Source organism: Mobula birostris, unplaced genomic scaffold (assembly GCF_030028105.1).
Source record: "Mobula birostris isolate sMobBir1 unplaced genomic scaffold, sMobBir1.hap1 scaffold_714, whole genome shotgun sequence".
NCBI lineage: Eukaryota > Metazoa > Chordata > Chondrichthyes > Myliobatiformes > Myliobatidae > Mobula > Mobula birostris.
The window spans coordinates 9671-80949 of record NW_027278432.1 but is presented as its reverse complement, the minus strand read 5'-3'; the positions used below and the strand labels follow the sequence as shown (position 1 = coordinate 80949).

Here is a 71279-nt window from a genome sequence, read left to right as displayed (position 1 = left end):
CATGAGAAGGGTGAGCGTATGAGAGGAAGGGGAGCTGTCCTCCTGATCAGGGTGGGACTACAGTCACAGGCCCTTCAGCCCAACTTGTCTATGCTGACCAAGGGTAATGCTGGGGGATCATCCGGTGAAGGAACCCAGAGGGATGACATGGATGGGTTTGTGCTATGGAGCCCACAACAATCAGAATCAGAACCAAGTTTATTATCACTGACAGACAAGGCATTGACCAGATCGCACTTGGCGTATTGCAAGCAGTTTTGGGCCTCTTATCTAACTTTGGAGAGGGTCCAGAGTAGGCTCACAAAATTTATTCCCGGCACGAAAGGATTAACGTATGAGAAACATTTGACAGCTCTAGGTCTGTACTCACTGGACTTTAGAAGATGAGGGGGGATCTCATTGAAACCTATCAAACATTGAAAGGCTTAGACAGAGTGAATGTGGGAAGGATGATTCCTATAGCGGGGGAGTTGAGAACCAGAGGACACAGCCTCTGAATAGATCATTTAGGACAGAGATGAGGAGTAATTTCTTTAGCCAGAGGGTGGTGAATCTGTGGAATTCATTGCTACTGACAGCTGTGGAGGCAAGGTTATTGGGTATATTGAAAGTGAGGGTTGATAATGTCTTAATTAGTAAGAGTGTCAAAGGTTACAAGAAGAAAGCAAGAAAATGGGGTTGAGAGGGATAATAAATCAGCTATGATGGAATGGCAGAGCAGATACGAGGGGCAGAATGGCCTAATTTGTTCCTGTATCTAATGGTCTTAATGTGTTGTGAAAGGTTGTTTCGCAGCAGCTGTACGAAGCAACATACAAATATTACACCAGGTTCTGATAAGAAACAAAACAATTAGTAGTGTAAGTAGTGAGGAATCTAATGGCAGAGGGGAAGAAGCTGATCCTGAAATATTGAGTGTGTGTTTTCATCCTCTCTGATGAGAAGATCCTGGGTGGTGAGGGTCCTTAATGATGGATGCCACCCTCTCTGATGAGAAGATCCTGGGTGGTGATGGGTGCCACCCTCTCTGATGAGAAGATCCTGGGTGGTGAGGGGTGCCACCCTCTCTGATAAGAAGATCCTGGGTGGTGAGGGTGCCACCCTCTCTGATGAGAAGATCCTGGGTGGTGAGGGATGCCACCCTCTCTGATGAGAAGATCCTGGGTGGTGAGGGATGCCACCCTCTCTGATGAGAAGATCCTGGGTGGTGATGGGTGCCACCCTCTCTGATGAGAAGATCCTGGGTGGTGAGGGTGCCACCCTCTCTGACGAGAAGATCCTGGGTGGTGAGGGGTGCCACCCTCTCTGATGAGAAGATCCTGGGTGGTGAGGGGTGCCACCCTCTCTGATGAGAAGATCCTGGGTGGTGAGGGGTGCCACCCTCTCTGATGAGAAGATCCTGGGTGGTGAGGGGTGCCACCCTCTCTGATGAGAAGATCCTGGGTGGTGAGGGTGCCACCCTCTCTGATGAGAAGATCCTGGGTGGTGAGGGGTGCCACCCTCTCTGATGAGAAGATCCTGGGTGGTGAGGGGTGCCACCCTCTCTGATGAGAAGATCCTGGGTGGTGAGGGGTGCCACCCTCTCTGATGAGAAGATCCTGGGTGGTGAGGGTGCCACCCTCTCTGATGAGAAGATCCTGGGTGGTGAGGGGTGCCACCCTCTCTGATGAGAAGATCCTGGGTGGTGAGGGTGCCACCCTCTCTGATGAGAAGATCCTGGGTGGTGATGGGTGCCACCCTCTCTGATGAGAAGATCCTGGGTGGTGAGGGGTGCCACCCTCTCTGATGAGAAGATCCTGGGTGGTGAGGGTGCCACCCTCTCTGATGAGAAGATCCTGGGTGGTGAGGGATGCCACCCTCTCTGATGAGAAGGTCCTGGGTGGCGATTGGTGCCACCTTCTCTGATGAGAAGATCCTGGGTGGTGAGGGGTGCCACCCTCTCTGATGAGAAGATCCTGGGTGGTGAGGGGTGCCACCCTCTCTGATGAGAAGATCCTGGGTGGTGAGGGTGCCACCCTCTCTGATGAGAAGATCCTGGGTGGTTAGGGGTGCCACCCTCTCTGATGAGAAGATCCTGCGTGGTGATGGGTGCCACCCTCTCTGATGAGAAGATCCTGGGTGGTGAGGGGTGCCACCCTCTCTGATGAGAAGATCCTGGGTGGTGATGGGTGCCACCCTCTCTGATGAGAAGGTCCTGGGTGGTGAGGGGTGCCACCCTCTCTGATGAGAAGATCCTGGGTGGTGATGGGTGCCACCCTCTCTGATGAGAAGGTCCTGGGTGGTGATGGGTGCCACCCTCTCTGATGAGAAGATCCTGGGTGGTGAGGAGTGCCACCCTCTCTGATGAGAAGATCCTGGGTGGTGAGGGGTGCCACCCTCTCTGATGAGAAGATCCTGGGTGGTGATGGGTGCCACCCTCTCTGACGAGAAGATCCTGGGTGGTGAGGGTGCCACCCTCTCTGATGAGAAGATCCTGGGTGGTGAGGGGTGCCACCCTCTCTGATGAGAAGATCCTGGGTGGTGATGGGTGCCACCCTCTCTGAGGAGAAGATCCTGGGTGGTGATGGGTGCCACCCTCTCTGACGAGAAGATCCTGGGTGGTGAGGGTGCCACCCTCTCTGATGAGAAGATCCTGGGTGGTGAGGGGTGCCACCCTCTCTGATGAGAAGATCCTGGGTGGTGATGGGTGCCACCCTCTCTGATGAGAAGATCCTGGGTGGTGAGGGTGCCACCCTCTCTGATGAGAAGATCCTGGGTGGTGAGGGGTGCCACCCTCTCTGATGAGAAGATCCTGGGTGGTGAGGGTGCCACCCTCTCTGATGAGAAGATCCTGGGTGGTGAGGGGTGCCACCCTCTCTGATGAGAAGATCCTGGGTGGCGATGGGTGCCACCCTCTCTGATGAGAAGATCCTGGGTGGCGATGGGTGCCACCCTCTCTGATGAGAAGGTCCTGGGTGGTGATGGGTGCCATCCTCTCTGATGAGAAGATCCTGGGTGGTGAGGGGTGCCACCCTCTCTGATGAGAAGATCCTGGGTGGTGAGGGTGCCACCCTCTCTGATGAGAAGATCCTGGGTGGCGATGGGTGCCACCCTCTCTGATGAGAAGGTCCTGGGTGGCGATGGGTGCCACCCTCTCTGATGAGAAGATCCTGGGTGGTGAGGGGTGCCACCCCCTCTGATGAGAAGATCCTGGGTGGCGATGGGTGCCACCCTCTCTGATGAGAAGGTCCTGGGTGGCGATGGGTGCCACCCTCTCTGATGAGAAGATCCTGGGTGGTGAGGGGTGCCACCCCCTCTGATGAGAAGATCCTGGGTGGTGAGGGGTGCCACCCTCTCTGATGAGAAGATCCTGGGTGGTGAGGGGTGCCACCCTCTCTGATGAGAAGGTCCTGGGTGGTGATGGGTGCCATCCTCTCTGATGAGAAGATCTTGGGTGGTGAGGGGTGCCACCCTCTCTGATGAGAAGATCTTGGGTGGTGAGGGGTGCCACCCTCTCTGATGAGAAGGTCCTGGGTGGTGATGGGTGCCATCCTCTCTGATGAGAAGATCCTGGGTGGTGAGGGGTGCCACCCTCTCTGATGAGAAGGTCCTGGGTGGTGATGGGTGCCATCCTCTCTGATGAGAAGATCCTGGGTGGTGAGGGGTGCCACCCTCTCTGATGAGAAGATCCTGGGTGGTGAGGGGTGCCACCCTCTCTGATGAGAAGATCCTGGGTGGTGAGGGTGCCACCCTCTCTGATGAGAAGATCCTGGGTGGTGAGGGGTGCCACCCTCTCTGATGAGAAGATCCTGGGTGGTGAGGGGTGCCACCCTCTCTGATGAGAAGATCCTGGGTGGTGAGGGGTGCCACCCTCTCTGATGAGAAGATCCTGGGTGGTGAAGGTGCCACCCTCTCTGATGAGAAGATCCTGGGTGGTGAGGGGTGCCATCCTCTCTGATGAGAAGATCCTGGGTGGTGAGGGGTGCCACCCTCTCTGATGAGAAGGTCCTGGGTGGTGATGGGTGCCATCCTCTCTGATGAGAAGATCCTGGGTGGTGAGGGGTGCCACCCTCTCTGATGAGAAGATCCTGGGTGGTGAGGGGTGCCACCCTCTCTGATGAGAAGATCCTGGGTGGTGAGGGGTGCCACCCTCTTGAGGCAGCATCGGTTGAAATGACATTGATGGTGGGGAGGGTTGTGCTTCATATGGAGATAACAGAGGCGATGAGCAGCATGAGCATGTTGGGAGATTACAATATTTAAAATTACTTGGAAAGGTATGTGGATAGGAGAAGTTTAGAGGGATAATGGCCAATGTAAGATCCGCCCAGGTAGACAACTTGGTCAGAATGGAGGTGATGGACCAAAGGACCTGTTTTTCTGCTGTATGATGCCATCATTTACTGCTGGAGCCTACGATTCTAAAACTAGATAGCATGTGTTTAAGGTGAGAGGGGTCTTGGCATCCAAGTTGACAGTTCACTAAAAGTGGCCGTCAATTAATAGGGTTATGCGATAGTTGTCTTTATTAGGCAAGGCATTGTGTTCAAAGCAAGAAGTTATGTTGCAGCTCTGTAAAACTCTGATTAGGCTGCATCTGGAATATTTCATACAGTTCCGGTCACCCCATTACGGGAAGGATGCGGCGCTTTGGAAAGGGGGCAGAAGAGGTTCACCAGGATGCTGCCTGAATTAGAGTGTCAGAGCTATAAGGAGAAGTTGGATAAACTTGGATTGTTTCCTCTGATGTAAATTTATAAATTCATGAGAGACACAGATAACCGTATAACCATATAACAATTACAGCACGGAAACAGGCCATTTCGGCCCTTCTAGTCCGTGCCGAACGCTTACTCTCACCTAGTCCCACCGAAATGCACTCAGCCCATAACCCTCCATTCCTTTCCTGTCCATATATTGATCCAATTTAACTTTAAATGACAACATCGAACCTGCCTCAACCACTTCTGCTGGAAGCTCATTCCACACAGCTACCACTCTCTGAGTAAAGAAGTTCCCCCTCATGTTACCCCTAAACTTTTGCCCTTTAAATCTCAACTCATGTCCTCTTGTTTCAATCTCCCCCGCTCTCAATGGAAAAATCCTATCCACGTCAACTCTATCTATCCCCCTCACCTTCTACACTCCAAAGAATAAAGACACAACTTGTTCAACCTTTCTCTGTAACTTAGGTGATGAAACCCAGGTAACATTCTCATAAATCTTCTCTGTACTCTCTCTATTTTGTTGACATCTTTCCTATAATTCGGTGACCAGAACTGTAAAGTAGACTCTCTTTTATTTCAGCTGGGGTAGTCGTAGACGGGGGTGGGGGGGAAGTTAAAAGGAATCAGATTTGGTTTATTATTGTCACATGTATTGATCCAGTGAAAAGTTTGTCTTGCATACTGTTCATACAGATCAGATCATTGAGGTAGACAAGATAAACATAGAAACATAGAAAACCTACAGCACAATACAGGCCCTTCAGCCCACAAAGCTGTGCCGAACATGTACTTACTTTAGAAATTACTTAGGGTTACCCATAGCCCTCTATTTTTCTAAGCTCCATGTACCTCTCCAGGAGTCTCTTAAAAGACCCTATTGTATCCGCCTCCACCATCGTCGCTGGCAGCCCATTCCACATACTCACCACTCTCTGCATAAAAAACTTCCCCCTGACACCTCCTCTGTACCTGCTTCCAAGCACTTTAAACCTGTGCCCTGTGTTAGTCATTTCAGCACTGGGAAAACGCCTCTGACTATCCACACGATCGATGCCTCGTCATCATCTTATACACCTCTGTCAGGTCGCCTCTCATCCTCCGTCGCTCAAAGGAGAAAAGGTCGAGTTCACTCAACCTATTCTCATAAGAATGCTCCCCAATCCAGGCAACATCCTTGTAAATCTCCTCTGCACCCTTTCAATAGTTCCCACATCCGTCCTGTAGTGAGGCGACCAGAACTGAGCACAGTACTCCAAGCGGGGTCTGACCAGGGCCCTATATAGCTGCAACATTACCTCTCAGCTCTTAAACTCAATCCCACGATTGATGAAGGCCAATGCACCGTTTGCTTTCTTAACCACAGAGTCAACCTGTGCAGCAGTTTTGCGTCCTATGGACTCGGACCCCAAGATCCCTCCGATCCTCCACACTGCCGAGAGTATTACTGTTAATATGATATTCTGCCATCATATTTGACCTACCAAAATGAACCACTCACACTTATCTGGGTTGAACTCCATCTGCCACTTTTCAGCCCAGTTTTCCATCCTATCAATGTCCCACTGTAACCTCTGACAGCCCTCCACACTATCCACAACACCCCCAACCTTTGTGTCATCAGCAAATTTACTAACCCATTCCTCCACTTTCTCATCCAGGTCATTTATAAAAATCACAAAGAGTAGGGGTCCCAGAACAGATCCCTGAGGCACAACACTGGTCCGGACCTCCATGCAGAATATGACCCGTCTGCAACCACTCTTTGTCTTCTGTGGGCAAGCCAGTTCTGGATTCACAAAGCAATGTCCCCTTGGATCCGATGCCTCCTTACTTTTTCAATAAGCCTTGCATGGGGTACTTTATCAAATGCCTTGCTGAAATCCATATACACTACATCTACTGCTCTTCCTTCATCAATGTGCTTAGTTACATCCTCAAAAAATTCAGTCAGGCTCATAAGGCACGACCTGCCCTTGACAAAGCTAAACTGACTATCCCTAATCATATTATGCCTCTTCAAATGTTCATAAATCCTGCCTCTCAGGATCTTCTCCATCAACTTACCAACCAAGTAAGACTCATTGATCTATAATTTCCTGGGCTATCTCTACTCCCTTTCTTGAAAGAGGGAACAACATCTGCAACCCTCCAATCCTCTGGAACCTCTCCCGGCCCCATTGATGAAGCAAAGATCATTGCCAGAGGCTCAGCAATAACAGAATGCAGAATAAAGCGTAACATCGACAGTGAAAGTGCCGTATCAATAAGTGACAAAGTGCAAGATCATAACAAGGTCGTTGTGAGGGCAAGAGTCCATCTTATTGTCCTGGATGTCCGGTCAGTACTCTGGTACCAGCCCGACAGAAGCTGTCCTCGAACCTGGTGCGACGTGTTTTCTGGACCTTGTACCTTTTGCCTGATAGGAGAGGGGCGAAGAGAGTCTGTCAGAGTCATCTCTGTATAAGTCTTGCATACTGTTCATACAGATCAGATCATTATAGAGAATTGAGATAGAACATGCTAAAACAATAACAGAATGCAGAGTAAAGCGTAACAGCCACAGAGAAAATGCAGTGCAGGTAAATGACAGGGTGAAAATTCACAATGAGGTATATTAGGAGGTCAAGAGTCCATTTTACTATATCGGGGCTACAAGCTGTCATTGAGATGGTGGTACAGTATGTGCTTTCTGGCTTTTGTGTCTTCTGCCCAATGGGAGGAGGAAAAGGGTGTCAGGGGAGGGTGGGGTTTTTGATTATGCTGGCTACTACTGAGGCAGTGCAAAGTGTAGTCAGAGTTCAGGAGGAGAGGTTGGTTTCTCTGATGTGCCAAGCTGTGTCCACAACTCTGCCGTCTCTTGCAGTAACAGGAAGACCAGTTTTGTTTTTACACAGAGAGTGCCAGTGCCTGGAATGTGCTGACAGGGGTAGTGGTGGAGACAGATATAATGAGAGGTGTTTAGATAGATACATCAATATACAGAGAATGGAAGGATATGGACATTGTGTAGACAGAGGGGATTAGTGTGTCAGACACACATGTGAATGTGTGGGGAATGGAGGGATACGGACATTGTGTAGACAGAGGGGATTAGTGTGTCAGACACACACATGAATGTGTGGGGAATGGAGGGATATGGACATTGTGTAGACAGAGGGATTACATTTATTGAAATTACTGGTTTAATTAGTTTGACACAACATGGAAGGCTGAAGGGACCATTCGTATGTCGTAAATGCAATGACTCTGGTCTTTAAGGACTCAAATTTAATTGCCAAAGTCTGCAGCCGTTCCTCATTATAATTCCTCTTGTCTTGGACTCTGAACAGCCCCGTTCTCTCCAGCCCCGCCACACCTTGCTTCCCGCCTGCCAGCCTTCTGCTGATTTCCCCATTTGTTTCTCAGTCCTTCGCGGCCGATTTCTGAAATACACCCAGACCCTGGCCAATGACCTCTTCTGTTAAGTTCACAATGCTGTTTTGTTTTCCTGAAGCTCTCTCAATGAATCACTTTCCTGTTGAGTTTCCATACCTTGCAATACTTACTTTATACGACTTCAGTGTTATTTTTCTTAAAACGTTAACCATTGCCTGTCCCACCTTGCACACCAGTTGTCACTTTCTTAGGTTAAAGTTGGGCACTTTTTGTCAGACACTCTAACAAAGTCCTACAGATGTCCTGTTGAAAGTATCCTGTCTGGTTACATTATCGTCTGTACGGAATGTACCGGGATGGAAGAAGCTGTAGAGAGTAGTGAACTCAGCCCAATCCATCACGGACACATCCCTCCCCACCATCGGTAGCATCTACAGGAGACGCTGCCTCAGGAAGGCAATGTCTATCATCAAAGATCCCCACCATCCGAGTCATGCCATCTTCTCACAGCTCCCACTGGGCAGGAGGTACAGAAGCCTGAAGTCCCACATCTCCCCGTCAGGAACATCTCCTTCCCTTCAACCATTCAGTTCTTGAACCAACCAGCACAACCCCAATGACTGCCTCAGTACAGCAACACCGTGACCACATTGTAATACAATGCACTTTGTTCTAATTGTGTTCTTGCCTGTAATAACTGTATGATTATGCTTACATAGAAACATACATAGAAAATAGGTGCAGGAGTAGGCCATTCGGCCCTTCGAGCCTGCACCGCCATTCAGTCTGATCATGGCTGATCATCCAACTCAGAACACCGCCCCAGCCTTCCCTCCATACCCCCTGAACCCCGTAGCCACAAGGGCCATATCTAACTCCCTCTTAAATATAGCCAATGAACTGGCCTCAACTGTTTCCTGTGGCAGAGAATTCCACAGATTCACCACTCTCTGCGTGAAGAAGTTTTTCCTAATCTCGGTCCTAAAAGGCTTACCCTCTATCCTCAAACTGTGGCCCCTCGTTCTGGACTTCCCCAACATCGGGAACAATCTTCCTGCATCTGGCCTGTCCAATCCCTTTAGGATCTTATACGTTTCAATCAGGTCCCCCCTCAATCTTCTAAATTCCAACGAGTACAAGCCCAGTTCATCCAATCTTTCTTCATATGAAAGTCCTGCCATCCCAGGAATCAATCTGGTGAACGTTCTTTGTACTCCCTCTATGGCAAGGATGTCTTTCCTCAGATTAGGGGACCAAAACTGCACACAATACTCCAGGTGTGGTCTCACCAAGGCCTTGTACAACTGCAGTAGTACCTCCCTGCTCCTGTACTCAAATCCTCTCGCTATAAATGCCAGCATACCATTCGCCTTTTTCACCGCCTGCTGTACCTGCATGCCCACTTTCAATGACTGGTGTATAATGACACCCAGGTCACGTTGCACCTCCCCTTTTCCTAATCGGCCACCATTCAGATAATAATCTGTTTTCCTATTTTTGCCACCAAAGTGGATAACTTCACATTTATCCACATTAAATTGCATCTGCCATGAATTTGCCCACTCACCTAACCTATCCAAGTCACCCTGCATCCTCCTCACAGCTAACACTTAGTTGACATTCTTGTGAATGTTGTGTTTGTGAGACTCTCTGTGCTTGTGATGCTGTTTGTTGTAAATACATTTTCGTTTATCATTGCACCTGTGCACATGGAGAAGGTTGATAGGTTCTTGATAAGTTAGGGCCTGAAAGGTTACAGGAAGGCGGCAGCAGAATGGGTTTGTGGGGAAAGTAACACCAAAGTTACATAAAGTAAGTATGTGATGGTACAGGAACTCAACAAGAAAGTGATGATGAAATAGCTGAGAAGACTTGATAGGCTTAATGACCTAATTCTGCTCCTATGTCTTATGGTTGAATAAACACCACTGTGACTGTAATCTATAACCATCCCTTAGCCTAATCAATTCATGTCCCTTCACCCTAATCCTAGGCTCCTGCTTTGGGAGATGCACTGCGCAAAATTCCAGATTCTGATCAATCTTTCCTAAGAACCACTTTATAATGACACCATCAATGAGCCAGAAAACATCCACATAAACCACGTCATCAGTGTAACCAGAGTTTTATAGAGCTGCAACACCATCTTGTGGCTTTTGAACTCTGTCCCCTGACTAGTGAAGTTCAAGACACCGGTCTCCCAACTTGCACAGCTCTCCCCTCCCAGCCTTGGGAATTGTCTGGGGATCACTGGATCTGCAGCACATTCCACACACACAGCGCCTTCTGTGTGAAAAAATCTTTCCTCACACATCTCTTTTAAACATTCCCTCTCTCACCTTAAAAACATGTACTCTGGCATTCATACTTCAACCCTGGGAAAAAGATACTCCCTGTCAATTTTATCTCTGCCTCTCATAACCTTATAAACCTCTGTCAGATCTCCCGTTAGCTTCTGCAGAAAACAAAGCTAGTCTGTCCAACCTCTCCTTACAGCTCGTACCTTCTACTCCAGGCAGTAACCTGGTCATCCCCTTCTGAACCCTCTCCAGTCTCCACATCCTTCCTGTAGCAGGGAGAACAGAAATGCACGCCATACTCCAGATGCGGCCTAATTAGAGATTTATACACTTGTAATATAGCTTTTGGACTCCTGGACTCTGTGTCCTGAGTGAACCAGGCAAGCATGCCACACACGGTCTTCAACACTGTGTGGCTCCGGTTCACCTGCACCCCCTCTGTCCACAAAGTGAAAAAGAGGTCCTACTGACACACAGGGGGAGAGAGGACCATCCTCACCCTTCCCAAGGAAATCACTCACCGGCAAGTTTTGTTTACATGTTGTTTATTATTAATAGATATTAAAATATATTAATTATTTTCATGTATATCACATCAGGAAAAGGTTAAAACTCCCCTTCCCCTCCTTTCTCAAAGGGTTCATTTCAGAGCTTCCCCGAACTCAGCACAACTCTGCCAGCCATTTGACTACAGCAGGCAGCGCAGGGAGGACACCTGATAAACTCTGTAACAGCAGCAAGGAAGGACAGGAGACAGCGACGGGTTACCAGTTAACTTAGCTGTACACATTAACAGGGATGTAGATCCATCAGAAGTTTCTGATTCTCAGGAAACATCACAGACAGCCGTCAGTAGCTGGAGGGAGGGAGGGGCTGCATGTGGTTCAGAGGAGCACGTTCAGGTAGATGTGGGGCAAACTGTGTCGGGGGGACTGGGGGGGGGTGGGTCAACCTCACACCAGTGGCTGGAACACACACACGCGCACAGAGATCCATATTGACACACACACACACACACACACACACACACAGGATGGAGCGATTAATGTGCATTGTGCCTAAGTGTGCCAGCGTGCACACACTCGACCTGCATCACACACTCATTGCAAATGTCGCACCAATAGGTCACGCCCAACTGACAAACATGTCCACACCTGGGTGGAGGGACGGTGGAAGCCCTACTCCAAGGGTAGGGACCAGGGGCGGAGAGGTAGATCGGTTCTGGCAGGGTAGGTGGGGGGAGAGCACCCGAGACCCTGTCGCAGATCACTTGCGCCGTTTCCGTGTCCGAGGGAGGGGTGGCCCCCAGAGCGGGAGAAGGAGCCCGGGCGGAGGGCGCGGCACAGTGGGGAGCAGACACCGGCTGAGGAGTGGGGTCGAGGGCACGAAGGCGGTGACTGGGAGCAGCTTGGGCAAGTAGGGAGGCCAGGCGAGGGGGGAATCCAGCAGAATGGGAACCTGCAGGAGAGAGAGAGAGAACAGGAGCAGTCAATAAAGGAGGGAACAGTCCCACCCATCCCACGGCACGCTGCGGCATTCCCTTGTGGTCCCAGTTCACCAAGCTCTGGCCAGTTTCTGTGTGACTCAGTGCTGTCTCTTGGTGCACATGTCAACCTACTTGCAAAGCTAAACACAGACCGCCACCTGCTGGATCCCCACATCAATGTCAGTACAGACACAGGAAGAGGATGGGCAGGGGTGTAGGGGTCACGGAGACAGGGAGGAATGTGGGAGGTCACAGAGACGGGGAGGGGTGTAGGGGACACAGAGACGGGGAGGGGTGTCGTGGGGCTCTGTTGCTCACCTGAGAAGTATTGTGTTGGAACCATTCGAGAGATTTCTGCGAGGCTGTCACGGAGACTGGCTGCTCCTCCTCATCAGATGTTCCCTCACTGCTGGATTCAGGCAGACTCTGATCGGAATCTCTACAGACACCTGCACCATCACCTCCTCTCCCCGTCTCAGAATCCTTGTCAAAGCAAGCAACGGTGAAGGGCTGGCTCCCCTCTCCCGAACTGTACAGACAGAAGTGTGATCAGGGATTCATCCGAATTGCGAATGGTGTGATCGGGGGGGGAGGGGGGACGACGAGAGAGGGAACTTTGGGTTAGAGAGGGACGACGAGAGAGGGAACAGTGGGACAGACAGGGACGACGAGAGAGGGAACAGTGGGGCAGAGAGTGGGACAATGAGAGAGGGAACAGCGGGACAGAGAGAGGGGGCAGTGGGACAGACAGAGGGGATGATGAGAGAGGGAACAGTGGAAAAGAGAAAGGGAGAAAGGCAGGCAGTGACAGACAGACAGATGGAGAGTGACAGTCATAGGGCCATAGAGCATTAACAGGTCCTTCGGCCCATCTGGCCCATGCTGACCCAATCTTTTTGCACCCGGACCATACCACCCTACTGCCAAATGTTTGTCCCATTCCTATCAGTCTCTGTGACCCCCTACACCCTTCGCCATCTCTGTGACCCCCTGCACTCCTCCCCGTCTCTGTGACCCTCACAACCCTCCCCATCTCTGTGACCCCCACACCCCTCCCTGTCTCTGTGACCCCCACACCCCTCCACGTTTCTGTGACCTCCCACACCCCTCCCCGTCTCCGTGATCCCCAACACCTCACACTCGGCTACAATAATTTCCATCTGCCAATTTTCAGCAGATTTTTCCAGCTGATGCTGATCCCTCTGCAAGCCCCCAATATCCTTCCTCGCAGTCCAGTGCACCCCAGCCCTGATGTCATTTGTATATTTGCCGATTCAGTTAACCACATTACCATCCAGATAATAATTCGATTTAAAGAGAGATGGGCAGAGACGGACAGAGAGGGGAGGGAGGAGTAAGCAAGGGAGGGACCCCTCTGTGTACCTGGTGAGATTAAGAGGACAGAGATAGCTGGGCAAACTATGGTATCAGTGAACTTGGCCCATTCCTCCTGAGAACTAGATCTCCCACACATTTCCTTTCTCCTCCATTCCCCAGGTTTCTCCAACATTGGGAAAATTCCTAGTGGACTGAACCTCCCTCCCCAATCTTATATTAGTTTTTTTTTAACCATAAGATTTGAACATCATAACATGGAATTATTTGAAGTCAACCTGTCACGTTATTTATATCACTTTAGAAGAAAATGCAGATATTACTGTGTAGATATATATCTGAAACTCTGAAGTCTTTATGAGTTTAGTACTTTTATTAAACATAATGTGACAAAATGGAACCTGTGAGATCGCAGAGTGCTTTGCTACTTTGGTTGGGTGGCTTACAAGTTTTATGATGGGGATGTTTATGGCTGGGATGTTTTCACAACGGGGAAAACAGGACATAACCTCTGAAGAGAAATGGACTTCTTGAAGTAGCCTTTAAAGAACAAATGGCAGGAACCAGAGACGTTTGCAGATAACGGAGAAATGTTACTATGGAATGGAAAAACCTAATTAACATTCTCCATAAAAAGTATAAAAGTGGTCTATTTGAGCTATAAGATTGAAGCTATTCTCCAACGATAATGTGTGGAGGTAGCTTACGCTGCAGGTAAATAATAAATGTGCCTATAATTTGGTGCACTCTGAATTTATTGCTGTATATTAGGAGAGCTAGCTGAACAGTACACGACGACTGTAAAGGGGAAATTCTGCTGTTCAAAACATCTATTCCCTTCTGCAAATGAACTTTTCACTGTTCCAACTTATTTTCTAGACAGATTTATTTAAAAATTGAAGAAACCTGAATGTCTGGATTTTTTGATTTACAGATTTTTTGATCGTTTTGTGTCAAATCAAATCGATAAGGATTGAGTTGGGGACAATTGTCGCCAAGCCTTGGTAGTCTTCCTCACTGTCCACTACGCCACCAATCTTAGTGTTACCTGCAAATTCACTGATCCCGCTTACATTATCATTTGCCGCCAACAGAGCACGCCCACAAAATAACTAAGAAAACATGGAAAAGTTCTGATTTTCTTTTAGCTGATTAGAAATTGTTTAATTTCCATCCTCACTGAAGTTGCACTATATATCTTGCTTTCTCCTCCAATATCTTATGCCCCCCTCCCTGAAATTACTCAGCCTCTCAAACTCTGGATTCCACCTCCCCAGTCCTGAAGGTCCAGGACTTAGATGATGCAGAAAATTGGATGGTGAGGAGGTTAGGATGATAGCGTTTGTTTGGTGGAAGAACAAGCTGGACTAGAATAATCAGCAGTCATGCTATACAGGGACTTGGGCTATATTATATATTACCTTTCTTCATGACTGTATGTCTTTTCTGAAATTGTATTTGTGCTATGTGCTATTTGAAGGGTGCTGTGTGTTGCTGGCAATGTGTTTTGCACCTTGGCCGTGGAAGAACACTGTTTCATTTGGTTACATTCATGTATGGTTGAATGACAATTAAACTTGAACTTGAGCAGATGTCAACACTGGGCTGCCCTGAATGAGGACAGCACGCATCCCTCCCTTGGGTTCCCGAGACTCACCGACACCACACTTCTTGGGGATCGATCCACAGTGTCATCTCCTGTGGAAGCTGCAGCTGGCTGTAATCCACATTGCATTTCTGACAGGCAAGCAGTAACACCGGGTCCCTCCGCTGGCTCCCGTTTATACGGATACACCTGTGGTGCAGATGACAGGGGCAGGTGATGAGGAAAATCCGTCTAAACACCAGCCACAGTTCCCAATACCCGATCCCTGGCTCAGACCCACACCAGGAGCACCGTGCACCGTTCCAGTCTCCGTGTCCCTGGGTCAGAGCCACACAAGAAACACCGTGCACAGTTCCAGTCTCCGTATCCCTGGGTCAGACCCACACCAGGAGCACAATGCACAGTTCCAGTCTCCATATCCCTGGGTCAGACCCACACCAGGAGCACTGTGCACAGTTCCAGTCTCCGTATCCCTGGGTCAGACCCACACCGGGAGCAGCGTGCACAGTTCCAGTCTCCGTATCCCTGGGTCAGAACCACACCGGGAGCACCATGCACGGTTCCAGTCTCCGTATCCCTGGGTCAGACCCACACCGGGAGCACTGTGCACAGTTCCAGTCTCCGTATCCCTGGGTCAGAACCACACCAGGAGCACTGTGCACGGTTCCAGTCACCGTATCCCTGGGTCAGACCCACACCGGGAGCACTGTGCACACTTCCAGTCTCCGTATCCCTGGGTCAGACCCACACCAGGAGCACCGTGCACACTTCCAGTCTCCGTATCCCTGGGTCAGACCCACACCAGGAGCACCGTGCACACTTCCAGTCACCGTATCCCTGGGTCAGACCCACACCAGGAGCACTGTGCACGGTTCCAGTCTCCGTATCCCTGGGTCAGAACCACACCGGGAGCACCATGCACGGTTCCAGTCTCCGTATCCCTGGGTCAGACCCACACCGGGAGCACCATGCACACTTCCAGTCACCGTATCCCTGGGTCAGACCCACACCGGGAGCACTGTGCACACTTCCAGTCTCCGTATCCCTGGGTCAGACCCACACCAGGAGCACCGTGCACGGTTCCAGTCTCCGTATCCCTGGGTCAGAACCACACCGGGAGCACCATGCACGGTTCCAGTCTCCGTATCCCTGGGTCAGACCCACACCGGGAGCACCGTGCACAAAGAAGTCAGCTCGGAGACAGAGGTGGTGGAAGAAGAGCTCGGTGTCATGGCGGAGGCGGATCTCGATGAAGAGTGGGCACCTGGCCATTGACTCCCATACCATCACCAAACTTATTAACTTTAGGGATCTCCCATCCACTGCCACCAACCTCAGTTCCCGCACCCTGCACCTCCTGTTTCTACCTTCTTTCTGGACACCAGACCCAACCAGTTCCCCTCCACCTAGCGAAACTTGTCCTCACTCTTAACAATCTCTCTCTTGGCTCCTCCCACTTCCTTCAAACAAAAGGGGCAGCCATGAGCACTCACATGGGTCCCAGCTATGCCTGCCTGTTGGCTACGTGGAACAGTCTATGTTCCAAACCTACTCTGGTCAACTTTTCTTACACGACATCGATGACTGCACTGAAGCCGCTTCCCGAGCCCACATGGAGCTTGTCGACTTCATCAACTTGCCTCCAACTCCCACCCTGCCCTCAAATTTACCTGGTCCATTCCCTCCCCTTTCTGATCTCCCTTTTTCTATCTCTGGAGACAGCTTATCCACTGATGTCTTTTATAAACCCATTGACTCTCACAGCTACCCGGACTATATCTGTTAATTGTAAAAATGCCATCCCCTTCTCTCAGTTCCTGCACCTCCTCTGCATCTGCTCTCAGGATGAGGTTTTCACTCCAGAATGAAGGAGATGTCCTCCTTTTTCAAAGAAAGGGGCTTTCCTTCCTCCAACATCAACGCTGCCCTCAACCACATCTCTTCAATTTCACACACATCTTCTCTCACCCCATCCTTCTGCAACCCTACCAGGGAGAGGGTTTCTCTTGTGTTCACCTACTACCCCAGCAGACTCCGCGTCCAGCACATAATTTTCCAAAACATCCACCACCTCCAACTGCATCCCACCACCAAGCACTTCTTCCCCCCCCCCCCCAGCTTTCTGCTTTCCACAGGGATTGTTCCCTACACAACTCCCTTATTCACTTGCCCCTTCCCACTGATCTCCCTTCTGGCACTTACCCTTGCAAGCTGAACAAGTGCTACATCTCCTCCCTCACTACCATTCAGGGCCCTAAACAGTCCTTCCAGGTGAGGCGACACTTCACCTGCGAGTCTTTTGGGATTATTTTCTGTGTTTGGAGCTCCCGGTGAGGCCTCCTGTATATCAATGAGACCTGACGTAGATTGGGAGACCGCTGCCGAGCACCTACAAGTCCGCCAGAAAAAGGGGGATCTGCCAGTGGCTGTCTACTTTAATTCCACTTCCCATTCGCATTCCAGCATGCCAGTCCATGACCTCCTCTACTGTCGCAATGTGGCCACACTGAGGTTGGAGGAACAACACCTTATATTCCGTTTGGGTAGCCTCCAAACTGATGGCATGAACATTGATTTCTCAAACTTCCAGTAATGTGCCTCCCCTCTCCTTCACCAGTCCCCATTCCCATTTCCCTCTCACGCCTTACCTCCTTATCGCCTCCCTCTGGTGCCCCTCCCCCTTTTCTTTCTTCCACGGCCTTCTGCCCTCTCCTATTAAGATTCCTCCTTCTCCAGCCCTGTTTCTCTTTCACCAATCAACTTCTCAGCTCTTTACTTCCCCCCGCCCTGTTTCACCCTGATTGTATTTCTTCCTCCCCTCTCACCACCTTCTTACTCTGACTCCTTGTCTTTTTCTCCCCCCAGTCCTGATGAAGAGTCTTGGCCTGAAACAGCGACTATTGACTCTTTTCTATAGATGCTGCCTGGCCTGCTGAGTTCCTCCGGCATTTTGTGTGTGTTACTTGGATTTCCAGCATCTGCAGTTTTCTCTTGTATGTGATGGGACATGGACACTCCACCCCACCCCAGGGATGAGCCCTGTCAATCTCTCCTGGACTGCCCCTGGTGTCAGTCTATTTTCTCATTAATATTTCATATTTTTTATATCAAGGCAGAGTTGTGGATGTTGTTGACATGGATCTTAGTAAGGTGTTTGACAAGGTTCCTCCGAGAAGCCTCAGCCAGAGAGGAAACAGAAACATAGAAAATCTACAGCACAATACAGGCCCACAATGCATGTACTTACTTTAGAAATTATCTAGGGTTACCCATAGCCCTCTATTTTTCTGAGCTCCATGTACCTATCAAGGAGACTCTGAAAAGACCCTATCATATCGGCCTCCACCACTGTCACCAGCAGCCCATTCCACGCACTCACCACTCTGCATAAAAAACTTACCCCTGACATCTCCTCTGTACCTGCTTTCAAGCACCTTAAAACTGCCCTCTCGTGTTAGCCATTTCAGCCCTGGGGAAAAGCCTCTGACTATCCACACGATCAATGCCTCTCATCATCTTATGCACCTCTGTCAGGTCACCTCTCATCCCCCGTCGCTCAAAGTAAAAAAGGCCGAGTTCATTCAACCTATTCTCATAAGGCATGCTCCCCAGTCCAGACAACATCCTTGTAAATCTCCTCTGCACCCTTTCTATGGTTTCCACATCCTTCCTGTAGTGAGGTGACCAGAACTGAGCACAGTACTCCAAGTGGGGTCTGACCAGGGTCCTATATAGCTGCAACATCTCAGCTCTTGAACTCAGTCCCGCAATTAATGAAGGCCAATATACCGTATGCCTTCTTAACCATAGAGTCAACCTGCACAGCAGCTTTGAGTGTCCTATGGACTAGGACCCCAAGATCCCTCTGATCCTTCACACTGCCAAGAGTCTTACCATTAACACTATATTCTGCCATCATATCTGCCACCTATCAAAATGAACCAACTCACACTTATCTGGGTTGAACTCCATCTGCCACTTCTCAGCCCAGTTTTGCATCCTATCAATATCCCACTGTAACTCTGACATCCCTCCACACTATCCACAACACCCCCAACCTTTGTGTCATCAGCAAATTTACTGACCCATCCCTGCACTTCCTCATCCAGGATGAAAAGGAAAGTGCATGAAAAGCACAGTGAACTGGCCATTTGGTCTCAGGGTTGTTGTGCCTACAACTGGGGGCAGTAGTCAGGATAGGAATTATTCTGGCTGCAGCTCTGCGATTACTGGTGTTCCACAGGGATCCTTGGGTGAAAACATGGATGTGACAGTTATTAAATTCGTAGGTGATACAAGGATTTGTGGCACTCTGGACAGAATGGACACTCTGCCAAAGGATGTAGAACATATGGGCAGAGCAGTGGCAGATGGAGTTTAACCTGGCCAAGTTGGAGCTGTTACATTTTGGGAGGTCAAATGTAAAAGAACAGGGCAAGGTAAATGGCAGGACCCTGTACAGTGTTGATGTACAGAGGGATCCTGGGCTCCCTGAAAGTAGCCGCACTAGTAATGGCCGGTAAAATGGCGACATGCTTGGTCACAGCTGCACAACCCCCCCCCCCCCCCAGTTCCAACAAATAGTGCAAATGGTTGATTTAAACATTTTCTTGTGATTGCAAAACATTGGTAGTACAAAATACTCTAAGTCCAGTTTATTAGTTAATTGGCAAGTCCAAAAGCAGGAGACCCTCATGCTCTACAATTCACACTACTACTCTCTGCAGCAGAGAAACTCTCATCATATCTTTCACCAAACTGTATTTGCCTTCCTCTTGACCAGTTGATCTCACGTCGATGGTCAGGACGCCTGGTTGGTTACTGCCGGCCTGTCCCCTGCTGGGGATTGGCTGGAGCCGGTTGCTAGGACGCCCAGTTGCTTACCTGTAGGCCTGTCCTTTGCTAGGATTGGCTGGGTACCAGTGGCCCTGGTAGGAGTGCTGGAGGACCCCAGTAAGCTTCTCGCCAAACTCCTCGATCTTCTCACGGCCCAGGCAACTCCGCCGCTTCACCAGATTGGTCAGGAAGACCACCCCGGCACCAATCTCCTCCTTCATCACCTCGGGCCTGCCTGGACAGCAGCAGAGGCGGAGAGTCAGAAAACATGATGCCACCGGGACAGGGCTCCTTGCCCATCATCCACCATGGACAGACAGACGTCTGAAGCCTCTCACTGTCTCTGTAACCTTCTACACCCTTCCCCATCTCTGTGACCCCCCCCACACCTCTCCCAGTTCCAATCTCTGTGACCCCCCAACACCTCTCCCAGTTCCAGTCTCTGTGACCCCCCCCACACCTCTCCCAGTTCTAGTCTCTGTGACCCCCCCCCCCACACCTCTCCCAGTTCCAGTCTCTGTGACCTCCCTCCAACACGCCCCTCCGGGAGGACTTGGAAATATGGAAACAGGCCAAATCCGTATTGACCCTCACATTCACACTCCCAATGTTTCCTCCCTCCCCCCCCTTTCCACCCCTCACCCACACACCAGGGGCAATTCACAGCAGCTGATTCACACATCATTGGGATGTGGGAGGGAATGGGAACTCTCTGGGAGTTCCCTATCACAAGGAGATTAGTGCCGGGGGTGGGAATTGAACCTGGGTCTCTCGGGTTGAGAGGCAGTTTCCAGCTGAGCCACCAGGGCTTCCAGTGCTAGAGGAAATAAACAACACGATTTAAACACGAGAGATTCTGCAGAAGCTGGAAATCCAGAGCAACGTACACATGCTGGAAGAACTCAGCAGGTCAGGCAGATCCACAGAGGAATAAACAGTTGATGTTTCATGCCGAGATCCTTCATCAGGAACACATTTTAAGTTGGATTTTAGCATTGTTAATAAGAAACTGAAGGTGATTTATTGTGCGAGTCCTTGACATCTAACGGTTGGTCTTTGAACAAGAAAGTAAAAGCCAATTAGTTCAAGGGAGGGGGCAGCAGGAGGGAGGGAGGGTGAGTGTTCAGCTGCAAGGATGCTCAGTTCCAGCTGCACCGTGTGTCAGTGAGCTACCCCCTGGAGCATGGAGATCACTTTGAGGCCCCTTCGTTGAAGGAAGACAGTTTGGAACTGGGAATGGTCCAGGAGATTCTTCGAGCTCACCACAGGGGTAGAGGTGGGCCCCATAACAAGAGATGGGCTTGCGTCCCTTGGAGTTGGAAGGACAAGGGGTGACCTCGCTGAGCCATCTCAGACCCAGAGGAGACAGGACAAGGAGATATTACCCTGGGGGAAGGGTCTCGAGTTTCACAATTCCAGGCTGGGGGTGGGGTGGGGGTGAGGACTTCTGGCAATGTCAGGAATTCTCTGCCCAGAGGGAGGTGAGGAAAGATCACAGGGAGGATTAAAGAGAATGTTCAAGAGGTTGGGGAAGGTTTATAGAGGGTCATTAGGAACTGGGACAGGAGGGTCATCATGGTATAGAGCAGATCAGGAGGAGAGAGAGCAGCTCTCTGCGTGTGCGCAGCCCCCCGGTGAAAAATGATATCGTATCTGTTAAATAGGGGCCGTGGACAATTCTGATTTGATGGAGACGGACGTGAAAGCACAGAGGAACATCTGGAGAAATTTCTGAAACACTCATTCGCTGCTGTCGTTACTGTGTGGTCAGGAATCTTTCGGAGGGTAGGCCTCAAAATCCCCAATTTTGCCTGCTGTTGGCGACCGAGGTTGAGGTCGAATCGTTCGGACAGAGATGGCACTCGGTACTCAGTGTCGGAGAGCTGATCAGAGCTCGAAGTTTTCGGATGACCCAGAGTCGGACTGTGGTTGACGTGGCAGGGAGAGTTTTTCTTCGTTCTCCTGTCTGCGTGAGATGTGGGACATTTGAGACACTTTGAACTTTTACTGTGCTCATGGACTTCTTCATCAAGTTATGGTATTGTCGTACTGTTGTAACTATATGTTATAATTATGTGGTTTTTTTCAGATTTTTCAGTCTTCATCTGTCCTGTGTTTTGTGATATCACACCGGAGGAAATATTGTGTCATTTCTTAATGCATGCATTACTAAATGACAATAAAAGAGGATCACGTGTCTTCATAATCTAAAAAAAATCAGTTGTAATCGTACTGAATTGTGGGTTCGAATAGAGGGGCAGAATGATTTCTATTTGTTTAATGTAAACCTGCAAATTTTGGAAACCTTAAACAAAAACAGAGGTTATCGGCAATGCTCAGTGCGTCAGACAGCTTCTGTGGAGAGAAGGTCAACATTTCAGTTTCTCCACTTCCCATTGGGATTATATCTCCTAGTGTTTCATCCCAGCATAAACAAACGACCCCCACCTTCTTATACTGGCTACTGCCCAGCTTCCTTTCCAGTCCTGATGAAGGATCGACTGTTTATTCCCTTCCACAGATGCTGCCAGACCTGTTGAGTTCCTCCACTATTTTGTGTTCTGTTCATCTGTGATCCCGCGACGGCATTTCTGCCTTCTTTATGGGTTACGCACCTCAGTTGCTCAACTTCAACTTCGTCGCGGTTTTGGAATCTGGAGGTTTCGTAGCCAATGCCTAAATCGGCCTCGCTTCAGGGCGAAGGAAACTGAAAAGATAACAACCACAAATTAACCAGACAACCCGACCCACAGAACATCTACTGAGAGCTGCCTCGCATGTGGACTTGTCCCAACAGCTTCACTTGCTTAGAGAAAGAGATGGAGAACGTGGGGCAAACAGCCCTGTATCGCTCATCTCTGTCAGGATGCCAATTCAAAATAAACTCTAAAACACAAAACATGCTCAATCAGAAGAGAAAGTAAATTCGGATCTTACCTAATCTAATCTAAAAAAAATATTAACACCGGCAAAAAAAACCTTCCTAACTTTAATTTGTCAGTATTCAAAGGTTTAACATCTGATACCACAAATTCTTAATGAACGCCGTCTTATAAGCAAAATTAAACCACATTGATCTGTATATGTTGATTACGGTAATTGTTATGAAGCAAGGACTGCTTAAAAATCTGATTTCCAAACGACGATACTGTTAAAAATACACTGCTGACGTTTCTCACATTTACAATAGTTTCAAAACCTGGCTTTTATTTCTAAAACTTCCGAATGACAAACTTTCTTCAGTACTTACAGAAAAGCTCCACGCTCTGCCTGAACAGAGAGAGACTGAAACACGTGTGCGACACAGGAGATGAGGAAGCAAACTTATTACCAGCAACTTGCATCAGGAAGAGGTGGGGATTCCCAACTGAGTCACGGATGACGTCACTGCCCATATTAGGAAAGCATTTCCGATGGCCACGCCCCCTTCCGCAATAAAGGCACATTGGAATATATCACAAACCAGAGAAAATCCACCGTACCTTTCCCCGCAGACGCTGAGTTGCTCCAGCATTGTGTGTGTTATTCCGATACATCAGAGTGTCAAATGGGGGAGGGGTTGGGGAGGCTAGGGGGGAGGGTGTGGGGGGGGGATAGAGGGAGCGTGTGAGGGGGGATAGAGGGAGCGTGTGGGGGGGGATAGAGGGAGCGTGTGGGGGGGGGTAGAGGGAGCGTGTGGGGGGGGTAGAGGGAGCGTGTGGGGGGGGTAGAGGGAGCGTGTAGGGGGGGGTAGAACAATGTGAAGGGTTGAGGAAAATGAGGTAGAGTGAGGGTGTGGGGGTACAGGGAGTGTGGGGCAGATAGTAGGAATGTGGACGGTATCTCAAAAGGTGTCTCTCTCGTTTCAAGTGTCGACAATAGGCTTCACCTGGAAAGGGACGTATCTCCTCCTCACCCCTCTCCCACAGCGTTCCCTCCTCACCCTATCCCACAGTGTTCCCTCCTCACCCTCACCCCCTCCCACAGCGCTCCCTCCTCAACCACCCCGCAGTGTTCCCTCCTCACTCCCCTCCCGTAGCGCTCCCTCCTCAACCCCCCCCCCGCAGCGTTCCCTCAACCCTCCTCCCACAGCGCTCCCTCCTCAACCCCCCCCGCAGTGTTCCCTCTTCACCCCCCTCCCACTGCGTTCCCTCTTCACCCCCCTCCCACTGCGTTCCCTCCTCACCCCCCTCCCACTGCGTTCCCTCAACCCCCCTCCCACAGTGCTCCCTCCTCACCCCCTCCCGCAGTGTTCCCTCCTCACCCCCTCCCACAGCGCTCCCTCATCAACCCCCCCTCCTGCAGCGTTCCCTCAACCCTCCTCCCGCAGTGTTCCGTCCTCAACCCCCCCTCCCGCAGCGTTCCCTCTTCACCCCCCTCCCACTGCGTTCCCTCAACCCCCCTCCCACAGTGCTCCCTCCTCAACCCCATCCCGCAGCGCTCCCTCCTCACCCCCTCCCGCAGTGTTCCCTCCTCACCCCCTCCCACAGCGCTCCCTCATCAACCCCCCCTCCTGCAGTGTTCCCTCAACCCTCCTCCCGCAGTGTTCCCTCCTCAACCCCCCCTCCCGCAGCGTTCCCTCTTCACCCCCCTCCCACTGCGTTCCCTCCTCACCCCCCCTCCCGCAGCGCTCCCTCCTCACCCCCCTCCCCCAGTGTTCCCTCAACCCCCCTCCCACAGTGCTCCCTCCTCAACCCCATCCCGCAGTGTTCCCTCCTCACCCCCTCCCACAGCGCTCCCTCATCAACCCCCCCCTCCTGCAGTGTTCCCTCAACCCTCCTCCAGCAGTGTTCCCTCCTCAACCCCCCCTCCTGCAGTGTTCCCTCCTCAACCCTCCTCCCGCACTGTTCCCTCCTCAACCCTCCTCCCGCAGTGTTCCCTCCTCAACCCCCCTCCCGTAGCGTTCCCTCCTCACCTCCCTCCCGCAGCGCTCCCTCCTTACCTCCCTCTCGCAGCGCTCCCTCCTCACCTCCCTCCCGCAGCGCGCCCTCCTCACCTCCCTCCCGCAGCGCTCCCTCCTCACCTCCCTCCCGCAGCGCTCCCTCCTCACCTCCCTCCCGCAGCGCTCCCTCCTCAACCCCCATCCCGCAGTGTTCCCTCCTCACCCCCTCCCACAGCGCTCCCTCATCAACCCCCCCTCCTGCAGTGTTCCCTCAACCCCCCCCTCCCGCAGCGTTCCCTCTTCACCCCCCTCCCCACTGCGTTCCCTCCTCACCCCCCTCCCCCAGTGTTCCCTGAACCCCCCTCCCACAGTGCTCCCTCCTCAACCCCATCCCGCAGTGTTCCCTCCTCACCCCCTCCCACAGCGCTCCCTCATCAACCTCCCCCCCTCCTGCAGTGTTCCCTCAACCCTCCTCCCGCAGTGTTCCCTCCTCAACCCCCCCTCCCGCAGTGTTCCCTCCTCAACCCCCCCTCCCGCAGTGTTCCCTCCTCAACCCCCCCCTCCCGCAGTGTTCCCTCCTCAACCCTCCTCCCGCAGTGTTCCCTCCTCAACCCCCCTCCCGCAGCGTTCCCTCCTCACCTCCCTCCCGCAGCGCTCCCTCCTCACCTCCCTCCCGCAGCGCTCCCTCCTCAACCCCCATCCCGCAGCGCTCCCTCCTCAACCCCCCCTCCCGCAGCGCTCCCTCCTCAACCCCCCTCCCGCAGCGCTCCCTCCTCACCTCCCTCCTGCAGCGCTCCCTCCTCAACCCCCATCCCGCGGCGCTCCCTCCTCAACCCCCATCCCGCGGCGCTCCCTCCTCACCCTATCCCGCAGCGTTCCCTCCTCATCCTATCCCACAGTTCCCTCCTCACCCTCACCCCCTCCCACAGCGCTCCCTCCTCAACCCCCCCTCCCGCAGTGTTCCCTCAACCCCCCTCCTGCAGCGTTCCCTCCTCACCCTGACCCCTCCCACAGTGCTCCCTCCTCAACCCCCCTCCTGCAGCGTTCCCTCAACCCCCCTCCCGTAGCGCTCCCTCCTCACCCCCCTCCCGCAGCGCTGCCTCCTCACCCCCCTCCTGCAGTGTTCCCTCCTCACCCCCTCCCACTGCGTTCCCTCCTCATCCTATCCCACAGAATCAGAATCAGGTTTATTATCATGTGCCAAGAAGGCCCACCAGTGCCTTTACTTCCTGAGAAGACTAAAGAAATGTGGCCTGTCCCCTAAAACCCTCAGTAATTTTTATAGATGCACCGTAGAAAGCATTCTTCTGGGGTGCATCACAACCTGGTATGGAAGTTGTCCTGTCCAAGACTGAAAGAAGCTGCAGAAGATCGTGAACACAGCGAAGCACATCACACAAACCAATCTTCCGTCCGTGGACTCATCTTACACCGCACGCTGTCGGAGCAGCGCTGCCAGGATAATCAAGGACACGACCCACCCAGCCAACACACTTTTCGTCCCTCTTCCCTCTGGGAGAAGGCTCAGGAGCTTGAAGACTCGTACGGCCAGATTTGGGAACAGCTTCCTTTAAAATGTGATAAGACTGCTGAACGGATCCTGACCTGGTTCTGGGCCATACCCTCCAAATATCCGGACCTGCCTCCCGGTTTTTTGCACTACCTTACTTTCCATTTTTCTATTTTCTATTAATGATTTATAATTTAAATTTTTAATATTTACTAATTTTTACTATTTTAAATATTTTTAACATTTAATATTTGTAATCTTGGGAGCGGGAAGTGCAGAATCAAATATCGCTGTGATGATTGTATGTTCTACTATCAATTGTTTGGCGACAATAAAGTAAAAAGTATAAAGTATAATTGTATTTTTGAAGCAAGTGGGAACTTCCACCCGTAACAGTGAGAGGTTGAAAATGTCCTTCAGAACTACCGCCAGTTGGTTAGCACAAGTTTTCAGAGCCTTACCAGGTTCTCCATCGGGACCTTTCGCCTCGTGAGGGTTCACCCTCCTGAGAGACAGCTTGACATCGGCCTCCGAGAGAGAGATCACAGGGTCACCGAGTGCAGCAGGGATCTTCACAGCTATAGTTACATTCTCCCCTTCAAAGCGGGTTTATAGGAGGCGTTAAATCCATCTGGTAGTCAAGCATCGCTGCCATTCAGGCTGTTGGGTTTTCACTTTGTAGGAAGTAATGTCCCACAAATCCTGCCAGAGCTGCTGTACATTCAGTGTCACCTCCAGCCTCACTCAGAATTGTCTCTTTGCTCTTTAAGTAGCTCTCCGCAAATCATACCTGGTTTTCTTGTACAGACCTGGGTTGTCAAACTTAAATCTAGCCCTCAGCTGACCCCCTCTTCACCCCTCCACACAACTCACTGCTTAGCCCCTCTCACAGCGTTCCCTCCTCACCCCCTCCCACAGCGCTCTCTCCTCACCCCCTCCCAGTGTTCCCTCCTCACCCCCAACAGCGCTCCCTCCTCACCCCCTCCCACAGCGCTCCCTCCTCACCCCTCCCAGTGTTCCCTCCTCTCCCCCAACAGCGCTCCCTCCTCACCCCCTCTCACAGCGTTCCCTCCTCACCCCCTCCCACAGCGCTCCCTCCTCACCCCCTCCCAGTGTTCCCTCCTCACCCCCAACAGCGCTCCCTCCTCACCCCCTCCCCACAGCGCTCCCTCCTCACCCCCTCCCAGTGTTCCCTCCTCTCCCCCAACAGCGCTCCCTCCTCACCCCCTCCCACAGCGCTCCCCTCCTCACCCCCTCCCACAGCGTTCCCTCCTCACCCCCTCCCACAGCACTCCCTCCTCACCCCCTCCCACAGCACTCCCTCCTCACCAACAGCGCTCCCTCCTCACCCCCTCCCACAGCGCTCCCTCCTCACCCCCTCCCACAGCACTCCCTCCTCACCCCCTCCCAGTGTTCCCTCCTCACCCCCAACAGCGCTCCCTCCTCACCCCCTCCCACAGCGCTCCCTCCTCACCCCCTCCCAGTGTTCCCTCCTCTCCCCCAACAGCGCTCCCTCCTCACCCCCTCCCACAGCGCTCCCTCCTCACCCCCTCCCACAGCGTTCCTTCCTCACCCCCTCCCACAGCACTCCCTCCTCACCCCCTCCCACAGCACTCCCTCCTCACCCCCTCCCACAGCGCTCCCTCCTCACCCCCTCCCACAGCGTTCCTTCCTCACCCCCTCCCACAGCACTCCCTCCTCACCCCCTCCCACAGCACTCCCTCCTCACCCCCTCCCAGTGTTCCCTCCTCACCCCCAACAGCACTCCCTCCTCACTCCCTCCCACAGCGCTCCCTCCTCACCCCCTCCCACAGCGCTCCCTCCTCACCCCCTCCCAGTGTTCCCTCCTCACCCCCAACAGCGCTCCCTCCTCACCCCCTCCCAGTGTTCCCTCCTCACCCCCAACAGCACTCCCTCCTCACCCCCTCCCACAGCGCTCCCTCCTCACCCCCTCCCAGTGTTCCCTCCTCACCCCCTCCCAGTGTTCCCTCCTCACCCCCTCCCACAGCGCTCCCTCCTCACCCCCTCCCACAGCGCTCCCTCCTCACCCCCTCCCACAGTGTTCCCTCCTCACCCCCAACAGCACTCCCTCCTCACCCCCTCCCACAGCGCTCCCTCCTCACCCCCTCCCAGTGTTCCCCCCTCTCCCCCCCAACAGCGCTCCCTCCTCACCCCCTCCCACAGCGCTCCCTCCTCACCCCCTCCCACAGCACTCCCTCCTCACCCCCTCCCACAGCGCTCCCTCCTCACCCCTCCCACAGCGCTCCCTCCTCACCCCCCTCCCAGTGTTCCCTCCTCACCCCCAACAGCGCTCCCTCCTCACCCCCTCCCACAGCGCTCCCTCCTCACCCCCTCCCACAGTGTTCCCTCCTCACCCCCTCTCACAGCGTTCCCTCCTCACCCCCTCCCACAGCGCTCCCTCCTCACCCCCTCCCAGTGTTCCCTCCTCACCCCCAACAGCGCTCCCTCCTCACCCCCTCCCACAGCGCTCCCTCCTCACCCCCTCCCAGTGTTCCCTCCTCTCCCCCAACAGCGCTCCCTCCTCACCCCCTCCCACAGCGCTCCCTCCTCACCCCCTCCCACAGCGCTCCCTCCTCACCCCCTCCCACAGCACTCCCTCCTCACCCCCTCCCACAGCACTCCCTCCTCACCCCCAACAGCGCTCCCTCCTCACCCCCTCCCAGTGTTCCCTCCTCTCCCCCAACAGCGCTCCCTCCTCACCCCCTCCCACAGCGCTCCCTCCTCACCCCCTCCCACAGCGTTCCTTCCTCACCCCCTCCCACAGCACTCCCTCCTCACCCCCTCCCACAGCACTCCCTCCTCACCAACAGCGCTCCCTCCTCACCCCCTCCCACAGCGCTCCCTCCTCACCCCCCTCCCACAGCACTCCCTCCTCACCCCCTCCCACAGCACTCCCTCCTCACCCCCTCCCACAGCACTCCCTCCTCACCCCCTCCCACAGCGTTCCCTCCTCACCCCCTCCCACAGCACTCCCTCCTCACCCCCTCCCACAGCACTCCCTCCTCACCCCCTCCCAGTGTTCCCTCCTCACCCCCAACAGCACTCCCTCCTCACTCCCTCCCACAGCGCTCCCTCCTCACCCCCTCCCACAGCGCTCCCTCCTCACCCCCTCCCAGTGTTCCCCCCTCTCCCCCCAACAGCGCTCCCTCCTCACCCCCTCCCAGTGTTCCCTCCTCACCCCCAACAGCACTCCCTCCTCACTCCCTCCCACAGCGCTCCCTCCTCACCCCCTCCCAGTGTTCCCCCTCTCCCCCCCAACAGCGCTCCCTCCTCACCCCCTCCCACAGCGCTCCCTCCTCACCCCCTCCCAGTGTTCCCCCCTCTCCCCCCCAACAGTGCTCCCTCCTCACCCCCTCCCACAGCGCTCCCTCCTCACCCCCTCCCACAACACAGCACTCCCTCCTGCCCCCTCCCACAGCACTCCCTCCTCACCCCCTCCCAGTGTTCCCTCCTCACCCCCAACAGCACTCCCTCCTCACCCCCTCCCACAGCGCTCCCTCCTCACCCCCTCCCAGTGTTCCCTCCTCACCCCCTCCCAGTGTTCCCTCCTCACCCCCTCCCACAGCGCTCCCTCCTCACCCCCTCCCAGTGTTCCCCCCTCTCCCCCCCAACAGCGCTCCCTCCTCACCCCCTCCCACAGCGCTCCCTCCTCACCCCCTCCCACAGCACTCCCTCCTCACCCCCTCCCACAGCGCTCCCTCCTCACCCCTCCCACAGCGCTCCCTCCTCACCCCCTCCCAGTGTTCCCTCCTCACCCCCAACAGCGCTCCCTCCTCACCCCCTCCCACAGCGCTCCCTCCTCACCCCCTCCCACAGTGTTCCCTCCTCACCCCCTCTCACAGCGTTCCCTCCTCACCCCCTCCCACAGCGCTCCCTCCTCACCCCCTCCCAGTGTTCCCTCCTCACCCCCAACAGCGCTCCCTCCTCACCCCCTCCCACAGCGCTCCCTCCTCACCCCCTCCCAGTGTTCCCTCCTCTCCCCCAACAGCGCTCCCTCCTCACCCCCTCCCACAGCGCTCCCTCCTCACCCCCTCCCACAGCGCTCCCTCCTCACCCCCTCCCACAGCACTCCCTCCTCACCCCCTCCCACAGCACTCCCTCCTCACCCCCAACAGCGCTCCCTCCTCACCCCCTCCCAGTGTTCCCTCCTCTCCCCCAACAGCGCTCCCTCCTCACCCCCTCCCACAGCGCTCCCTCCTCACCCCCTCCCACAGCGTTCCTTCCTCACCCCCTCCCACAGCACTCCCTCCTCACCCCCTCCCACAGCACTCCCTCCTCACCAACAGCGCTCCCTCCTCACCCCCTCCCACAGCGCTCCCTCCTCACCCCCTCCCACAGCACTCCCTCCTCACCCCCTCCCACAGCACTCCCTCCTCACCCCCTCCCACAGCACTCCCTCCTCACCCCCCTCCCACAGCGTTCCCTCCTCACCCCCTCCCACAGCACTCCCTCCTCACCCCCTCCCACAGCACTCCCTCCTCACCCCCTCCCAGTGTTCCCTCCTCACCCCCAACAGCACTCCCTCCTCACTCCCTCCCACAGCGCTCCCTCCTCACCCCCTCCCACAGCGCTCCCTCCTCACCCCCTCCCAGTGTTCCCCCCTCTCCCCCCAACAGCGCTCCCTCCTCACCCCCTCCCAGTGTTCCCTCCTCACCCCCAACAGCACTCCCTCCTCACTCCCTCCCACAGCGCTCCCTCCTCACCCCCTCCCAGTGTTCCCCCTCTCCCCCCCAACAGCGCTCCCTCCTCACCCCCTCCCACAGCGCTCCCTCCTCACCCCCTCCCAGTGTTCCCCCCTCTCCCCCCCAACAGTGCTCCCTCCTCACCCCCTCCCACAGCGCTCCCTCCTCACCCCCTCCCACAACACAGCACTCCCTCCTGCCCCCTCCCACAGCACTCCCTCCTCACCCCCTCCCAGTGTTCCCTCCTCACCCCCAACAGCACTCCCTCCTCACCCCCTCCCACAGCGCTCCCTCCTCACCCCCTCCCAGTGTTCCCTCCTCACCCCCTCCCAGTGTTCCCTCCTCACCCCCTCCCACAGCGCTCCCTCCTCACCCCCTCCCACAGCGCTCCCTCCTCACCCCCTCCCACAGTGTTCCCTTCCTCACCCCCAACAGCACTCCCTCCTCACCCCCCTCCCACAGCGCTCCCTCCTCACCCCCTCCCAGTGTTCCCCCCCTCTCCCCCCCAACAGCGCTCCCTCCTCACCCCCTCCCACAGTGTTCCCTCCTCACCCCCTCCCACAGCACTCCCTCCTCACCCCCTCCCAGTGTTCCCTCCTCACCCCCAACAGCGCTCCCTCCTCACCCCCTCCCACAGCGCTCCCTCCTCTCACCCCCTCCCACAGCGCTCCCTCCTCACCCCCCTCCCAGTGTTCCCTCCTCACCCCAACAGCACTCCCTCCTCACCCCCCTCCCACAGTGCTCCCTCCTCACCCCCTCCACAGCGCTCCCTCCTCACCCCTCCCAGTGTTCCCTCCTCACCCCCAACAGCACTCCCTCCTCACCCCCTCCCACAGCGCTCCCTCCTCACCCCCTCCCACAGCACTCCCTCCTCACCCCCAACAGTGCTCCCTCCTCACCCCCCCCACAGCGCTCCCTCCCTCACCCCCTCCCAGTGTTCCCTCCTCACCCCCAACAGCACTCCCTCCTCACCCCCTCCCACAGCGCTCCCTCCTCACCCCCTCCCCACAGCACTCCCTCCTCACCCCCTCCCACAGCGCTCCCTCCTCACCCCCTCCCAGTATTCCCCCCTCTCCCCCCCAACAGCGCTCCCCCTCCTCACCCCCTCCCACAGCGCTCCCTCCTCACCCCCTCCCACAACACAGCACTCCCTCCTGCCCCCACCTCTCCCTACGAGTGAACACTGCCGTGGTTTTGAAAACTAGATGGTGGGGTGGGGTTTATTCACTGGCTGTGATTCAGCATGTCACCACCTGGTGACGTTGCTCTCCGGCTGGCCCCATCAATGGACATCCGCCCATTGTCCACCTGTCGTCACGACACCCATCGGTACAATCCCCTATGGGAGGGGAGAGAGAGGTCAGTGTAATCACCACCCAGGGAATGCCGACTCACTGGGTGGGTCGCGAGGGTCAGGACCCACACTGACCAATCACCCCAATTGTCCACCTCCAGCCACAGAGAGGAGGGACATCTCCTGACCCCATCAACTCCCTCCAAACATTACCGGGCACCAGGACAGTACAGACACAAGCACGAGGAAATCTGCAGATGCTGGAATTTCAAGCAACACACCCTAAAAGTGCTGGTGAACACAGCAGGCCAGGCAGCATCTCTAGGAAGAAGTACAGTCGACGTTTCAGGCCGAGACCTTCGTCAGGACTAATTGAAGGAAGGAGTGAGTAAGAGATTTGAAAGTGGGAGGGGGAGGGGGAGATCCAAATGATAGGAGAAGACAGGAGGGGGAAGGATGGAGCCAAGAGCTGGACAGGTGATTGGCAAGAGGGATATGAGAGGATCATGGGACAGGAGGCCCAGGGAGAAGGAAAAGAGGGAGGGGGGAAGCCCAGAGATAGGCAAGGGGTATAGTGAGAGGGACAGAGGGAGAAAAAGAGAGAGAAAAAATATATAATAATGATAAATAAATAAATAACAGATGGGGTACGAGGGGGAGGTGGGGCATTAGCGGAAGTTAGAGAAGTCGATGTTCATGCCATCAGGTTGGAGGCTACCCAGACAGAATATAAGGTATTGTTCCTCCAACCTGAGTGTGGCTTCATCTTTACAGTAGAGGAGGCCGTGGATAGACATGTCAGAATGGGAATGGGATGTGGAATTAAAATGTGTGGCCACTGGGAGATCCTGCTTTCTCTGGCGGACAGAGCATAGGTGTTCAGCAAAACAGTTTCCCAGCCTGCATCGGGTCTCGCCAATATATAGAAGGCCACATCGGAGCACCGGACGCAGTATATCACCCCAGCTGACACACAGGTGAAGTGTCGCCTCACCTGGAAGGATTGTCTGGGGCCCTGAATGGTGGTAAGGGAGGAAGTGTAAGGGCATGTGTAGCACTTGTTCTACTTACAAGGATAAGTGCCGGGAGGGAGATCAGTGGGAAGGGATGGGGGGGGGGGGGACGAACGGACAAGGGAGTCGCATAGGGAGCGATCCCTGCGGAAAGCAGGAGGGGGAAGATATGCTTAGTGGTGGGATCTCGTTGGAGGTGGCGGAAGTTACGGAGAATTATATGTTGGACCCAGAGGCTGGTGGGGTGGTAGGTGAGGACAAGGGGAACCCTATTCTAGTGGGGTGCGGGAGGATGGGGTGAGAGCAGATGTGCGTAAAATGGGAGAGATGCGTTTGAGAGCAGAATAGGCTTGGAACATGGCTTGTTCCACAAAGCCAACGAAAAGGCAGGCATAGCTGGGACCCATACAGGTGCCCATGGCTGCATCTTTAGTTTGGAGGAAGGGGGAGGAGCCAAAGGAGAAATTATTAAGAGTAAGGTCTAATTCCGCTAGACGGAGCAGAGTGGTGGTAGAGGGGAATCCAGAAGAAGTGGAGAGCTTTGAGACCTTCCTGGTGGGGGATGGGAAGTATATAGGGACTGGACATCCATGGTGAAAATAAAGCAGTGGGGGCCAGGGAACTTAAAATCATCGAAAAATCATACAAACACATTGGGCTGAATGGCGGGAGGTGGGGTGGGGGGGCCTGAGGATACCAGTTTTTCATTTTGTACCCAAGGGGAGGATGCATCATCTTGTGTTTGCTATGCAAATGAAGGCTGTATTAAGCCAGCAGAAGGCACATCAGCTTTCATTCGGCATAAGAGAGCTCAAGAGGAGGGTATATTGTCCAGAATTTGCCCCCCGCCCAAGGGGAGGCCTCTGCATTTGGTATGAGGGAGGTGGGGGGGGGGGGTTTGAGGTCTCCTTGGATACCAAACCCTGAGGGTTTTGGCCAATGTTCCCTCTAGTTTGTAATGACCAGTGGGTGCAATTTTTTCCCAGTGACAACTGCATACACACACTTCTTTTAAAAAAAGGTATAAATAGCCAGTTCTAAAATCTGCAGGCAAATCATCACAAACTCCAGGTTTCCAACACCGTCCACATCAGGAACCGGAAAAAGAAATGTGATTGTGTATTTACTTAACATGCCATAGGGATAGATGGTGACCAGCTTTTGTGTGCAGTTTAAATTCTCTTGTGGGCTCACACACTTTTGAGGGAAAACGGTGACAGCCTGTATTTGGGACCCCCACGGCATGGTACGCGAGCAGAGGGTGTCTGGTTTCGAGGGAGGGCCGTTTCCCCCCACCCCTCACAGCGATGACTGCACTTACCCCAGGCCAAGGATGAAGAGGAAGGTGGCAAGGGCAATGGCAGCTGTGAGCTGGGACTCTGTCCGTCTCCGCAAGACGCTCGTCCTCCTTCAGCAATGGTTTAGCAACTGGGGGCTTCAGGGAACCTCGCTCCTCCCCTAGAACTTTCTGGAACATCACCTGCAGGTCCTTGCTACTCTGCAGAGTAGTGCGGGTCACTGGTGGGGGAGTGAGAGACAGGGTGAAGCCAAACTTCCTCTCTCCTCATCGCCCCTCGCACGGCACACCCACCTCACTCCCCCTCCCCGCTCCTCCCACAGCACACCCTCCTCACTCCCCCTCCCACAGCACACCCTCCTCACTCCCCCTCCCACGGCACTCTCTCCTCACTGTCCCTCCCAGAGTGACCCTCCTCCTCACCCCTCCCACAGCACACCCTCCTCACTCCCCCTCCCAGAGTGACCCTCCTCCCCACCCCTCGCACGGCACACCCACCTCACTCCCCTCCCACAGCACACCCTCCTCACTCCCACTCCCAGAGTGATCCCCCTCCCTGCCCCTCGCACGGCACACCCACCTCACTCCCCCTCCCAGAGTGACCCCCCTCCCCGCTCCTCCCACAGCACACCCTCCTCTCCTCCCCTCCCCGCTCCTCCCACGGCACACCCACCTCACTCCCCCTCCCAGAGTGACCCCCCTCCCCGCTCCTCCCACAGCACACCCTCCTCACTCCCCCTCCCAGAGTGACCCCCCTCCCCGCTCCTCCCACAGCACACCCTCCTCACTCCCCCTCCCTGCCCCTCCACAGCACACCCTCCTCACTCCCCCTCCCACGGCACTCTCTCCTCACTGTCCCTCCCAGAGTGACCCTCCTCCCCACCCCTCCCACAGCACACCCTCCTCACTCCCCCTCCCCGCTCCTCCCACGGCACACCCACCTCACTCCCCCTCCCAGAGTGACCCCCCTCCCCGCTCCTCCCACAGCACACCCTCCTCACTCCCCCTCCAGAGTGACACCCCTCCCTGCCCTCCCACAGCACACCCTCCTCACTCCCCCTCCCACGGCACTCTCTCCTCACTGTCCCTCCCAGAGTGACCCTCCTCCCCACCCCTCCCACAGCACAACCACCTCACTCCCCCTCCCAGAGTGACCCCCCTCCCCGCTCCTCCCACAGCACACCCTCCTCACTCCCCCTCCCACGGCACTCTCTCCTCACTGTCCCTCCCAGAGTGACCCTCCTCCCCACCCCTCCACCAGCACAACCACCTCACTCCCCCTCCCAGAGTGACCCCCCTCCCCGCTCCTCCCACAGCACAACCACCTCACTCCCCCTCCCAGAGTGACCCCCCTCCCTGCCCCTCCCACAGCACACCCTCCTCACTCCCCCTCCCACAGCACACCCTCCTCACTCCCCCTCCCACGGCACTCTCTCCTCACTGTCCCTCCCAGAGTGACCCTCCTCCCCACCCCTCCCACAGCACACCCACCTCATTCCCCCTCCCAGAGTGACCCCCCTCCCCGCTCCTCCCACAGCACAACCACCTCACTCCCCCTCCCAGAGTGACCCCCCTCCCCGCTCCTCCCACAGCACACCCTCCTCACTCCCCCTCCCACAGCACACCCTCCTCACTCCCCCTCCCACGGCACTCTCTCCTCACTCCCCCTCCCAGAGTGACCCTCCTCCCCACTCCTCCCACAGCACACCCTCCTCACTCCCCCTCCCACAGCACACCCTCCTCACTCCCCCTCCCACGGCACTCTCTCCTCACTGTCCCTCCCAGAGTGACCCTCCTCCCCACCCCTCCCACAGCACACCCACCTCATTCCCCCTCCCAGAGTGACCCCCCTCCCCGCTCCTCCCACAGCACAACCACCTCACTCCCCCTCCCAGAGTGACCCCCCTCCCCGCTCCTCCCACAGCACACCCTCCTCACTCCCCCTCCCACAGCACACCCTCCTCACTCCCCCTCCCACGGCACTCTCTCCTCACTCCCCCTCCCACAGCACACCCTCCTCACTCCCCCTCCCACGGCACTCTCTCCTCACTGTCCCTCCCAGAGTGACCCTCCTCCCCACCCCTCCCACAGCACACCCACCTCATTCCCCCTCCCAGAGTGACCCCCCTCCCCGCTCCTCCCACAGCACAACCACCTCACTCCCCCTCCCAGAGTGACCCCCCTCCCCGCTCCTCCCACAGCACACCCTCCTCACTCCCCCTCCCACAGCACACCCTCCTCACTCCCCCTCCCACGGCACTCTCTCCTCACTCCCCCTCCCAGAGTGACCCTCCTCCCCACTCCTCCCACAGCACACCCTCCTCACTCCCCCTCCCAGAGTGACCCCCCTCCCTGCCCCTCCCACAGCACACCCTCCTCACTCCCCCTCCCAGAGTGACCCCCCTCCCCGCTCCTCCCACAGCACAACCACCTCACTCCCCCTCCCAGAGTGACCCCTCTCCCCGCTCCTCCCACAGCACACCCTCCTCACTCCCCCTCCCAGAGTGACCCCCCTCCCCGCTCCTCCCACAACACACCCTCCTCACTCCCCCTCCCACAGCACACCCTCCTCACTCCCCCTCCCACGGCACTCTCTCCTCACTGTCCCTCCCAGAGTGACCCTCCTCCCCACTCCTCCCACAGCACACCCTCCTCACTCCCCCTCCCAGAGTGACCCCCCTCCCCGCTCCTCCCACAGCACACCCTCCTCACTCCCCCTCCCACAGCACACCCTCCTCACTCCCCCTCCCACGGCACTCTCTCCTCACTGTCCCTCCCAGAGTGACCCTCCTCCCCACTCCTCCCACAGCACACCCACCTCACTCCCCCTCCCAGAGTGATCCTCCTCCCCACCCCTCGCACGGCACACCCACCTCACTCCCCCTCCCACAGCACACCCTCCTCACTCCCCTCCCAGAGTGATCCCCCTCCCTGCCCCTCGCATGGCACACCCACCTCACTCCCCCTCCCAGAGTGACCCCCCTCCCTGCTCCTCCCACAGCACAACCTCCTCACTCCCCCTCCCTGCCCCTCCCACAGCACACCCTCCTCACTCCCCCTCCCTGCCCCTCCCACAGCACACCCTCCTCACTCCCCCTCCCTGCCCCTCCCACAGCACACCCTCCTCACTCCCCCTCCCAGAGTGACCCCCCTCCCTGCCCCTCCCACAGTGGCCCCCCTCCCCGCTCCTCCCACAGCACACCCTCCTCACTCCCCCTCCCACAGCATTCTCTCCTCACCACCCGTCCCACAGATCTGACCCCGTGGGTGAATGGAATCTCCTTCCTATTTGGCTGACCTCTCATTCCGAGACCAGAACCCCTGTTCCTAGTCTCTCCCGCAGGGGGAAGGGAGGGGAGAGGAGGGGGAACTCTCTTCACACATGTCCAGATCACCTGGTGAGAGCCCCTCTCATTTCCTGCATATTGGTGTACATTTTGGGTCACCCCATTACAGGAAAGGTGGGGGGCTTTGGGGAGGGTGCAGAGGGGTTCAGCAAGACGCTGACTGGATTAGAGGGCGTGAAGAAAAGGAGAGGCTGGACTAACTGGGGTTGCTTTCTCTGCAGCAGCAGAGGCTGGGGGCGGCAGACAGCTCTATCGTTTTCCTTCCAGGGTACAACTGTCAATCGATCAGAGAGGTCAGTTCAAAGGACATGATGGGGCAAGTATTTTTACATCGAGTGGTGGGTGCTGCCAGTGGTGGTAGTGGAGGCAGATACGGTAGGGGTGTTTAAAAGGCTCTTAGACATGTGAATGTGCAGAGAACGGAATGATATGGACACATGGTCTTGAAACTAACCCTTCAGCCCATTATGTTGTGACAAACCAATTAAATGAGTAACCACAGGGATCGCTCCCTACACGACTCCCTTGTCCATTCATCCCCCCCATCCTTCCCCACTGATCTCCCTCCTGGCACTTATCCGTATAAGCGGAACAAGTACTACACATGCCCTTATACTTCTCCCTTACCACCATTCAGGGCCCCAAACAGTCCTTCCAGGTGAGGCAACACTTCACCTGTGAGTCGGCTGGGGTGATATACTGCATCCGGTGCTCCCGATGTGGCCTTTTATATATTGGCGAGACCCGACGCAGACTGGGAGATCGTTCCGCTGAACACCTACGCTCTGTCCGCCAGAGAAAGCAGGATCTCCCAGTGGCCACACATTTTAACTCCACATCCCATTCCCATTCTGACATGTCTATCCACGGCCTCCTCTACTGTAAAGATGAAGCCACACTCAGGTTGGAGGAACAACACCTTATATTCCGTCTGGGTAGCCTCCAACCTGATGGCATGAACATTGACTTCTCTATCTTCCGCTAAGGCCCCACCTCCCCCTCGTACCCCATCTGTTACTTATTTTTATACACACATTCTTTCTCTCACTCTTCTTTTTCTCCCTCTGTCCCTCTGAATATACCCCTTGCCTATCCTCTGGGTCCCCCCCCCCACCTCATCTTTCTTCCCAGACCTCCTGTCCCATGATCCTCTCGTATCCCCTTTTGCCAATCACCTGTCCAGCTCTTGGCTCCATCCCTCCCCCTCCTGTCTTCTCCTATCATTTTGGATCTCCCCCTCCCCCTTTCAAATCTCTTACTCACTCTTCCTTTTGACAAGGTCCCACACAGGAGATTAGTGTGCAAACTTAAAGCACACGGTATTGGGGGTAAGGTATTGGTGTGGGTAGAGAGTTGGTTAGCAGACAGGAAGCAAAGAGTAGGAATAAACGGGACCTTTTCAGAATGGCAGGCGGTGACTAGTGGGGTACCGCAAGGCTCAGTGCTGGGACCCCAGTTGTTTACAATATATATTAATGACTTGGATGAGGGAATTAAATGCAGCATCTCCAAGTTTGCGGATGACACGAAGCTGGGTGGCAGTGTTAGCTGTGAGGAGGATGCTAAGAGGATGCAGGGTGACTTGGATAGGTTGGGTGAGTGGGCAAATTCATGGCAGATGCAATTTAATGTGGATAAATGTGAAGTTCTCCACTTTGGTGGCAACATTATTATCTGAATGGTGGCCGATTAGGAAAAGGGGAGGTGCAACGTGACCTGGGTGTCATTATACACCAGTCATTGAAAGTGGGCATGCAGGTACAGCAGGCGGTGAAAAAGGCGAATGGTATGCTGGCATTTATAGCGAGAGGATTTGAGTACAGGAGCAGGGAGGTACTACTGCAGTTGTACAAGGCCTTGGTGAGACCACACCTGGAGTATTGTGTGCAGTTTTGGTCCCCTAATCTGAGGAAAGACATCCTTGCCATAGAGGGAGTACAGAGAAGGTTCACCAGATTGATTCCTGGGATGGCAGGACTTTCATATGAAGAAAGAATGGATGAACTGGGCTTGTACTCGTTGGAATTTAGAAGATTGAGGGGGGATCCGATTGAAACGTATAAGATCCTAAAGGGATTGGACAGGCTAGATGCAGGAAGATTGTTCCCGATGTTGGGGAAGTCCAGAATGAGGGGTCACAGTTTGAGGATAGAGGGGAAGCCTTTTAGGACTGAGATTAGGAAAAACTTCTTCACACAGAGAGTGGTGAATCTGTGGAATTCTCTGCCACAGGAAACAGTTGAGGCCAGTTCATTGGCTATATTTAAGAGGGAGTTAGATATGGCCCTTGTGGCTACGGGGGTCAGGGGGTATGGAGGGAAGGCTGGGGCGGTGTTCTGAGTTGGATGATCAGCCATGATCATAATAAATGGCGGTGCAGGCTCGAAGGGCCGAATGGCCTACTCCTGCACCTATTTTCTATGTTTCTATGTTTCCTTCAGTTAGTCCTGACGAAGGGTCTCGGCCTGAAACGTCGACTGTACCTCTTCCTACAGATGCTGCCTGGCCTGCTGCGTTCACCAGCAACTTTGATGTGTGTTGCTTGAAATGAGTAACCAAATGACCAACCACACGAATCCCTTCTGCCTATGCAATATTCATATCCTTTCATTTTCCTCACATTCATGTGCCTATGTAAACGTCACTTAAAATCCCTGATGTATCAGACTCTACCAGCACCCCGGACAGCACATTCCAAACACCCCCTTTGAAATTACCCCCCCCCCCCACCCACCTTCAATGCGTGCTGTCTGGTGTGAGACTTTTCAGCTCAGGGGAAATTATAGAGTCTGTCTTCTCTACCTCTGCTTCTCTACCTCTGCGAATCTTATATCCCTCATTGCATCGGCAGAAGGGTTTTAGTTTATGAGAGACTCCCGATGCCGGAAGCAGGAATAACTACAAGCTGCTGGAGGAAGAGTAGGTCAAGCTTTGGGAGGGGGAAGGAATTGTTGGTGTCTTGGGTCGTCAGTTCTGAGTCGGTGGGCTGAGGGGCCTGTTCTCAGCTGTATTGTTCCGTTTTCTAGATGCTGCTCCATGTGCTGGTCTCCCCGACATCTGATAATCTTGTACCACACCCTCCCTGTGGTTATACCCCAATGCAGGCATCAGAGGTAGCAATGGGTTGTCACTGACCATTCACAACCATGTGGCCAGATTCTACATTCGCGAACGACACCACCACGGTGGGCTGTATCAACAAATAACAAGTCAGAGTACGGGAAGGAATTGGAGAGATTAGTGACATGGTATCATGACAACAATGTCAACTAAACAAAAGAGCTGGTCATGGACTTCAGGAAACGTTGGGGGAGGGGGAGATGATGCACATCCTCCTGTCTACATCAACAGGTTGAGAGATTAAAGTTCCTAGGAGTGAACATCACCCGCAGTCTGTCCCGGTCCAACCACAGAGATGCTCAAGAGAGCTCATCAACTCCGCTGCTTCCCCAGGAGGCCAAACAAATTTAGCCAGTCTCATTGACTCTTACCAATTTTTAATCAATGCACTATTGAAAACATCCTATCCGGATGCATGGCGGCTTGGTACATGAGCCAATGAATGAACACTTGAAACTGCAGAGGGTTACCAACACAGCTCAGCACATCACATCACAGAAACCAACCTCCCTCCCTGGATTCTGTCTACACTACCTCAGTAAAGCAGGCAGCATCATTAAAAACCTCACTCACACTAGACATTCTCCCATCCCCCCCCCAATCGGGCGGAAGGTACAGAAGTCTGATGTACCACCAGGCTCGAGGACAGCTTGTACCCCGCTGTAATCGGACTCTTTAACAGTCCCCGGAACAATAAGATGCACAGTAATGATCTGACCTGTGTGCATGCCAAGCTTTTCACTTCTTCCTACTTCTCCTTAGCGATAGCCCCTTCTCCCCTTTCTCTCTCCAAGCTCAAGGAATGAATGAACGGTATTGAATGGACTCAACCTCACTTTGAGCCATGCACCACACTTCCTGCCTGCACCGCACTTTCCCTGTAACTGTAACACTTTTATTCTGCATTCTGTTATTGGTTTCTCGATGTACTGATGTGCTGAAAGTACCTGCTGGTTTTCACTCTACCCATGACAATAATAAACCGGTGCACACTGGCGGCTGACTGACCAGTGAGGTGGAAGAACCGGCGTAAGAGGATGGTGTCCTTGCTGATAATGTCACAGGCGTAGGTGCCACTGTTCTTGGTCTTCACCTTGTTGATACTGAGGGTGTCGTCAGCGCCAACGTGCAGGACTTTGAACTGTTCGATGATGTCACTGCGGACCTGAGTGCCAAGGGGTTGACAGTCACACTCCGGGGTGAGGGTCACGCTACACCCCGTCGTATGGACGAGGGGGAAACGTAGACGAGTAGAATCATACAGCACTACAGCACTGGGACAGGTCTCTAGGCCCATCAGATCAGTTCTGGCTTAATCTTCATCCCAGGCTCATCAACCTGCACCTGGACCAATCCCCTCCGATGCTTCTGATAAATGTCATAATGGAACCCACACCCACCACTCCTTCCACACTCACAACACCGTCTGAGTGAACCCCTCAAGCTCTCCTTAAATATTTCACCTTTCACCCTTAACCAATGACCTCTTGTTCTAGGCTCACCCAACCTCAGTGGAAAAAGCCTGCTTGCATTTTCTCTCTCTATACCCCTCATATTTTTGCCTATCGCTATCAAATCTCCTCTCATCTTCTTGTGCTCCAGGGAGTAATGTCCTTACCTACTCAACCTTTCCTTATAACTTAGGTCCTGGAAAATTTCTCTTCACTCTTCCAATCTTTTCTGCAGATAGGTGACAGACTGCTCAGAACTTTCAACATAGTCACATCCTATAGCATCCCACCTCCTGTACTCTGTGCCCTGAAAGTCCTAAAATCTTTCTTTATCACCCTATCCACCTGCCACACCACTTTCAAGTACTTATGCATCTGAATCCCAAGGTCCATCTGTTCGGCATTCCTCAGGACCTTACAGGAACAGGCCGTTGTTCTGCACAGTTAAACACCTAACTGATCCTTTCTGCCAACACAGGGTTCATATCCCTTCATTCTCTGTACATTTATGTGTTTATCTAATAGAGTCTGAAATGCCTGCATAGTATTTGCCTCCACCACCAATCTTTGTGTAAAAGAAAACTCACCTTTAAAGTTTCTCTTCCTCTCATTTCAACACTGGAGGGAAAAGAACACCAATTATCTACCCTATCTATGCCTCTCATAATCTTATAAACTTCTACTAGGTCTCCCCTCAGTCTTCTACTGCTCTAGAGAAAACAACCGAAGTTTGTCCAAACTCTTCCCATAGCCCACACCCTCTAATCCTGGCGAACCTGTTCTGCACCCTCTCCAAAGCCTCAAAATTGTTCATAAGCCTTTCAGTATCTGGGAGATTTCAACATGATCCAAACTCTCCCCTACATTCTTCTGAGTACAGGGCAAGAGCTCCTCATATATTAACCCATCCATTCCCATGATCATTCTCACAAACCCTTTCCAATGCCGGCATATCCTTTCTTAGATAAGGTGCCCAAAACTGCTCACAATACTCCAAGTGTGGTCTCACCAATGCCTTATAAAGCCTCAACATTACATCCTTGCTTTTATATTCTAGTTCTCTCGAAATGAATGCTAACATTGTATTTGCATTCCTCACCACCAACTCAGCTTGGAAAGTGACCTTTAAGAATCCTGCAAGGACTCCCCAGTTCCTTTTACCTCAGATTTCTGATATTTTCCCTGTTTAGAAAATAGTCTATAGTCTTTATTCCATGCACCAAAGTGCGTGAACATAAACTTCCCTACGTTATATTCAACCAGCCACTTCTTTGCAGAGTTGTTGGCGGGCAACAAGAGTCATCATGAGGCACAGAAAGGAAGAGATGGATCACCGGCACAGTGGGGTGGGGAAGAAATGGGTCATGGGCAGATGAAGCTTCATCCCAGCAAGGATAAGATAAAAATGTGACCTGACCAACACCTCAGCGGCCACGACATGACCTGACCCTCGGCGGCCACGACATGACCTGACCCTCAGCGGCCCTAACCTGGCTTTAAGATTCTGGTCCTCTTGAAATCAACACTGGAGTAATGGAGGAAAAGAGAGGAATTGCAGATTGAAGGCTTACCTTAGCAATCCTCCAGATGACAGTGTTGATCTTCGGAAGGTTAAAGGATGCTTGACATTTCATTGACACATGCCCCGTCTCATTGACTTTCACATCTTCGACTGCAAGGATCACAAACAATATCAAAAATTTGGTGAACTAGTTTCTGCCCACCCACCGCATTCAGAGTGTATGGTGCCCAGCGAGTGTGTCGGTGTGCAGAGTGAGTCCAAGAGAGTGTGCCGGTGTGCACTGTGGTTCCAGCGAGCGTGACGGGGCGCACAGCCGGAGCCTGCGAGCATGTCGGGGCGCACAGCTGGTCCCCGCGAGCGTGTTGGTGTGCACTGTGGTTCCCGCGAGCGGGTCGGGGCGCACAGCAGGTCCCCGCGAGCGGGTCGGGGTGCACAGCCGGAGCCCGCGAGCGTGTCAGGGCGCACAGCCGGTCCCCGTGAGCGTGTCGAGAGCCCGCGAGCGTGACGGGGCGCACAGCCGGTCCCCGCAAGCGGGTCGGGGCGCACAGCCGGTCCCCGCAAGCTTGTTGGGGCACACAGCCGGTCCCCGCGAGCGTGTCGGGGCGCACAGCCGGAGCCCGCGAGCGTGTTGGGGCGCACAGCCGGAGCCCGCGAGCGTGACGGGGCGCACAGCCGGTCCCCGCAAGCGGGTCGGGGCGCACAGTCGGAGCCCGTGAGAGCGGGTCTGTGTGCAAAGGAGGGACTAGGGTGCATATTGGTATTTATGACGGATCCTGGGGAATGCTGTTGGTATTTGCTGGCGGCCCCAGGGACCGTGTATGTATTCAGAGTCTCCGCGAATATGGCCCAATTCACAGAAGTTCCATTGAGCATGTTAGTATTTACAGGGGTCCTGCGTATTTAAAGGGGTTCCGGGGGAGCATTTCAGTAATTATGGGGAACTCAGGGAGGATGTTGTTGTTTACGTGGGTCTTGGAGAGCATGTCGGTAGTTAGAGGACCTGAGGAGAGTTAGAGAGTTAGGTACTTACAGGGGGTCCCAGGAAGCCTGTCTTTATTTACAGAGAGTCCTGGGGCAAGTGTCATTATTTCCTGGGGGGGGGGGGGGCGGGCGGACGGTGGGGGGAGGGTGCAGGTACCTTTGAGCATGTTGGTATTTACAAGGGTAGTGTGTCAGTATTCACAGGGGGTCCCGGGGAGTGCGTCGGTATTCACAGGGGGCCCCGGGGAGTGCGTCGGTATTCACAGGGGGCCCCGGGGAGTGCGTCGGTATTCACAGGGGGCCCCGGGGAGTGCGTCGGTATTCACAGGGGGCCCCGGGGAGTGCGTCGGTATTCACAGGGGGCCCCGGGGAGTGCGTCGGTATTCACTGGGGGTCCCGGGGAGTGCGTCGGTATTCACAGGGGGCCCCGGGGAGTGCGTCGGTATTCACAGGGGGCCCCGGGGAGTGCGTCGGTATTCACAGGGGGCCCCGGGGAGTGCGTCGGTATTCACAGGGTGCCCCGGGGAGTGCGTCGGTATTCACAGGGGGCCCCGGGGAGTGCGTCGGTATTCACAGGGGGCCCCGGGGAGTGCGTCGGTATTCACAGGGGGCCCCGGGGAGTGCGTCGGTATTCACAGGGGGCCCCGGGGAGTGCGTCGGTATTCACTGGGGGCCCCGGGGAGTGCGTCGGTATTCACTGGGGGTCCCGGGGAGTGCGACGGTATTCACTGGGGGTCCCGGGGAGTGCGACGGTATTCACTGGGGGTCCCGGGGAGTGCGTCGGTATTCACAGGGGGTCCCGGGGAGTGCGTCGGTATTCACTGGGGGTCCCGGGGAGTGCGTCGGTATTCACTGGGGGTCCCGGGGAGTGCGTCGGTATTCACAGGGGGCCCCGGCGAGTGCGTCGGTATTCACAGGGGGCCCCGGCGAGTGCGTCGGTATTCACAGGGGGCCCCGGCGAGTGCGTCGGTATTCACAGGGGGCCCCGGCGAGTGCGTCGGTATTCACAGGGGGCCCCGGCGAGTGCGTCGGTATTCACAGGGGGCCCCGGCGAGTGCGTCGGTATTCACAGGGGGCCCCGGCGAGTGCGTCGGTATTCACAGGGGGCCCCGGCGAGTGCGTCGGTATTCACAGGGGGCCCCGGGGAGTGCGTCGGTATTCACAGGGGGCCCCGGGGAGTGCGTCGGTATTCACAGGGGGCCCCGGGGAGTGCGTCGGTATTCACAGGGGGCCCCGGGGAGTGCGTCGGTATTCACAGGGGGCCCCGGGGAGTGCATCGGTATTCACAGGGGGTCCTGGGGAGTGTGTTGGTATTTACACGGGATCTAGGAAGGGATTACCAGTTGGACAGAGGGAAAAGGTTCGGGAAGATGCTTCAGGTCTCATGGCGTGCCCGCTGAGTGATTCTGCACTGATACGGGGAGCCTGTATCCCAGTGCCGTTCACAGTACAGAGAAACCAGTGGCATAGGACTACAGTCCCATTGTGCTCCACCTAACCCTCCCCAGCACCCTGTCTAAGGGAGAGCCCACATTACCAACAGCAGGGGGACATGGGGACGTAGCCTGGGTTACTTACAAAACATGACCTACTTGGGCAACTGAAGGGGATCCCATTGCAGTTCCGCATCCTGCAGCGAACACAGTCAAAGTAAGTTGCTGCTGGATTAATCCCTGGGGAACAGAGACTGTGTCAGGCTGGGGGTGAGACTCAGCAAGTTCAGTCCTTGTAGATCTTCATGTCTCCATGAACCCTCTGGCCCTACACGCTTCCCCATCTCTTTGACGCCTTCTGGCCCCTACACTCCTCCCCTTCTCAGTGACCCCATCCAGCCTCTACACCCCTCCTCAAATCTGTGACCCTATCCAGCCCTGCACCTCTCAGCAAATCTGTGACCCCATCCAGCTCTACACTCCTCCCCTTCTCAGTGACCCCATCCAGCCTCTACACCCCTCCTCAAATCTGTGACCCTATCCAGCCCTGCACCTCTCAGCAAATCTGTGACCCCATCCAGCTCTACACTCCTCCCCTTCTCAGTGACCCCATCCAGCCTCTACACCCCTCCTCAAATCTGTGACCCTATCCAGCCCTGCACCCCTCAGCAAATCTGTGACCCCATCCAGCCCTACACTCCTCCCCTTCTCTGTGACTCCATCCAGCCTCTACACCCCTCCCCAAATCTGTGACTCCCTCCAGCCCCAACACCCCTTCTTGTCTCTGTGACCCCCTCCGGCCCCTACATCCTCCCTGTCTCTGTGATCCCATCTGGCCCGTACACCCCTCCCTGTTTCTGTGACCCGCTCCGGCCCCTACACTCCTCCCCATCTCTGTAACCCCATCCAGCCGCTCTATCCCTCCCGTCTCCGTGAACCCTCCCACCGCCAACAAGCTTCCCGTCCGTGAAACCTTCCAGCCCCAACACTGCTCCCAGTCTCTGTGACACCCACTGGCCCCAACATCTCTCCCGATCTCCGTGGTGCCCTCCAGCCCCTGCAACCCTCCCTACAAGACTCTGTGATGCCCTTGTGGGCATGAGATCTCAGCACCACCATTGCAAGGAACAGCTGCTGATTCTCTCCACCATGCCACCAATAACTTTCAGAACCAGTCCCCAGCTGTGAGAAGTGCCTGTGATTAGACTCTGGATTCAAATACTCACCACATGTTTGGTTACAAGCTGTTGCTGAAGGTGAGAAAAAGCAAGACAGTCATCAGATTTTACAAATGATAGCTCACGGCATCTAAATAACTTCAAAATATATTGCACATTCTGCACGGTGCTCCCGGTGTGAGTCTGACCCAGGGATACAGAGACTGGAACTGTGCACGGTGCTCCTGGTGTGGGTCTGACCCAGGGATACGGAGACTGGAACTGTGCATTGTGCTCCTGGTGTGGGTCTGACCCAGGGATACGGAGACTGGAACTGTGCACGGTGCTCCTGATTTGGGCATGTGGCGATGATAGACCACCTGCCCGCAGGATGATCATGCAACCTCCACTAACCAGTAGGACCAGAAACCAATCTGATTGTCGAATTGGATTGGTGGTATCGTCTACAGCCCTTCTGCCCATTAACTCCATGCTAACCCTCAACCTTACATTGGTGGCTGGTGTGTGCCTAGCCACCACAGTCCCCCGTGATGTTTTGCTGATTCACACCCCTCTTCTTAGCAGAGTGAAATAAACTCCCTGAACTCGAGGGACTTAACGCATCACCTTCCCCCTCCCTAGCCCTGCCCACTCCAATCGCCCTGTCAACACCACCCTGGAAGATGGAATGAGTTCCAGAGAAAGCTCACTCATCTCGAACCAAGCAGAGGAGGGAGAAATCAAACCTTTCTTCAGCTTGTAGACTTTGTTCAGGACATACTTCTCTACCTGTCCAAGCAGACTTGCATAGGATTCTAGGGGGCAGAATAAACGTTTTAGGCTGATCTTCAGAAACAGAGGGTGACACAAAGAATAAAGCAAGCCTCTTCATGAACAACATGCAGAGATACCGAGGAGCAGACTGGGAGGCAGATTTTGGAAAAGTGCAAAAATAACAGCTTTGTTATCATGGGTGACTTTAACTTTCCTAATATTGATTGACACCTGATTAGTTCCAAGGGTTTAGACGGGGCAGAGTTTGTTAAGTTTGTCCAGGACGGATTCCTGTCACAGTATGTGGAAAGGCCGACTGGGGGAATGCCACACTAGATCTAGTATTAAGTAACGAACCAGGTCAGGTCACAGATCTCTCAGTGGGTGAGCATTTGGGGGACAGTGACCACCGCTCCCTGGCCTTTAGCATTATCATGGAAAAGGATAGAATCAGAGAGGACAGGAAAATGTTTAATTGGGGAAATGAGGCTATAAGGCTAGAACTTGCAGGTGTGAATTGGGATGATGTTTTTGCAGGGAAATGTACTATGGACATGTGCATCTCTTGCAAGATGTTAGGGATAAATTTGTCCCAGTGAGGAAGATAAAGAATGGTAGGGTGAAGGAACCATGGGTGACAAGTGAGGTGGAAAAGGTGGTCAGGTGGAAGAAGGCAGCATGCATGAGGTTTAGGAAGCAAGGATCAGATGGGTCTATTGAGGAATATAGGAACTTAAGAAGGGGCTGAGAAGAGCAAGAAGGGGGCATGAGAAGGCCTTGGTGAGTAGGGTAAAGGAAAACCCCAAGGCATTCTTCAATTATGTGAAGAACAAAAGGATGACAGGAGTGAAGGTAGGACCGATTAGAGATAAAGGTGGGAAGATGTGCCTGGAGGCTGTGGAAGTGAGCGAGGTCCTCAATGAATTCTTCTCTTCTGTATTCATCAATGAAAGGGAACTTGATGACAGTGACGACAATATGAGTGAAATTGGTGTTCTAGAGCATGTTGATATTAAGGGAGAGGAGGTGTTGGAGTTGTTAAAATATATTAGGACGGATAAGTCCTGGGGGCCTGACGGAATATTCCCCAGGCTGCTCCACGAGGCGAGGGAAGAGATTGCTGAGCCTCTGGCTAGGATCTTTATGTCCTCATTGTCTATGGGAATGGTACTGGAGAATTTGAGGGAGGCGAATGTTGTCCCCTTGTTCAAAGAAGGCAGTAGGGTTAGTCCAGGTAATTATAGACCAGTGAGCCTTGCATCTGTGGTGGGAAAGCTGTTGGAAAAAATTCTTAGAGATAGGATCTATGGTCATTTAGAGAGAATCATGGTCTGATCAGGGACAGTCAGCATGGCTTTGTGAAGGGCAGATCATGTCTAACAAGCCTGATAGAGTTCTTTGAGGAGGTGACCAGGTATATAGATGAGGGTAGTGCAGTGGATGTGATCTATATGGATTTTAGTAAGGCATTTGTCAAGGTTCCACATGGTTGGCTTATTCAGAAAGTCAGAAGGCATGGGATCCAGGGAAGTTTGACCAGGTGGATTCAGAATTGGCTTGCCTGCAGAAGGCAGAGGGCCGTGGTGGAGGGAGTACATTCGGATTGGAGGGTTGTGACTAGTGGTGTCCCACAAGGATCAGTTCTGGGACCTCTACTTTTTTGTGATTTTTATTAACGATGTGGGGGTAGAAGGGTGGGTTGGTAAGTTTGCAGATGACACAAAGGTTGGTGGTGTTGTAGATAGTGTAGAGGATTGTTGAAGATTGCAGAGAGACATTGATAGGATGCAGTAGTGGGCTGAAAAGTGGCAGATGGAGTTCAACCCGGAGAAGTGTGAGGTGGTACACTTTGGAAGGACAAACTCCAAGGCAGAGTAGAAAGTAAATAGCAGGATACTTGGTAGTGTGGAGGAGCAGAGGGATCTCGGGGTACATGTCCACAGATCCCTGAAAGTTGCCTCACAGGTAGATAGGGTAGTTAAGAAAGCTTATGGGGTGTTAGCTTTCATAAGTCCAGGGATAGAGTTTAAGAGTTGCAAGGTAATGATGCAGCTCTATAAAACTCTGGTTAGGCCACACTTGGAGTACTGTGTCCAGTTCTGGTCACCTCACTATAGGAAGGATGTGGAAGCATTGGAAAGGGTACAGAGGAGATTTACCAGGATGCTGCCTGGTTTAGAGAGTATGCATTATGATCAGAGATTAAGGGAGCTAGGGCTTTACTCTTTGGAGAGGAGGAGGATGAGAGGAGATGTGATAGAGGTGTACAAGATAATAAGAGGAATAGATAGAGTGGATAGCCAGTGCCTCTTCCCCAGGGCACCACTGCTCAATACAAGAGGACATGGCTTTAAGGTAAGGGGTGGGAAGTTCAAGGGGGATATTAGAGGAAGGTTTTTTACTCAGAGAGTGGTTGGTGCGTGGAGTGCACTGCCTGAGTCAGTGGTGGAGGCAGATACACTAGTGAAGTTTAAGAGACTGCTAGACAGGTATATGGAGGAATCTAAGGTGGGGGGTTATGTGGGAGGCAGGGTTTGAGGGTCGGCACAACATTGTGGGCCGAAGGGCCTGTACTGTTCTATGTTCTATGTTCTAACATCCCTCCCACTACCCTCGTGTCACCCAGCCTAAGGGGAGCCTTCATGGGGACAGTTTGACAGAGAGCATCTTCCCCTCTTACCCTTTGGCATCGCTCTGCTCCTCCTCTTAATGAACCGGAGAGCCCTTGAATAAGTCGACTTTAACAGTTTGAAGTCCGCGGGAACTGCAAAGGGAGATATGAGGCTAGGGACAGAATTGTAAGTGGCAAGTGAATACAGTCTGCCCCCTTGGAAAAGGAGTTCAGGAGGGTGAAATTCACCCCACACAACTCACAGATCACTACTAATCCGTGTGAGTTACCAAATTAAAATTCACCCCACACAATTCCCAGTGATAAATTTTGTCTTGCATCCTTACAGAGCATTCTATCACCTCTGTACGATGGAGAAGGAGGCACACTGCTGCAAAGATGACCGCAGGCTAGAGAACCGTACAGGCTCTTTAATCCACTTGTTGATGCGCCGATAATTTAATCTACTTTAAGATCAGTCTAACCCTTCACTCCCGCACAGCTCAACAGTTTTCTGTCATCTAACAATCTCAAAAATGTCCCTGTCATCTCTGGCAGGTGTTCCACCAACCCACATGCTCTGTGTAAAAACAATTACCTCTGACATCCCCACCCACATACTTTCCTCCAATCACCTTAAAATCATTCCTCGTTGTATTAGCTGTTTTCGCCTGTTTATCCATTCAATCTCTGCCTCTTTTCATCTTGACCATCTCTATCAAATTGCCTCTCATCCTCATTTGCTCCAAAGAGAAAAATCCCTGGTTCACTCAGCCTATCCACATAAGACCTGCTCTCCAGCCCGGACAACATCTGTGAGGATGCTCTCTTTGCTGGAGTGTAGATTTGCACCAGTACGTTCTGGGGAAGGTGGAATTTTACTACAAGAAGTTGGTAAAGGCTGAGCTTTTTTGTTCATGTAGGCGATCCAGTTCTCTCCGAGACCGCTTCAGCTGCCAGGATGCAAACTCAGTCTGGTTCTCTGCCCCACCCACATCACCACCCCTACAGCGGACACTCCAGGGGTTGGGTGGGTCGCAGAGATAGGGAGGGGTGTAAGACCCAGGGTGGGGTCACAGAGACAGAGGAGGTTACTGTGACAGGGAGGAATATAGGGGCTGGAGGGGCCACAGCGATGGGGAGGGGGTTACAGAGACAGGGAGGGGTGTCGGGGGTTACAGAGACGGGGAGGGGCGAAGGGGGCCAGAGGGGGTTACAGAGACGGGGAGGGGCGAAGGGGGCCAGAGGGGGTTACAGAGACGGGGAGGGGCGAAGGGGGCCAGAGGGGGTTACAGAGATGGGGAGGGAGTCACAGAGATGGCGAGGGGCGTAGGGGGCCAGAGGGGGTTACAGAGACGGGGAGGGGCGTAGGGGGCCAGAGGGGGTTACAGAGACGGGGAGGGGTGAAGGGGGCCAGAGGGGGTTACAGAGATGGGGAGGGGCAAAGGGGGCCAGAGGGGGTTACAGAGACGGGGAGGGGCGAAGGGGGCCAGAGGGGGTTACAGAGACGGGGAGGGAGTCACAGAGATGGCGAGGGGCGTAGGGGGCCAGAGGGGGTTACAGAGACGGGGAGGGAGTCACAGAGATGGCGAGGGGCGTAGGGGGCCAGAGGGGGTTACAGAGACGGGGAGGGGCGTAGGGGGCCAGAGGGGGTTACAGAGACGGGGAGGGGCGTAGGGGGCCAGAGGGGGTTACAGAGACGGGGAGGGGCGTAGGGGGCCAGAGGGGGTTACAGAGACGGGGAGGGGCGTAGGGGGCCAGAGGGGTTTACAGAGACGGGGAGGGGTGTGGGGGCTGGAGGGGGTTACAGAGACGGGGAGGGGCGTGGGGGCTGGAGGGGGTTACAGAGACGGGAGGGATGTGGGGCTGGAGGGGGTTACAGAGACGGGGAGGTGTGTGGGGGCCGGAGGGGGTTACGGAGACGGGGAGGGGTGTCAGGGCAGCGAGTGGCTCTCTACACACCCGAAGTCAGTCGGTCGGTACTGGGTGCTCCGCCCACACCTCACCGGCAACACCGGGACGAGGAATTTTCCGCCCACTTACCCACTCGCATCCAGTACAAGTGTCTGCTCTTCATCAGCTCACTGATGGGCAGCCAGCAACTGTCCGCCTGCTGCTCCTCCAAGGACTGTCCTATGTATTCGGTACAGAACTTTTGCGACGAGCCGGTGAAGCAAAGGAAGCAGGTCCGGGCGGGGCAGAGGTGGGCGGCCATGAGGAGGAGACAGAGCAAGGGCAGACCTAGTCTGGGCATTATCGTAACAATCCTGTGATCACTGGACCGGCCAGGGAGTTCACCGCCTCTTTCCCTCCCGGCAAAGGAGCGGACATCGGGTGGAATTTGAATATTATCAACAGGCCGCCACCGGATGGGGGGGGGGGGTCAGTGCCACTGAAAAACTCCTCCACTGCCGCAAGCACTGCCCTTCGGTCGTCAGCACCGACCTGACCCGCATCCTTCCCCCCATTCTGACGTCAGAGGGTCGGGGGGAGGAGCCTCTATCTCTCTCACCAGCCTGATTCACTTCTCTTTATCGTCATTCCGCTGTCACGTGTCCCGAAAAGGTGTTCAACCCGCAGAACTTTGTTGATATAAATGACTATTACAACCACGGATTTTGATCAATGTAACTGAAAATTTTTATTTTTGTTTTCACAGTACAGCCCCAAAAACAGAAAATTGTAAAGCAAACTAAAAATTCAAAAACTGAAATGTCAGCAGTCCAAAAGTATTCACCGTCCCATTTGCTTAGTACTTAGTTGAACCACCTCTCGCAGATATTACAGTCAGTAGTCTTTTTGAATAATCTCTATTAGCTTTGCAAGATTCCTCCTTTTAAATTTGCTCAAGCTGTGCCAGGTGAGTTGGGGATCCACAGTGGACAGAGATTTTCCATGGTCAGAACTTGTCTGGGCCACCGAAACACGTCAACTTTCTGCATTTTAAGCCACTCCATAGTTGCTTTGGGTCATTGCTTGCCGAAAGACGAACGTGGCAAAGATGTGATCGGTAGTTGGGAAGCCTTCAAAGGAGAAATTTTGAGAGCGCAGAGTTTGTATGTTCCTGTCAGGATTAAAGGCAAATTGAATAGGAATAAGGAACCTTGGTTCTCAAGGGATATTGCAACTCTGATAAAGAAGAAGAGGGAGTTGTATGACATGTACAGGAAACAGGGAGTGAATAAGGTGCTTGAGGAGTATAAGAAGTGCAAGAAAATACTTAAGAAAGAAATCAGGAGGGCTAAAAGAAGACATGAGGTTGCCTTGGCAGTCAAAGTGAAGGATAATCCAAAGAGCTTCCACAGGTATATTAAGAGCAAAAGGATTGTAAGGGATAAAATTAGTCCTCTTGAAGATCAGAGTGGTCGGCTATGTGCGGAACCAAAGGAAATGGGGGAGATCTTAAATAGGTTTTTTGCGTCTGTATTTACTAAGGAAACTGGCATGAAGTCTGTGGAATTAAGGGAAACAAGTAGTGAGATCATGGAAACTGTACAGATTGAAAAGGAGGAGGTGCTTGCTGTCTTGAGGAAAATTAAAGTGGATAAATCCCCGGGACCTGACAGGGTGTTCCCTCGGACCTTGAAGGAGACTAGTGTTGAAATTGCAGGGGCCCTGACAGAAATGTTTAAAATGTTGCTGTCTACAGGTGAGGTGCCGGAGGATTGGAGAGTGGCTCATGTTGTTCCGTTGTTTAAAAAAGGATCAAAAAGTAATCCGGGAAATTATAGGCCGGTAAATTTAATGTCGGTAGTAGGTAAGTTATTGGAGGGAGTTCTAAGAGACAGAATCTACAAGTATTTGGATAGACTGGGACTTATTAGGGAGAGGCAACATGGCTTTGTGCGTGGTAGGTCATGTTTGACCAATCTATTGGAATTTTTCCGAGGAGGTTCCCAGGAAAGTGGATGAAGGGAAGGCAGTGGATATTGTCTTCATGGACTTCAGTAAGGCCTTTGACAAGGTCCCGCATGGGAGGTTAGTTAGGAAAATTCAGTCGCTAGGTATACATGGAGAGGTGGTAAATTGGATCAGATATTGGCTCGATGGAAGAAGCCAAAGAGTGGTAGTAGAGAATTGCTTCTCCGAGTGGAGACTTGTGACTCGTGGTGTACCACAGGGATCAGTGCTGGGTCCATTGTTATTTGTCATCTATATCAATGATAATGTGGTAAACTGGATCAGCAAATTTGCTGATGAAACAAAGATTGGAGGTGTAGTAGATAGTGAGGAAGGTTTTCAGAGCCTGCAGAGGGACTTGGACCAGCTGGAAAAATGGGCTGAAAAACGGCAGATGGAGTTTAATACAGACAAGTGTGAGGTATTCCACGTTGGAAGGACAAACCAAGGTAGAACATACAGGGTTAATGGTAAGGCACTGCGAAGTGCAGTAGAACAGAGGGATCTGGGAATACAGATACAAAATATCTGTATTCCCAGAGTATAAGAGCTGGAATGTTACGATGAGGTTGCATAAGGCATTGGTGAGGCCGAATCTGGAGTATTGTGTTCAGTTTTGGTCACCAAATCACAGGAAGGATATAAATAAGGTTGAAAGAGTGCAGAGAAGGTTTACAAGGATGTTGCCGGGACTTGAGAAACTCAGTTACAGAGAAAGGTTGAATAGGTTAGGACTTTATTCCCTGGAGCGTAGAAGAATGAGGGGAGATTTGATGGAGGTATATAAAATTATGATGGGTATTGATAGAGTGAATACAAGCAGGCTTTTTCCACTGAGGGAAGGGGAGAAAAAAACCAGAGGACATGGGTTAAAGGTGAGGGGGGAAAAGTTTAAAGGGAACATTAGGGGGGGCTTCTTCACACAGAGAGTGGTGGGAGTATGGAATGAGCTGCCAGACGAGGTGGTAAATGCGGGTTCTTTTTTAACACTTAAGGATAAATTGGACAGATACATGGATGAGAGGTGTATGGAGGATATGGTCCATGTGCAGGTCAGTGGGACTAGGCAGAAAATGGTTTGCCACAGCCAAGAAGGGCCAAAAGGCCTGTTTCTGTGCTGTAGTTTCTATGGTTAACTCTATAGTCTGTCCCCTATTTAAGCTTTCTGGCAGAGGCTAGCAAGTTTATTTTATCCAGGATCTCTCTTTATTTACCTCCCCATCAACCCTGACCAGATCTCCGGTGCCTGATGCAGAAAAACAACCCCACAGCCTGATGCTGCCCCCACCGCACTTTACAGTCAGCGTGTTGTTACTTTACAGTCGGGGTAGAGTTACTTTATAGTCGGGGTGGTGTTACTTTACGTTATAGTCGGGGTGATGTTACTTTACGTTATAGTCGGGGTGGTGTTACTTTACTTTATAGTCAGAGTGATGTTACTTTACTTTGTAGTCAGAGTGGTGTTACTTTTGTTTATAGCTGAGGCGGTGTTATTTTATAGTCGGGGTGGTGTTAGTTTATAGTCTGGGCGGTGTTACTTTATTTTATATTCGGGGCGGTGTTACTTTGTCGTCTGGGCGGTGTCACTTTATAGTCAGGGTGGTGTTACTTGGCATACACAGAGCTCAGATACACAACTTCCTCCTGGGGGAAGGCTCAGAGGCTAATCAGCAGCTGCTGAGGGAGATGTTACCTATCAGTGTGGTGATGTTGGAGACCAGTACGTCTTGAGTGACAGGGAAAAGGAAGGAGGGTGCAAGAGGGAGAAGTGTTCAACAGAGAGTGCAAGCTATGAGTCTCTTTACCCCCACAGCCCTCCCCATCTCTGCCACCGACCCCGGTCCATACACTCTACTCTCTCTGTGACACCCTCTGGGCTCTACACCCTACTGTCTCTGTGACACCCCCAAGGCCCTACCTCTCCAGCCCTATCACCTCTGTGATCGCATCCAACCCCTAAATACTTTCTTGGTGAACCTCCAGTCCCTATTCCTCTCCCCGTCTCTGTAACCTCCTCCGGCCCCAACACCTCTTCCCAACTGTAACAGCCTCTGGTCTACACCCCACCCTGTCTCTGTAACCTCCTCGGGCCACTATACCCCACCCTGTCTCTGTAACCTTCTCTGGCCCCAACATCCCACCCTTTATCTGTAACCTCCTTGGGCCCCTATACCCCACCCTGTCTCTGTAACCTTCTCCGGCCCCTATACCCCACCCTGTCTCTGTAACCTCCTCCAGTCCAACTTCCCACCCTGTCTCTGTAACCTCCTCTGGCCCCAACACCCCTCCCCAACTGTGACAGACTCTGGCCCCTACACCCCACCCATTTCTGTAACCTCTAGCCCCAACACCCCACCCTGTCTCTGTAACCTCCTCCAGTCCCTATTTCTCCTCCCATCTCTATGACTATCTCCAGCCCCTACATCCCACCCTGTCTCCATAACCCCCTTCACCCCTAACACCCCACCATGTCGCTGTAACCTCCTCTGGCCCCTACACCCCTCCCTATCTCTGTGACCCCGTTGGGCTCCAACACCTCACATCCGTCCCTTTCTCTGTGAACCTCTCCAGCCCCAGCACCTCTCCCTGCTACCACGTAATCCCACGTTTTCCACGAAATACCTTTATTCTAGCTACCTCCCCTCTACAAATTCAGTCTTGATGAAGTCTTGACCCCAAACACAAACATCCCATTTCCTTCCACCAATGCTGCCTGAGCTGCTGAGTTCTTTCACTGTTTTGTGTGTTGCCCTAGATTCCTGCATCCTCTGTCTCCTGTGCGTCTCTGAAATGACACTTGCTTGGCCACTTACTGTCTGAAGATTCAAAGGAGAGACAGTGACAACATGCATGTTCTTTGAATGAACATTTTGAGCCAAAGAGGAGAAGGTCAATTCTCTGGCACCGAGTCTGACTCTATGACTCAGAAGGGAAGTGGGGAGCCGAGGCGAGTTGTGGTGATAGAGGATTTATTAGTTAGGGGAACAGAAAGAAGGTTCTGTAGATATAGGGGAACAGAAAGGAAGTTCTGTGGATGAAAATGAGATTCTATGGTGGTACGTTGACTCCTGGGTGCCAGGGTCTGGGACATCTCAGATCGAGTCCTCAGCATTCTTAATGAGAGTATGGGCAACCAGAGGCAGTGGTTCATGCAAGTAACAATGACATAGGTAGGAAGAGTGCCAATGTCCTGCAAAGAGAGTTCAGGGAGTTAGGGGCTAAGTTAAGTGAACTTTTAAGGGTTGGAACTGAGAAATAAGAAAGGTATGACCACATTAATGTAGCTATATTATAGACCACCCATCAGTCCAAGGGAATTTGAGGAACAAATTTGTAGAGAGATCACAGACTGTTGCAAGAGACATAAGGTTGTTCGAGTAGGTGATTTTAACATTCCACATATTGACTGGGACTCTCATAGTGTAAAAGGGCTAGATGGGATAGAGTCTGTCAAGTGTATGCAGGAAAGTTTCCCTGATCACTACATAGAAGTCCCATCTCCTTTTAGGGAATGAGACAGGGCAGGTGACAGACGTTTGTACAGGGGAACACATTGCACCTAGTGATTATAATGGCATTAGTTTCAAAGTGAATACGGAAAAAGTTTGTATGTGCCTATCAGACTGAAAAGGAAAGATAACAATTTTAGGGAACCTTGGTTTACAACAGATATTGAGGCCCTGGTTAAGTAAAAAGGGAGAGGCATAGCAGGAACGGGCAGGTAGGATCAAATGAGGTGCTTATGAAAGAGAAGAAATACAAGAGAACACTTCGGAAAGCAATCTGGAGGGCTAAAAGGAGCCACAAGGTGAGGGCAATTCCGCAGGGATTCCACAGATAGGTTAAGAGCAAAAGGATTGCAATGAACAAAATTGGTTCAGTGGAAGATCAGAATGATAATCCATGCATGGAGCCAAAAGAGACAGAGGAGATCGCAAATGGATTCTTTGCATCTTTATATACTCAGGAGGTGAAAACAGAGTCTATAGACCCTACACAGATGACAGAGGAGGTGTTAGCTGTCTTGAGGCAAATTAGGGTGGATAAACCCCCCAGGGCCTGACAAGGTGTTCCCTCAGACCCTGTGTGAGGCAAGAATGTAGATGGTAAGGGTATGGTCCAGTTGTAGGTCATGGGAGCGGTAGTTTAAATTGTTCGGCATGGATTAGATGGGCCAAAGGGCCTGTTTCTGTGCTGTACTTTTACTTTTCTATAACTCTAAACTTGGTGAGTTTCTGTGTGGAGATTATGCCGTAGAACACGATGCTTCTTGCTTTACTGCTGGGGGGGGGGGAGAGAGACAGAGAGAGTGAGTGTGAGAGAAAGTGTGACAGAGTGTGAGAGGGGTGTGTGTGAGAGTGAGGAGAGTATCTGAGGGAGGGACAGAGAGTGTGTGGGGAAGAGAACGAGTGTGGGGCCAGTGATTGTGAGAGAGAGGGAATGAGAGAGAGTGAGTGTGAGAGAGACAGTGTGGAAGAGAGAGAGGGAGAGAGCACATGAGAACATGTGGACAAGTGAGAGGATCTGGAGCTCAGAAGGACGAGCTGTGAAGTCACACAGGAGGGTAACAGACAATTCGGCACCCATGAATCCCAGTCTCGGTGAGAGTTGAGATTGCCAGTGGAGTGAGACTGAAGGACACCAGTTGACAGGTGATGAGCGGAGCCAGAATCAGGTTTATTGTCACTGACATATGATGTGAAATTTATTGTCTTTCTGCAGCAGGACAGTGCAAAACGTAACATTAGTATAACCGTAAATCAACAGCACAAAAGACAAGAGACAAGTGAGGTTTATTGTCATTTAACTACATACATGTATATCATGTTTCTAATGTATATAGAAACAAGACGCTTCTTTGAACCAGGGTATAAAGCACATAGCACAACACATGATAACTTATGAAGGTAAGGGTAAAATATACAGACACATCACACATAAATATCAAACTAAACTGCATTAATATTAAATATTGTAAGGTACGGAACAGATTAACCAGTGACACTTTGAATACGATGCGGCCTGTGGGGTGGGGGGAACTGTTTCTCATCCTGACTGTTCCTGTTTTTATAGAAACATACATAGAAACATAGAAAATAGGTACAGGAGTAGGCCATTCAGCCCTTCGAGCCTGCACTGCCATTTATTATGATCATGGCTGATCATCCAACTCAGAACCCCGCCCCAACCTTCCCTCCATACCCCCTGATCCCTTTAGCCACAAGGGCCATATCTAACTCCCTCTTAAATATAGTCAATGAACTGGCCTCAACTGTTTCCTGTGGCAGAGAATTCCACAGATTCACCACTCTCTGTGTGAAGAAGTTTTTCCTAATCTCGGTCCTAAAAGGCTTACCCTCTATCCTCAAACTGTGGCCCCTCGTTCTGGACTTCCCCAACATCGGGAACAATCTTCCTGCATCTAGCCTGTCCAATCCCTTTAGGATCTTATACGTTTCAATCAGATCCCCCCTCGATCTTCTAAATTCCAACGAGTACAAGCCCAGTTCATCCAGTCTTTCTTCATATGAAAGTCCTGCCATCCCAGGAATCAATCTGGTGAAACTTCTCTGTACTCCCTCTATGGCAAGGATGTCTTTCCTCAGATTAGGGGACCAAAACTGCACACAATACTCCAGGTGTGGTCTCACCAAGGCCTTGTACAACTGCAGTAGTACCTCCCTGCTCCTGTACTCAAATCCTCTCGCTATAAATGCCAGCATACCATTCGCCTTTTTCACCGCCTGCTGTACCTGCATGTCCACTTTCAATGACTGGTGTATAATGACACCCAGGTCACGTTGCACCTCCCCTTTTCCTAATCGGCCACCATTCAGATAATAATCTGTTTTCCTATTTTTGCCACCAAAGTGGATAACTTCACATTTATCCACATTAAATTGCATCTGCCATGAATTTGCCCACTCACCCAACCTATCCAAGTCACCCTGCATCCTCTTAGCATCCTCCTCACAGCTAACACTGCCACCCAGCTTCGTGTCATCCGCAAACTTGGAGATGCTGCATTTAATTCCCTCATCCAAGTCATTAATATATATTGTAAACAACTGAGGTCCCAGCACTGAGGTTGCGGTACCCCACTAGTCACCGCCTGCCATTCTGAAAAGGTCCCGTTTATTCCCACTCTTTGCTTCCTGTCTGCTAACCAACTCTCCACCCACACCAATACCTTACCCGCAATACCGTGTGCTTTAAGTTTGCACACTAATCTCCTGTGTGGGACCTTGTCAAAAGCCTTCTGAAAATCCAAATATACCACATCCACTGGTTCTCCCCTATCCACTCTACTAGTTACATCCTCAAAAAATTCTATGAGATTCGTCAGACATGATTTTCCTTTCACAAATCCATGCTGACTTTGTCCGATCATTTCACCGCTTTCCAAACGTGCTGTTATCACATCCTTGATAACTGACTCCAGCAGTTTCCCCACCACCGACATTAGGCTAACCGGTCTATAATTCCCCGGTTTCTCTCTCCCTCCTTTTTTAAAAAGTGGAGTTACATTAGCCACCCTCCAATCCTCAGGAACTAGTCCAGAATCTAATGAGTTTTGAAAAATTATCACTAATGCATCCACTATTTCTTGGGCTACTTCCTTAAGCACCCTGGGATGCAGACCATCTGGCCCTGGGGATTTATCTGCCTTCAATCCCTTCAATTTACCTAACACCACTTCCCTACTAACATGTATTTCGCTCAGTTCCTCCATCTCACTGGACCCTCTGTCCCCTACTATTTCTGGAAGATAATTTATGTCCTCCTTAGTGAAGACAGAACCAAAGTAATTATTCAATTGGTCTGCCATGTCCTTGCTCCCCATAATCAATTCACCTGTTTCTGTCTGCAGGGGACCTACATTTGTCTTTACCAGTCTTTTCCTTTTCACATATCTATAAAAGCTTTTACAGTCCGTTTTTATGTTTCCTGCCAGTTTTCTCTCATAATCTTTTTTCCCCTTCCTAATTAAGCCCTTTGTCCTCCTCTGCTGAACTCTGAATTTCTCCCAGTCCTCAGGTGAGCCACTTTCTCTGGCTAATTTGTATGCTTCTTCTTTGGAATTGATACTATCCCTAATTTCTCTTGTCAGCCACGGGTGCACTACCTTCCTTGATTTATTCTTTTGCCAAACTGGGATGAACAATTGTTGTAGTTCATCCATGCAACCTTTAAATGCTTGCCATTGCATATCCACCATCAATCCTTTAAGTGTCATTTGCCAGTCTATCTTAGCTAATTCACGTCTCATACCTTCAAAGTTACCCCTCTTTAAGTTCAGAACCTTTGTTTCTGAATTAACTATGTCACTCTCCATCTTAATGAAGAATTCCACTATATTATGGTCACTCTTACCCAAGGGGCCCCTCACGACAAGATCGCTAATTAACCCTTCCTCATTGCTCAAAACCCAGTCCAGAATAGCCTGCTCTCTAGTTGGTTCCAAAAACCATCCCGCATACATTCCAAGAAATCCTCTTCCTCAGCACCTTTACCAATTTGGTTCACCCAATCTACATGTAGATTGAAGTCACCCATTATAACTGCTGTTCCTTTATTGCACACATTTCTAATTTCCTGTTTAATACCATCTCCGACCTCACTACTACTGTTAGGTGGCCTGCACACAACTCCCACCAGCGTCTTCTGCCCCTTAGTGTTACGCAGCTCTACCCATATCGATTCCACATCTTCCCGGCTTATGTCCTTCCTTTCTATTGCGTTAATCTCTTCTTTAACCAGCAACGCCACCCCACCTCCCCTTCCTTCATGTCTATCCCTCCTGAATATTGAATATCCCTGAACGTTGAGCTCCCATCCCTGGTCACTCTGGAGCCATGTCTCTGTGATCCCAACTATATCATAATCATTAATAACAATCTGCACTTTCAATTCATCCACCTTATTACGAATGCTCCTTGCATTGACACACAAAGCCTTCAGGCACTCTTTTACAACTCTCTTAGCCCTTTTACAATTATGCATCGTAGTCTCCTGCCTGATGGTAGAAAGTCAAAGAGGATGCTGGATGGATGGGTGGGATCCTTAATATTACTCAGGGCCCTGTGTATGCAACATTCCTGATAAATATCCCTGATGGATGGCAGGGAGACTCCCTATGATCCTCTCGGCTGTTCTCACAGTCCTTTGTAAGGATTTCAGGTGCAATGCTTGACTGCTTCCATACCAGAACTCTCTCCATGGTAACATTTGCCTTGCTTGCCTCAGTCTTCTTGGGTAGTGGAGAGGCTGCTGTGTCTTCTTGCTCAGGGAGGTGATGTTGAGGGACCAGGTGAGGTCATCCGTGATGTGAACTCCCAGGAACCTGGTGCACTTAACCCTTTCTACAGAGGAGCCATGTGTTCGCAGAACGGGATGGTTTATCTGCACCTTATTGACGTCCGCAATGATTTCCTTTCTCCTCTGCACGTTCAGGCTTAGGCTGTTCTTCTCACATCGGCTGCTACACTTCCCCTCTATACTCCATCTCATCATTGTTCTTGGTAAGGCCAACCACTATTGTGTGATCTGCAAATGTGCTGGATCCTGCAGTGGGCTGAGCACACAGCCTTGGGGAGCCCCAGTGCTCAGCATAATGGGACGAGAGACATTGCAGACTGTGGCCTTACTGTTAAGAAGTCCAGTATCCAGTTGCAGAGGGAGGTGTTGAGACCCGGTGAGGACAGTTTCCCCACCAGTTTCTGGGGTTTGATGGTATTGAACACCAAACTGAAGTTTATAAACAGCAGTCTGGCGTATGAGACCCCATTTTCCAGTTGGGACAGGACAGCGCGGAGGGCAGAGGCTATTGCATCATAATAATAAATTAATAAGCAACAAATATGGAGGACATGAGATGAAAAAGTGAGTCCATAGATCATGGGAACACTTCACTGATGGGGCAAGTGAAGTTATCCACTCTGGTTCAAGAGCCTGATGGTTGAGGGTTAATAACTGTTCCCGAACCTGGTGCTGTGAGTTCTCGGGCTGGGCTCCTGTACCTCCTTCCTGATAGTAGCAGTGAGAAGAGAGCATGACCTGGGTGGTGTGGTGCTTAATGATGGATGCTGCTTTCCTCTGACAGTGTTTCATCTAGATTGCTCATTGGTGGGGAGGGCTCCATATCCCTAGGTTAGATTTAGATCGTGCACAGTTCCAGTCTCTGGATTTCAAAAGAGGGAAGTTGTAGAGGAGACTTTGAATTCTATTCTAATTTCTCAAAAGTCTGTAAATGATTACTTCTGCTTTTGAGCAATGCTGGATGGTTACAAACCTGATACAAGGGAATATGTGTCCATTTCTCTATGACATAGAAGTTGACAATGTGACAATGGGGAGGTTGACGATGTCTGACACACCTTCTGTAATGCTGTCCCTGGTCACTGTGTCTTCCTCTGGCCCGCACACCCCTCCCCATCTCCATGACCCACTGGCCCCTACATCCTTTCTGTCTCTGTAACCCCCCTCCAGCCCCTAATACCCCACTCTGTCTCTGTGACCCTGTCCAGCCCCTATGTAATCATGCACACACAATGCTTTGTCAACGACTCATGTATGCAGACATAAACTTGCTCAGCCTCACACATACAATTTCCTGCCACACCCTCAGATGCGCACTTTGCCCTCAAACTCCTCACACACATGCACCCCTCACTGTCACAGACACTGTGAGAGAAGAGTTGATTTGAAGAGTACCTGAATCCCAGGGATACCCTTGAATGGAAAACCCTACAAAAGGTAGTGGATACAGTCCAGTCCATCACGGGTAAAGCGCTCCCCACCACTGAGCACATCTACATGAAACGCTGTCGTAGGAAAGCAGCATCCATCATCAGGGACTCCCACCACACACGACATGCTCTCTTCTCACTCTTGCCATCAGGAAGAAGTACGAGAGCCTCAGGACTCACACCACCAGGGTCAGGAACAGTTATTACCCCTCAGCCATCAGGCTCTTGAACCAGAGGGGATAATTTCACTCAACTTCTCATGGAAATGTTCCCACAACTAATAGACTCACTTCCAAGGACTCTTCATCTCATATTCTCAATATTTATTGCTCATTTATTTATTATTTCTTTCTTTTTGTATTTGCACAGTTTGCTGTCCTCTGCACTCTGGTTCAATGCCCAAGTTCGGTAGTCTTTCATTGATTCTGTTAGGTTATTATTCTATAGATTTATTGAGTATGCCCACAATAAAATAAATCTCAGGGGCGTATAATGTGACACCTTGCCCTCAATTCCTCCTGGTGCAATTGGATCCCCGATTTCCTCACTTGCAGACCCCAGATAGTTTGGATTGGCAACAACATCTCCTCCACAATCTCATCAGCACAGGAGCCCCACAACTCTACTCACTTTGCACTTATGGCTGTGTGGCTAAGCACAGCTCCAATGTCATAATTAAGCTTGCTCATGTCACCACTGTCCTCGACTGAATGAGACGGATCATGCATCAGCATACAGGAGGGAGACTGAAAATCTGGCTGAGTGGTGCCATAACAATAACCTCTTACTCAATCTCAGTAAGACCAAATAGCTGATTATTGATCATAGGAAGTACAAGCCAGAGGTCCTTGAGCCAATCCTCATCAGGGATATCGGAGGTGGAGAGGTTCCTTGACATTATCATTTTGGAGGATTTGTCCCGGGACCGGCATGTTCAGTGCCTGAGACAAGCATTCACCCCCACTTGGATGTTTTCATGTTTTATTGTTTTACAACATTGAATCACAGTGGATTTAATTTGTCTTTTTTTTGACCGATCAACAGAAAATAAGACTCTTTCATGTCTAAGTGAAAACAGATCTCCACAAAGTGATCAAAATTAATTACAAATATGTGTAACATCCTGGGAAAGGTTTCACTGCCAATGTAATGGTTTCTCTGTAGCAGCAGTGTTTGGGTATGGCTAGTGATAACGGGGGCTTTGGAATGTGCGGCATCCAAAGAAGGGAGTGCTTTTTTCTTCTTGTGTGCCTGAGACCGAGGTGATCTGGGTCTTCTGTTCGGTGAAAGATGAAGAGAGAAGATGACAGAACAGAGAGGTTGTAGACACCAGAAAGGAGTGGACTTGGGGTGGGGCTGGGAGTTGACGAAGCCCAGGGAAATTGATGGGGGACCAGTGGAAGGGAAACTGTGAGCTCCAATGTGCACATTAGACTGTTTCATTAAAATGGGCCTTTTTCTTTTTGTTTTACTTCACTAACCCTTTAGTCAAATTAAGAATTATAAAGCTAAATCATTTAATTGCATGTGGTGTTCTGTCTGTTATTTTGTGGTACTGATTTGTAACGGGGGTTACACATCACACAGCATCCACACAACAGGTTTTGACCTCAGATTTCACACGTTTGGCAGGGCCAGAGACTGTCTTCCCTAGACTAACACTGCCGACAGAGCCTGAGGGTTACACATAAAACACAAAATAATTGATTGCATAAGTGTTTACCCCTTCAAGTCAGTATTTAGCAGATGCACCTTAGGCAGCAATTACAGCCTTCAGTCTGTGTGGACAGGTCTCTATCAGCTTTGCACAACTGGACATTGCAATTTTTCCTCATTCTTCTTTACAAAACTGCCCAAGCTCTGTCAGATTGCAAGTGGACCATAGGTGAACAGCCCTTTTCCAGTCCAGCCACAAATTCTCAATTGGATTGAGGTCTGAACTCTGACTTGGCCACTCCAGGACATTAACTTAGTTGTTATTTAAGCCATTCCTGTGTAGCTTTGGCTTTATGTTTGGGGTCATTGTCTTGCTGGAAAGCAAATCTATTCCCAAATTGCAGTTCTCTTGCAGACTGCTTTAGGTTTTCCTCCAGGATTTCCCTGTATTTGGCTGCATTCATTTTACTCTCTGTCTTCACAAGCCTTCCAGGGCCTGCTGTAGTGAAGCATCTCCACAGCATGATGCAGCCACCACCATGCTTCATGGTAGGGATGGTGTGTTTCTGATGGCGTGCCATGTTTGGCTTGTGCCAAACATAATGTTTAGTCTGATGGCCAAAAAGCAAACACTAGCCAAGATTTAATGAGTTTCTTTTTCAACAGTGTTGTCTCTTCGCCACTCTCCCATACAGCTGTGACTGGTGAAGCACCGGGGCAACAGATGTTGTATGCATAGTCTCTCCCATCTCAGTCACTGAAGCCTGCAACTCCTCCAGAGTTGTCATAGGTCTCTCGATGGCCTCCCTCACTAGTCCCCTTCTTGCACAGTCACTCAGTTTTGAGGACGTCATGCTCTAGGTAGATACTCAACTGAGCCATGTTCTTTCCATTTCTTGATGATTGACTTAACTGTACTCCAAGGGATATTCAGTGACTTGGAAATTTTCTTCTATCCATCTCCTAACCTGTGCTTTTCAGTAACCTTTTCACAGAGTTGCTTGGAGTGTCCTTTTGCCTTCCTGGTGTAGTTTTTGCCAGGATACTAACTCACCAGCAGTTGTTCCTTCCAGATACAGGTGTAGTTTTACTGCAGTCAATTGAAATACCTTGACTGCACACAGGTCTCCAAAAACAAAACTCAATTTAACTAATTATGAGACTTCTAAAGCCAAATGGCCATACCAGTGATGATTTTGTGAGGGGGGTGCAAATTAAATTAAGTGCTTATGCAATTAATTATTTTGTTATATATTTGTAATTAATTTAGATCACTTTGTAGAGATGTTTTCACTTTGATACAGAAGAGTATTTTTCTGTTGATTGGTGTCAAAGAGCCAAATTAAATCACTGTTAATCAATGTTGTAAAACAATAAAACATGAAAACTTCTGGGGGGGGGGTAAATACTTTTCATAGGCTCTGTAAGTGACATTACAAAAAGAAGGCATGGCAGCACCTCTTTTTATTAGTAGTTTGTTAAGATTTTGCATATCATCTGCAACTTTGACAAACCTCTGCAGATGAAGTGTCCTAATTGCGTCATGGCCTGGTATCGAAAGACCAACACCGAAGAATGGAAATGGTGGGTACAGCTCAATCCATTGCAGGCAAAACCCTGCCCACATACGGCAAGGACTGCTGACACAAGAAAGCAGCATCACAAACCCCCGACACTCTGCTCTCTTCTCACAACTACCACCGGGCAGGAGGCTGCACACCACCAAAGTTCAAAGCGGACTTGTTATCTACGTATGTATCATTGTATCACCTTGAGATTTTTCTCTAAACAAGTAGCCATGAAACAAAGAAACCCAAGGAAATCAATAAAATATGGAAAGACCGTCGAACACCCGATGTGCAGAGAATAAAACAAATCATGCAAACAATAAGCATAAGCAAATAGCATTCTGAACAGAAGTTCACAGAGTCTGACAACAGACTCCTGTCAGTCTTTGTTATTTATAGTTTTTCATAAATTCTATTGTATTTATTTTTTCTTGTAAATTCCTGCAAGAAAATGAATCCAAGGGTGACATATACATAGCACTTACCTTGGTTAGATTTTGAATGTCTAAAGGACACGTGTGCAGGACAGATTCAGAGGGATAGGGGCCAACCATGCAACTAGCTTAGGTGGGCATCTTGGTCAGCATCAACAAGTTGAGGCAAAGGGCCTTTGTCTGTGCTGTAAGGCTATAATGTTATAGAACTGCAACATGTCTTGACCGGTCTAACCATAACGTTATAGAATTGCAACACGTTTCGACTCTTAAACCTGATGAAGAAACCTCAGAAAGTTGTTGTCACAGCTCCGAACAACATGAAAACCAGCCTCCCTTCCACACACCTTTCACTGCCTTGGTAAAACAGCCAACATAATCAAAGGCCCCAGCCATCCCAGATGTTCTCTCTTCTCTCCCTCCCATCGGCCTGAAAGCGTGTATCACGGAGAAGTTCTGTCCTGCTGTTATAAGGCTGTTGCGTGGTCCCCAATACCATAAGAAGGACTCTTGACCCCTAGTCTACCTTATCATGACAACACCTTATTGTCAACCGGCACTGCGCTCTCTCTGTAAGTGAGCTCTTCACACTGCATTCTCTTATTGTTTTGTGTCACCTCAATGCACTGTGTAATGAAATGATGTGTGAACAGTATGCTTCTCCACTCTACCTCAGTACATGTGGCAATAAAATATTGTACCCAAGGTTGCCCAGCTTCTTATGGCACATGCCCTCTGATGCAGAAGACATCCCGGTGAATGGCTCCCGTATCCTCTTCAAAGACCCCACTCCATTCCAAAAATGAGATAATTCTCCAAGTGTCAAACTCCTGGGGGTGCACATCTCACACAACTTCTCATGGTCCTAGGACGCAACATGCGCAGGAAAGAAATGGCATCAGCTTCTACTTTCTGAGGTGGCTGAAGAGGGCTGGACTCACGCTATTCCACAGTTATGCAGTAGAGGGCAGCAGAAAGCTGCACCGCTGCTTGGTACGGCAGCTGCATTGCCACAGATAGTCAGGGTTTACAACGCACGGCCAAAACTGCCCAATGCACCTCCGGCACCAACTACCCAGCATCAAGGACATAGATACAAGGGATGTGGGGAAAGGGGCCAGGTCCCACTCACTCTGCCCATGGGAGTCTCTTCCACTCCCATCAAGGAGGAGGCTACGTAGCATCCAGGCCAGGACCACCAGGCTCAGAAGCAGTTATTTCTCCAAGCAGAAGGCTGATCAACACCTCCAACCACTGACCCACCCCTCCACATCCCACACCACCACTAACCCACCCCTCCGCATCCCACACCACCATTAACCCCCCCTCCACATCCCACACCCCCACTAACCCACCCCACCACATCCCACAGCCCCACTAACCCACCCCTCCACATCCCACACCACCACTAACCCACCCCTCCACATCCCACACCACCACTAACCCACCCCACCACTAACCCACCCTCCAACATCCCACACCCCCACTAACCCACCCCTCCACATCACACACCACCACTAACCCACCCACATCCCACACCACCACTAACCCACCCCTCCACATCCCACACCACCACTAACCCACCCCTCAACATCCCACACCACCACTAACCCACCCCTTAACATCCCACACCACCACTAACCCACCCCTCTACATCCCACACCACCACTAACCCCCCCTCCACATCCCACACCACCACTAACCCACCCCTCCACATCCCACACCAGCACTAACCCACCCCTCCACATCCCACACCAGCACTAACCCACCCCTCCACATCCCACACCAGCACTAACCCACCCCTCCACATCCCACACCACCACTAACCCACTCCTCCACATCCCACACCATCACTACTTTATAATTTCCTTTCAGAGTCACTAGGTACTGACATTCCTGTATCTAGTGTCACTGTGTGGGCTTTCAATTAGTTTATGTATTTAATCTATTTTATGTATTTATATTGATTGTTATTATTATTGTGTTCCTTGTTTTATTGTGGGTTATTTTTGTGTTGCATCTGATTTGGAATAACAATTATTTGGTTCTCCTTTGCTCTTGTGCCCAGGACATGACATCGAACAAGCCTGAATCTTGACATCCGCAACATGAGTTTGCGGCCCCTGTGCTAAGCTGCTGGCCCTGCTATTGAAGGCAGGCATGCTGTGCGCGTTCTTTACCACCCGTCTACCTGTCTGGCCACTTTCAGGGAGCCGGGACTTGGACCCCAGGATCCCTGTGCTCAGGGTCCTGCGTGAACTCTGTCTTGCCCCTTTACCTCCTGAAGCGCAATGCCTCACACTTAGGGAGACGGTGGAGAGGAGAGGAGGCTGGTGGCAAAGCTTTTATTGGCTGAGGATGCCCAGTGTGTTCTGGGCATAGAGAGTGAACGCGACCCTTCCCATCTGCAGGTGGTCGGGTGCTAGGATCCGCATGGCAGGGCGGTCTGGGTCTGAAAAGAGAAGGTTTGTATTTGTTAAGCGCTGGTGTCACCAGAGGAGGTCCTGAAGCAGTACGTGTTGTGTGACTGGGCCAGTCACACACAGCAGGATCCCAGGAACTGATCCTGAGCCAGGTCATCTCTCGGGAGAAAGAATCTCCCACACCACCGCCCCCCGCCCTCCGCCGTGCTCTCCCTCCCTCTCCGTTTTTCTCCCATGTTTTTGCATCCAGCATACAACATACTCCTCACCACCCCACCCAAAGCGTGCGGCTCCCACCTCGCAGCGCAGTGATCCCTCCTCACCCCCCACTTGGACTGAACCCCACACAGCAGTTGAGTGAGATGTGCTTGAGTCAACATCTGTGAGACCGTGGTTGAATGTGCGAGTCGGTAACTGAGTGTGTGCAAATTTCGGAAATGTGTGAGCGCCTTTCAGCAGGTGTGTGTGTGTGAGTGAAATGGGCAGGTTTATGAGCGAGCGAGTGTGTATGAGAGAGAGAGAGTGAATCAGGGTGTGTGAGAAAGGGAGAGAAAGGGCAAGTGTTTGGCAGGCAATTCTTTCAGATGTGAGAAAAAGTGTGAGTTTCTCAGTCCGAGGGTGAGTAAGGAAGTGCACACACACCCCGGGTGCCTGGATACCTTGTAGTCGGCAGCTCACTTACACTACGGCCGCCTCGGTCCTCAGTCGCGGGTGGAGAACTCGCCGCCGAAGGCCTGCATGAAGTCGGGGAAGTCGTAGGAGCGGGGCTGCAAGGCGGAGAGCAGGAACACGCGAGGCGCCTGCACCCCAGCCGCTTGCAGTCCCTTGGTG

The 71279-nt window shown here is 52.2% G+C and overlaps 2 protein-coding genes across 5 annotated transcripts in view; both read right to left on the bottom strand.

The window, feature by feature from the left end:
- Nucleotides 1-14911: 14911 nt before the first annotated feature.
- Nucleotides 14912-53172, bottom strand: spaca6 (sperm acrosome associated 6). Of its 4 annotated transcripts, XM_072250854.1 has the most exons (12): nucleotides 52762-53172; nucleotides 50788-50871; nucleotides 48080-48148; nucleotides 47403-47426; nucleotides 46336-46416; nucleotides 43812-43912; nucleotides 41798-41954; nucleotides 34347-34543; nucleotides 31883-32057; nucleotides 22895-23070; nucleotides 22260-22351; nucleotides 14912-14997 (listed from the first exon to the last, which is right to left on the bottom strand). In XM_072250854.1, exons 1-9 carry the CDS (start codon nucleotides 52970-52972, stop codon nucleotides 32001-32003), a joined length of 981 nt encoding a protein of 326 aa, XP_072106955.1. In that variant the 5' UTR covers nucleotides 52973-53172; the 3' UTR covers nucleotides 14912-14997; nucleotides 22260-22351; nucleotides 22895-23070; nucleotides 31883-32000. The 4 variants fall into 4 exon arrangements, with proteins under 4 accessions (XP_072106955.1, XP_072106953.1, XP_072106954.1 ...); XM_072250852.1 differs by lacking the exon at nucleotides 14912-14997 and having other exon boundaries at nucleotides 22093-22351; XM_072250853.1 differs by lacking the exon at nucleotides 14912-14997 and having other exon boundaries at nucleotides 22093-22351; nucleotides 31947-32057.
- Nucleotides 53173-70366: 17194 nt separating this feature from the next.
- Nucleotides 70367-71279, bottom strand: part of LOC140193690 (interferon-inducible GTPase 5-like) — a 2018-nt gene continuing 1105 nt past the window's right edge. The window contains exons 2-3 of the mRNA XM_072250856.1: nucleotides 71131-71279; nucleotides 70367-70477 (exon numbers count right to left, since the gene is read on the bottom strand). The exon at nucleotides 71131-71279 is cut by the window's right edge and continues 560 nt beyond it. Of these exons, the coding sequence (XP_072106957.1) occupies nucleotides 71150-71279 (130 nt within the window). The 3' untranslated portion in view covers nucleotides 70367-70477; nucleotides 71131-71149. The remainder of the gene's footprint in view (nucleotides 70478-71130) is intronic.

Bases quoted from the DNA above. Each gene is read 5' to 3' on its own strand.
- spaca6 (XM_072250854.1), bottom strand. From the start codon at position 52,972: ATGCCCAGACTAGGTCTGCCCTTGCTCTGTCTCCTCCTCATGGCCGCC. The intron at 47,427-48,079 runs GTTTGATTTCTC...TCTCACCTTCAG, and splicing joins AGTCTACAAGCTGAAGAAAG to CAACAGCTTGTAACCAAACA. The intron at 32,058-34,346 runs GTAAGTGCAGTC...CCCCTCCCATAG, and splicing joins CTCTTCATCCTTGGCCTGGG to GGGATTGTACCGATGGGTGT.